This window comes from Nycticebus coucang, unplaced genomic scaffold (assembly GCF_027406575.1).
Source record: "Nycticebus coucang isolate mNycCou1 unplaced genomic scaffold, mNycCou1.pri scaffold_65, whole genome shotgun sequence".
Lineage (NCBI taxonomy): Eukaryota > Metazoa > Chordata > Mammalia > Primates > Lorisidae > Nycticebus > Nycticebus coucang.
In genome coordinates this window covers 408,826-480,914 of record NW_026515591.1, presented here as the reverse complement: position 1 = coordinate 480,914, position 72,089 = coordinate 408,826, and the positions used below count along the sequence as shown (strand labels likewise).

The window sequence follows — 72,089 nt, the reverse complement described above, 5'->3', positions numbered from 1 at the left end:
ACACTTAAGAAAATTGGTATAGAAGGGACATTTCTTAAACTAATAGAGGCCATCTACAGCAAACCCACAGCCCATATCATACTGAATGGAGTTAAATTGAAAGAATTTCCACTTAAATCAGGAACCAGGCAAGGTTGCCCATTGTCTCCATTGCTCTTTAACATTGTAATGGAAGTTTTAGCCATTGCAATTAGGGAAGAAAAGGCGATTAAGGGTATCCACATAGGGTCAGAAGAGATCAAACTTTCACTCTTCGCAGATGATATGATCGTATATCTGGAAAACACTAGGGATTCTACTACCAAACTTTTAGAAGTGATCAAGGAATACAGCAATGTCTCAGGCTACAAAATCAACACCCATAAATCTGTAGCCTTTATATATACCAACAATAACCAAGCTGAAAAAACAGTTAAGGTCTCTATTCCTTTCACAGTAGTGCCAAAGAAGATGAAATATTTGGGAGTATAGCTAAGAAACGATGTGAAAGATCTCTACAAAGAGAACTATGAAACTTTAAAAAAAGAAATAGCTGAAAATGTTAACAAATGGAAAATCATTCCATGCTCATGGCTGGGAAGAATCAACGTTGTTAAAATGTCCATACTACCCAAAGCAATATACAATTTTAATGCAATTCCTATTAAAGCTCCATTGTCATATTTTAAAGATCTTGAAAAAATAATACTTCATTTTATATGGAATCTGAAAAAACCTCGAATAACCAAAACATTACTCAGCAATAAAAATAAAGCAGGACGAATCACACTTTCAGACCTGAGACTGTACTATAAATCGATAGTGATCAAAACAGCATGGTACTGGCACAAAAACAGAGAAGTAGATGTCTGGAACAGAATAGATAACCAAGAGATGAATCCAGCTACTTACCATTATTTGACCTTTGACAAGCCAATTAAAAACACTCAGTGGGGAAAAGATTTCCTATTTAACAAATGGTGCTGGGTAAACTGGCTGGAAACCTGTAGAAGATTGAAACTGGACCCACACCTTTCACCATTAACTAAGATAGACTCTCATTGGATAAAAGATTTAAACTTAAGACATGGAACTATAAAAATAGTTGAAGAAAGCGCAGGGAAAACTCTTGAAGGAATTGGCCTGGGTGAATATTTTATGAGGAGGACTCCCCAGGCAATTGAAGCAGTATCAAAAATACACTACTGGGACCTGATCAAACTAAAAAGCTTCTGCACAGCCAAGAACATAGTGAGTAAAGCAAGCAGACAGGCCTCAGAATGGGAGAAAACATTTGCAGGTTCTACCTCCGATAAAGGTCTAATAACCAGAATCCACAGAGAACTCAAACGTATTAGCAATAAAAGAACACCTGATCCCATGTCAGGGTGGGCAAGGGACTTGAAGAGAAACTTCTCTAAAGAAGACAGATGCACAATCTAGAAACACATGAAAAAAAGGTCATCATCCTTAATCATCAGAGAAATGCAAATCAAAAACTATTTTGAGATATCACCTAACCCCAGTAAGAGTAGCCCACATAACAAAATTCCCCAAACCAGAGATGTTGGCATGGATGTGGAAAAAAGGGCACACTTCTACACTGCTGGTGGGAATGCACACTAATATACTCCCTCTGGAAGGATGTTTGGAGAATACTTAGAGACCTAAAAATAGACCTGCCATTCGATCCTATAATTCCTTTACTAGGTTTATACCCAGAAGACCAAAAATCACAATATAACAAAGACTCTATACCAGAAATTTTATTGCAGCCCAATTCAAAATTGCTAAGTCATGGAAGAAGCCCAAGTGTCCATCGACCCACGAACGGACTAGCAAATTGTGATACATGTATACCATGGAATATTATGCAGCCTTAAAGAAAGATGGAGACTTTACCTCTTTCATGTTTACAATGATGGAGCCGGAACATATTCTTCTTAGTAAAGCATCTCAGAAACGGAAGAAAAAGTATCCAGTGTACTCAGCCGTACTGTGAAGCTAAATTCTAGCTTTCACATGAAGGCTATAATCCAAGTATAGCACAAGACTATGAGGAAAGGGGCCAAGGAAGGGGAACAGAGTGGGGAGGTTAAGGTGCAAGGAGGTTAATGGGTGGGGCCACACCTACCGTGCATCTTAGAATGGCAGAATACAAATGTCTACATACAATAACTAAGAAAATACCATGAAGGCTATGTTGAACAGTTTGATGAGAATATCTCAGATTGTATATGAAACCAGCACATTGAACCCCTTGATTGCACTAATGTACACAGCTGTGATTTAACAAAAAAAAAAAAAATTAAAAAGAAAGAAACAGGGCCCTATTTCACTTGGGCTGGTTTCTTTAAAAATAAGTAACACACTATTTAGCCTTAAATGAAAGGATATGTAATTGCTTAGATAATGGGAGTAATTTTAAAAGTGATACATAAAATAACCGATATTGGGACAGATCATGAATTTTCTTTAAAAACCAGCATAGTTTATGACAGTCACTGCCTCTGCAATAACTCTATGAACTAAAAACTCTACCTAACTCTTTAAATCAGCTGAATTCAGTACCCTACAAGAAAGCAATGATAAAGAAAGTATTAAGCTGTTTCTAACTTGTATACCACACCTTTTCCACCCTGACCCAACAATGTTGTCATGTAAGTTATAACACTGCTTCAATTAGGGCCTACAATTAGAGTCACTACCATGACTTCCTACCAGGTCTTTAGTACTTTTTTGATCTGCTGTGTCACTTTTGTATCTCCATTCCCCAATGTAAATCTACTTCCTACTATACACACAAGATTTAATGACAACTGTATATTCCAAGGCATTCCATTCTAAAGTGGTTTTAAGCAGTATGTGCCACAGATAGCTTGTCTGCCAGAGCAATTTTGAATTATAGACTGTTTTCCTGCCAAAGCAGAAATATGGTTAAGAGGTGAGGGACCAGATCAGAGCAGCATGAAAAGGTCAGTATTCTGAAATCTCCAACACCAACTTAAAAAAGTTAAATGTATATTTGGTTTTATATTTAAAATAATTCCAGATTTATAAGCACAAAACTGTTTTTAATTAGGGAAAGAAAAGCAAATCTGACTGAGGAGGCAAATATGAAACAGCTTAATCTATGTCTGTATTTCCCTTACATAAGATATATAAAGGAAAATGACTGTTTCTGCTATAAGAAATTTTGGACTATTTTAAGATTGCAAGAATTCTACATCAAAAACTGAACTTAAATTTCCAAATCAGTGAATGATTCTTATCCTTTTTTTTGGCAAGACCTATTTTTTAGAGCACAAAATGTGTAGGCCCTTTGCCCTGAATATATATTTACCCCCTAAAATCTTCAGTATTACTTCAAAATATTCACAGAAGTTCATGGATCTTTGTTTTAAGAAATTACCGGCGGCGCCTGTGGCTCAGTGAGTAGGGCGCCGGCCCCATATGCCGAGGGTGGCAGGTTCAAGCCCAGCCCCGGCCAAACTGCAACAAAAAAAAATAGCCGGGCGTTGTGGCAGGCGCCTGTAGTCCCAGCTGCTTGGGAGGCTGGCACCCTACCAACTTAGCTATGGGCGCTGCCCCACATACACTGAGGCTGGTGGGTTCGAACCCGGCCCGGGCCTCCTAAACAACAATGACAATTGCAACAAAAAAATAGGCATTGTGGTAGGTGCCTGTAGTCCTAGTTACTTGGGAGGCTGAGGCAAGAGAATCGCTTAAGGGTCTGAGGTTGCTGTGAGCTGTGATGCCACAGCACTCTACCCAGGATGATAGCCTGAGACTCAAAAATAAATAAATAAATAAATAAATTACCTCTTCCTAACAGATTTTAAGCTGCATTCAAGAAGAGAAAGTCTTCTTCAGATATGTGCTTAGAATTGGGAACTAGGGCGACACCCATGGCTTAGTGAGTAGGGCACTGGCCCCATATACCGAGGGTGGTGGGTTCAAACTCAGCCCCAGCCAAACTGCAACAACAACAACAAAAAAAAAAATAGCTGGGCATTGTGGTGGGCACCTGTAGTTCCAGCTACTTGGGAGGCTGAGGTAAAAGAATCACCCAAGCCCAAGAACTGGAGGTTGCTGTGAGCCATAGCATTCTACCGAGGGCAACAACATAAAACTGTCTCCGAAAAGAAAATAAAATAAAAATAATTGGACACTAAAACCTTAAAATCAAAGAACCAATGATCTCGAAATTTAAAGTCCATATAACTTCCAGAATTAGTTTCTAAGAAAATTTGTAATACATCATTTCCCACCTTTGAAATTCATTTACATCATAAGTCCCTCACCCTAGTAATTCTGGCCCTTCTCAATTGCTATCCTTCTCTTCTCCCAGTTCATCCTCTATGACAGACCATTCTCCTGTCATAGGCATCAAGATGATTCTCATTCTCATTTATAAATCCGTGCTGACCATCCACAATGTGATGGAATAGAGAAAAAGACAGACATGATCCATGTCTTCACAGGGCTTACCATGGTTCCCTTCTATATCAACTAAAAAGCAATTTGGATGATTAAAAAATACTATTACCCTCTTATATGTCTATATTTTGTACCCTGAGTATGAAACCTTAATAAGACAAACTATAATATTCTCTTTGTTGATACCTTCCCACATACCTGCCTCAACAAAACTAAATGCAGTGCTGGGTGCAGAACATTCCTTAACAATGGCTAATTATGAGGTGTTTAAAACTTTATTATATACATAATACTTGTGCATTGTGGCAAAACTGGAAAATTCAGAATTTAGAAGACAAAAAATTCTAATTACTTTTGAATTCAAAAAAGCCCATCACTTTTTTTTTTTTTTTGAGACAGAGTCTTCTTATGTCGCCCTCAGTAGAGTGCCATGGTGTCACAGCTCCAGCAACCTCCAACTCGTGGCCTTAAGCGATTCTCTTGCCTTAGCCTTCCAAGTAGCTGGGACTGCAGGTGCCCACCACAATGCCACCTATTTTGTTGTTGTAGTTGTCATTGTTGTTTGGCAGGCCCAGGCCAGGTCTGAAGCCGCCAGCTCTGATGTATGTGGCTGACGCCCTAGCCACCATTATATTTTCAGACTGGACAATTCAAGATATCTCACTTTCTATAAAAATTCATAATCATAATGATGTATGTATTGTTCCCTAAAAGTTTTAAATTTGCTCATGATTTAATCCTTTCTTCTCTTAATCACCTTTGAAGATTCAGTTTGGAAAAGACCCAAGTAAACACCACTCACTAGGTATGTGTAACTTTAAATGATTTAACTGGAATCTCATCTGCAAAACAAGAATAAGGTAAACTTTACAAAGATAACTGCAAGGAGCCAATGAAAATTTATGTGGAAAAACTATTATCTACTACAGAATATTTGTAATTATGTGTCTACCATCTATTAGGACTTCATAATGACTATAACTCAAAGTGTGAGACTACATGTTTCCTTCTATGCTCAAAGGATTTTCAGTGTTTTCTGCTACCTCCTCCCTAATATCTAAGTATACAACAAAAGCAATAGGCAGGGGAAACTCTTGGACTGTGTCAATGGAATTATGAAAGAATTTAAAAGAACAATCACCCCAATAAGGTAGTACATGGAGAAAGTCAAATCCTTCGAGGGTTTGTGAAGTGGCAATGGTGCTATAAAAGTTGTCATTCAAAAGAAAAAGGTAAGAAAAAATACTTGCAACATGCAAAGGTTAATAATCGCTAAGGATTATGCAAAAAGAAGCTGGAGTATTAAATTTATTTTTTAACTTATGTTTTTTATTGTAACAATAGCATAATTAATTTTGCAATGTAAAAACCGTAAAATGTTATTTGTTCAAATTCTTGATTGCTACTTTTAGATATTTTGAGTAAGAAGGAATAAAGAGAAAAAAATGACCAAAGGATATGAAGTGTCAAATCATAGAAGGGAAAATGCAAATAATTATTTCCCATATATTAGCAAATGACTCAAATTTCTATAGCTACAGTCACACACCTTCATATGACAATTAAAGGTAAAAGCCCTAAAATGTGAAATAAAAATGGCAAAATTTAAATTTAATTAACACAAATGTGTAAGCACAGATCTATTTTGACTGGGGGTTTGTGAAGCACTAAAACATTAAGACCTGAAAGAGGAGGAGTAGGAGGAGTCATGAGGGAGAAAAAAATGACAAAAGAAAGGAAGAATGATGAGTAAGACAATTTGCTGTCAATAATTCTTGTTTACCTTCAATAACATGAAGACAAATATAACAGAAACATGATAAAAAGGTATTTTTTTTGCTCCTGTTCAACTGCAGTTTAAAGAATACTATTCTTCATTCTTGAGGTTTGTTTTTTGTTTTTTTTTGTTTGTTTGTTTGTTTTGCGACAGAGTCTCAACCATGTTGCCTTCGGTAGAGTACCATGGTGTCACAGCTCACAGCAACCTCAAACTCTTGGGCTTAAGCAATTCTCTTGCCTCAGCCCCCCAAGTAGCTGGTACTACAGGCGCATGCCACAATGCCCGGCTACCTTCTTGAGATGTTTTCATAAATACTGGAAGACAGGATAATTTCTGAAGGCTAAACTATGGGCTGATCTTGAGAAAAAATTTCTGAACATAATCAACTTAATATTCATATAATATATAAATTTAAAATTAGTTCTTGAATAATAACATCTAGCATTGGAAATATTCTGATGACAATTTTTAAAGTATTTCTTAACTAGATACGTAACACGCTCTTATCATATATTAAAATGATATGTATTAAAGTATCTAACAGTACCTAGTGTACAGAAGCTCAACTAAAGTTCTCTTCCTTGATCACCAAGTTGTGGAGGGCCCTTATACAATGTATCGATCAGGCACAAAAACAGGATGGCGGAGGCGTACTTTAGGAAACCTGCTTGCAGGCTGCGCCCTGGCAACAACCTTGCCGCCCCGTGCCCTTTGCGCTCATTGGAGAGATATCTAAGTCAAGAAACTGACAACAGGAAGTGTCCTAGAGTATATATACAGAGTGCTGTAAACAAGGTTAGAGAGGGCTTTTCCATCCTGCTCTCCCCGGACAAGGTTAGAGCTTTTCCATCCTGCTCTCCCCGGACAAGCTGCTTGCCCCCGATAATAAACCTGCTGAAAGCTGATTGCGTTGGTGTGTTCATCCCTGCTGGCCGGCGGCTGAGCGACACCGACAACTGGTGCCGAAACCCGGGAACTTCATGATCCCCTCTCGAGACTGCTTTCAGCTGACAGGTAAGCTGCCCCCCGTGCCGGGTTTGTCCGGGTAGCCCCACTAGGTAGATAAGTGGTGGGGGAGACTTCTGCGGTAGCCGCAGAGCTTGCAAGGGAGGAGAAGGGATCCGGCTTGCGACAAAAGCGAGGGCCCGCGTTCAAAGCGGGGGAGGAAAAGGGATCCAGGAAAAGGGATCCAGCTCGCGACAAAAGCGAGGGCCTGCGATCAGAGCGGGGGAGGAAAAGGGATCCAGCTCGCGACAAAAGCGAGGGCCCGCGATCAGAGCGGGGGATTGTGTACACGGGTCATTGGCCACGACCATAGTGGCGGGTGTTAGTCTTTTGTTAAGTGTGTGTACTGTCTGGTGTTCGTGACCCCTTTTGTTGTATTTGTCTTGAGTCTGAGTGAGAACAGCAGTAGTTCGTTGCCTGTCCTCATTCAACACAATTTTCTTCATTTTTAATTTTTTAACTTTGGATGCCAAAGGGCAAACAGCAGCAGACTGCCACTGCCTTGGTCGCCAAACCAGCTCCCCAGTGCAAGTGCGCTGGAAGGATGTCCTTACCAGCCAATGGCGTGGCCCAGACCCGGTTCTCATCTGGAACCGAGGTGCAGTTTGTGTTTCTCCACAGGACCAGAGCTCCCCGGTGTGGGTCCCGGAAAGACTCACCCGTCCAGTGAACCCCTCACACGATGAAGCCGCACCCATGGAGCCACATCGAAGCACGACTTCGGAGTCACCGCGGCCCTTGTCACGGCCATCGCCACAGCCCTCGCAGCCGCCGCCACCACGACTGCAGCCCTTGCCACCGCGGTCCCCACCGCTACTGCTGTCAACCAATTGTCCGCCTCAGTTGCGGAGGCCCTGCGCACCCGGGCCGCCGCAGCCGGACGCCTTCGCGCTGGACTGTTGTTGGTCGATTAGGGAGTGGACATTTTGCAGCAGCGGGTGGATGATGTGGAGAGATGCCTCTCCTTTGGTTGTTTAGTTCCTTGTGTGTTACCCCCACAATTTTTGAACCTAATGGTACCCTGCGTAATGCTTCCTTGCAACTATCCCGTTACCTTCTGGGGAGCTGGGATGCATAATTTGAAAACCTCACCCGCAAAATGTTGAATCATATTGTTAGTATCAATAGCACTGGAGTGCAAGTAATTACCACTTGCGATATTCTAGGAAAAGTAACTAGTTTGCTCTCCCATGCCCGCAATTGGGCCGGCACCACGGCTTTAAGTATTATACTTCTAGTTGCCATAGTCTTTTGCATCAAACTTCTCCTTACCCTCCGCCAAAAACAACAACCAGACCGCATCATCGTCCAGCAGGCCCTCCTCGCCCTCCCAGCAGGAGGTTCCCCCCAAATCTGAATTAGCATGCTGGACCAGTAGCCAATGACGGGTAAGATCCCCCCCATGTAGATCAACCTAAGACAGAGGACAGGCCACCGCTGCCTGTACCCTCCATGACGGGTAAGACTATACTCGGACAGGGGGACAACCTAAGACAGGCATGGTCACAACTCGCAATAAATAAATAAAAAGGGGGAGATGTGGAGGGCCCTTATACAATGTATGGATCAGGCACAAAAACAGGATGGCGGAGGCGTACTTTAGGAAACCTGCTTGCAGGCTTCGCCCTGGCAACAACCTTGCCGCCCGTGCCCTTTGCGCTCATTGGAGAGATACCTAGGTCAAGAAACCGCAATAACAGGATGTGTCCTAGAGTATATATACAGAGTGCTGTAAACAAGGTTAGAGAGGGCTTTTCCATCCTGCTCTCCCCGGACAAGGTTAGGGCTTTTCCATCCTGCTCTCCCCGGACAAGGTTAGGGCTTTTCCATCCTGCTCTCCCCGGACAAGCTGCTTGTACCCGATAATAAACCTGCTGAAAGCTGATTGCGTTGGTGTGTTCGTCCCTGCTGGCCGGCGGCTGAGCGACACCGACACCAAGTCACTTCCAAGTAATGAAAATTAAATTCTGGTAGAAAGGATTTATTCTAAATGAAAGATTGCAAGACGTAAGTATAGAACACTGGAATTCCAGTCAAAGTTCTATTATTAATTCTGATATTCTTGTGCAAATTATGATAGAAAATATTCTGTGAAATTTTAAGTTCCTCATGTCACTGTCTTTACCATCATTCCCCATTACTACTAATTAGTAAGGCTGTATGAAGAATGTTTTTAATGTTTACTTCTACCTTACTTTGTTACAGAAGAGGTAAACAAAACAGAAATATAGTTGGGTACTAATATTTGTCATATTTTCTTTAATTATGGACTAAATACAAACCAATATCCAGAAAGGTATACTACTACATATTGTGAAACAATTTTAATGCAATAAAGATGTTAAAGAATTGGCTAAAGAAAACACAATTTTTAGAATTTTTACAAGACAAAGACAAAGAAGTGACTTCTACCCTATAAGTTTGTAGCTTCATAATTTACCTCCTTTATGTGCCTCGATTTGGAAGCATTTCCACGTTTAAACTAAATTTTCTAAGAATTTCAGTTTGAATTCAAATTTCTTAAAATTTTAGGGGGTCTCACTAATCAGAAAAGCTGGTCTTGGATGATATTTTCTAACCTGAACAAACGCAAATGTTTTATTGCTGGGATCTATTCCTTTATAAAGTCCTAAATCACGTTGGTTAGTTATCTTTTTTTCTTTAGCCCCTATAATTAAAGTACGTCTCTTTATTTTTTATTTATTTATTTCCTTTTCTGCAGTCTTTGGCAGGGCTGGATTTGAACCGGCCACCTATGGCATATGGGGCCGGTGCCCTACTCCTTTGAGCCACAGGTGCTGCCCAAAGTACATCTCTTTAGAACAATGACATGAATATCAAAGTGATGTTAGCATAGCCTCTTACAATATTAACAACTATAGCTCTTTAGCTGCTGAAAATAATTTGCTTTTGATGATATAAAAACAATAACACAACAAATATATAAGCATCTCATAAAAAGCCTTGCTGGTCTATCTTCCATGACTCTCGTAAGGTCTTTTCCTTTTTCTTTTTTGACCACCCACATGAAGTAGAATAGCTGGCCTGCAAATATTTTCATGAAGTCTGAAATTTAAGAAACACTGCCTTAAAACTCTTTAAAACCAGCTGTTTAGCTTAACACAGCAGTGGTTAAGAAGAGAAATTACATCTGTTACTTATTTAGCTGTATGAATATGTTGATATGTACACATCACATAACTGTTCAAAGCCTGTGTCTCCTTTGCCATGTTAGAATAATTTGATCTGTTTTACAGGATTGTTAGAAAAAATTATCTAAAATAATTCACTTAAAACAGAGTACTGCATATTCTAAGTACTCAGCAAGTATCTATGATTATCATGACCTTTGTTTTTAAAGATAAACTCTGATAATCTATGCAATACTACAATATTGATATATTGGTTTATAGTATTATCAATTTAAAGCCGTAAAAGATTCTAAAACAGCAAAAGCAAACACAACCCCTATTTTACATTTCTATATATTTTAGATCTACCAGATAACCTTAATATGAACTATTCAAAGCTGACTTTATAAAGGAAATTACCTCCTGCTATTGCCATATCTGGAAACTAACAAGAGACAAATTAACATTGCGACCAAGGTACTTTCACTATTACTTTCAAAAATGCCACTGTCTGTTAAAGAAGAAGATTATGCATAAATATATACTAGAATGCTTTCAAATGCTAGATGAAGAAACTTCATATTCTCCAGGGGAAGTCAGGCTCTAACTGCAATATTTAAAATGTTCATAAGCAGCTTTACTCAAATTAGAACTAAGTAGGGATCAGAAAATGTATCTATAGGGAGTTATCTGCTAAAATAGCAGATGCTGAAAAAAATAAAGCTAGGGCTAAGCAAAAACTTAGGAATCTACACACCCTGTTATAAGAATTGTATTTTTAAAATATCACTGCTTTTTAATCTACATAAAAGTTTACAGTTTACAGTGTGATTTCTCATTTGTTCCAACCAACAACACTATAAATTATGTAGGAAAATTTCTTTTGTCGATAAAGGCAGCAAGGTTCTGAAAGTTAACATGTTATGTCAAAAATTACTGTTAGGAAGTGACAAATCAAGAATTTAAAACCTGGCCTTCTCACTTACACTGATATTTCAGGGTTCTTTCCACAACTCCATAAAGCTACTTCTAAGGAAAGGAACAAATAAGCATCTTCCCAAAAAGAAATCTCTAGGCTAAACTACAGACTGCTTTCACTACATACTAGCTGTAAGTGATTTCACGTTATCAGGCCTTTATTTTCTCATCTGTAAAATGAAGGAAATGGATTAGCAAATAAGAGGCCCCTTCCAGCCTAAGGATAAATCTACAAGATTGCACCCATTACAAGCACACAGGCTACTTTGCCAGTTATTGTTGGTAACAAATTCCAAGTCAGACAATAGTGTTAATAGCTCTCCTAAGCAACCTATTGTAAGGTTGCTGTGAGCCGTGTGACGCCATGGCACTCTACCGAGGGCGGTACAGTGAGACTCTGTCTTTACAAAAAAAAATAAATAAATAAATAAAAATAATTATCAAATATATTCTTCACGCCTAACAGATGTTACCTCAATATTATTAAGTTTATACACAGAAAACAGTCTAAATCTCATAGGGACTATAATGGAAATGACTAATCTCACTAACCATTCTTTTTAGTTTGAAAAAGTGTTCTCAAAACATAACAGTTTAAAGAAAATTTATGGGTCAACTAATACCAAAAAAAAAACCAAATATTTTTACCATTATTCTTCAAAATGTGTTCCAACAAAGTGTTTTCCAAATATCTCAACTACCAGTTCTCCAATCTACCTCAGAAGAATGTTATGTTTCTGACCTACTTCTATGGAAAAATGGGTAAAATCGACAACTTAACAAAAACATCTTCCTTTCAAATTCGTTCCACAAGTTGGACACGGCTCCAAATAAACTGAGGCTTTTTTCCTCAGATAATAAAGAACCAATGCCAGAGACTGCATAATATATTTTTTGCTACCAAGTTCTTTCCCCATTTAAAGATTTTTGCTCTCTTTACTTCTGCTCAAATATTCTTCATGGAATACACCAGATATTTCTCCTTTCTCAGCTCTGCTTAGTTCATGAAACTGTCCAACAAAAACTAATTCTTAACAACTACTATAAAAACTATATGGGATAGAGAATATTAAAGGTATCCTGTAGTTTAATTTTCATTCCACGAATACACTCAACATTCCGGTTTTCCTTCATCCTAACATCTTGCCTGTCTCTAAAATAGAACACATAACTTTAAATAGTTAAGCCTGACCTAAGTCAAGCTGCCGGTAGAGCTTTAGAAATTTCGTCAGTGCTTTCTGTCAACTATACAAGATCCTTAAGAGGTAAAACCTTTCCTCCCCTGTCTTAATCTCCCAGGAAACATTTATAATCTTTAAATGTTTTTTTCTTTTAACCCAAATTAAAGATTTTTCTCAACAAATATAAGGATTTCATTTTAGACAGTTGACACTATCTCATTTTGCTTTTATGTCATTTGGCACCAATAGAGTACATGCTTTCCTAGTTCTCAGCTAATCTCCAGGAAAACCTTTGTATGATTTGAGAAACTGAAACAGATGGGTGCCCAAAATTTTTAACGGCCTACTTGAGTAGGTTTTAAATAAGCAGTTAATTTACCTTAAAAGACCTATTTCACTCATTAGCCTTCCTTCATAATTTAAAATAAAAAAGGAATACAGACTGAGAAAACATGTTCATTCCAACTTCAATATTAGAGATAATCCCAAAGAGTTACATATCACTGGATCTACAAAACGTTTCACTCCAGTTAGCAGTTTAGCCATGGTTGCCCAGTGGAAATTACAAACCTGGTGACTACACTGCTTTAACTGTTTCCTACGATTTCAACTAGTGCAATATTGTTAACTTCCCATCCTAAACAGTTTCCTACTGTTATTATTAAAACATCTTCCAGCTGCCGGGCTTCGGTAACCTCTTTGTACAACCCTTTATTCAACGCTTTGGGATTCTCAAGGAAGGGTCATTCCACATCACTCCTCAAAATGAGATCTAAGAACCTGACGCCTCATCATCACTTGCAGGGGCAGGAGAAAAACCACTGCGGAGAGCTGATTGCCCAATGCAGCATTGTTAGCTCACATCCGCATTTAAGACAGCGCGGCCATTCTCCTTTTGATGTGAGACTACTAAGGCAACAATTTCTTCTCCCTTTCATAAGCCTCTCCCTGGATCCCGGCTACCTCCAACACTCCCGACCTGAGCAGCCGCAGCTGAGTCTCGGGCATCCTCGCCGACACCTAGACTGGCGGCGGGAGCGCGCCCCGCCTTGCTGGGTCCGGCTACCGCACTCCAGAGGCGCCCTCTCCAGCCGCGCGCGCCCTCTCCAGCCGCGCACACTCGCAGGCACACGCTCCTCCAGCAGTGCCATGTTCCGGGAGGCGGCAACAGCTCAGCCCCGGGAGCGGCGACAAGGGGCGCTCGCCCCCCGCCCAGCGCCCCCGCCCAGCTGGCGGCTCCCACCTGAGCCGCGGCTGCTCCAGACTCCTGGAAGGAAGTGGCGGTGGGCGGGCTGTGGCAGACCCGCGCTGGGGGCTACTAACGCCTGTCACTGTCAGGCCAGCGGCGCCTCAGCACGAGGCTGGCCAGACGGCGCGTCCAGGGCCAGGCTGGGTGGCTAAGGCGCTTCCCCTACCTTGCTCTGGGGAGGGAAACTGGAGCAGCGCAGAACTGCGGGCGTCTCCTCCCAGGCGCCGGGGACAGGCACGAAACCGCACCTCTCCCTGGACCCCGGCTACCACCACACTCTCCTCCCAGCTGCCACAGCTGAATCTCTGGCGTCTTAGCCAGCACCTAGACAGGCGGCGGGAGCGCACCCCCGCCCCCGCCTCGCCTCCGCCTCGCCGGTCCGGCCCCCGCACGCCGTAGGCGCCCTCTCTGGCTGCGCACACTCGCAGGCACACACTCCTCCAGCCGCGCCATGTTCCGGGAGGCGGCAGCAGCTCAGCCCCCGGAGCGGCTGCGAGGGGTGCTTGGGCCCGCCCCGCGCCCCGGCCCAGCTGGCGGCTCCCACCTGAGCCCCAGCTCCTCCCAACACAGGGAAGGAGGCAGCTGCGAGCGGGGCCGTGGCAGACCCGCGTGGGGGGCCACTAAGGCCTGTCACTGTCAGGCCGGTGGCGCCTCAGCACGAGGCTGGCCAGACAGACTGGGTGGCTAAGGCGCGTCCTCTACCTTGCTCTGGGGAGGGAAACAGGAGCAGCGCAGAACTGTCCGGGGGGTTTCCTCACAGGCGCTGGGGACAGGCTCCAAACCGCGCCCCTCCTTCCTCCTCTCCTGTCGCCACAGCCCCCTCGCCCGCACAGACCCGAGGCGCAGCCAGCTGAGGAGGGTTTACCCCATGAAGAGTGCCGTCCTTGTCTTCCTAGCCGCTGCAACCGCCAGTAACGCTGACGGGGCGAGGCTCTGAAAACATCTCCGGTCTCGGTCTGTCCCTCACCACAGCCTCCTGGCTCCCAGGACAGTGCTGCCAGGCCATTGGCTGTGGCCTGGGCACGTGACTCCTGCAGACCCGTGACTCCCGGGAGCACGCGAAGGGCAGCGTGACCGCCCTGCCCCCACCCCAGCGCCCGCCCCTCCGCATCTCAAGCAGCAGGGCAGAGGAGGAGGAACTACCAAGTGGGCGGTGGCAGGGGGGCGTGCAAGTCGGAACTCCTCCCTTCGCAATGCTCAGTCTCCCCGCCCCACCCGGCTGTCACCGCCTCTCCTCTGTTGTCACCCACTGTGAAAAGGATGAGGCAGCACAGAAAAGGATGAGGCTGACACTGCCAAGCAAAGGAGTTGTGCAGTAGCTTTTTGCAGCTACCATAGCAGTGGCTGTGACTGGAGACTCTTGGAAATGGCGGAGATGAAGAGGCCCCACATAGGGTACTAATATATACTTTTTACGGGGGGGGGGGTAAACGAGTTTGAGTTCGCCAGATGCGAGGACCACAGCTTGAGGCTGAGGCGAGGGTTTCTACCCCACAGAGCGGCTCTAACCAGCAGGCTCGCCCTGCCGTTGGGCGAGGTGGGGGTGGCAGCGCGCTGGTCCCCTCCACAGTGGGCCTGCGTGGTTGCAGCAGCATGCACCTGCGCCTGGAACAAATTGTCCCCGGCGCCAGGTGGGGCCAGGTACCCACCCCGAAGGCGCAGTGACATGCACCTGTACAAGGGGGTCGCAGGACACCTCTCAGTAACATCTTCTGATGGCCTTTTTGAAAGAGAAATTTCAGTGCGATTTTCCAGATGTGGTATACTGATCATTTAAGAGGGAACTGCCCAGGTACACTGAAAGCTGCATAAGGAAAACCTACTAATACCAGTTTAGCATTGCAATACCTGCCCTAAATTCTGCTAGTAGGCTGTTTTATTTACATAGAGATTAATCTGCAATTGTTTGTACATACCTTAACCTAGTTAAGCACCCAAGAAGTTACATACTTGGTGGGAAATCATTATCTCCATGTCATCTGTGGCCTCTAAAAACTCCTGTAGCATCCGTTTGTGACTTAATGTGTGCAGTTACAAATTTTTATTAGTGACGATCCTTTATGTCACTAATAAACTGAAGGGTTCAGATGTGACCACGGCAGATGAGGTAACATTCAGACTACTGAGGAAGGTCAAGTCCCAACAAATTACTACATAGAGCATAAACCTACATTAAAGATCAAGAGTTTTTCCTTTTCTAGGTTCTTGATTTCTCCCAACTATAAAACATTATGTTCACATAATGTCAACAGCGTACCTAGAAGTGGAATAGCGTTACATTTTAATTTGGGTACTTATGTAGTGAAATACAAAGAAGAAATGCCTATAAAAAAGCTAACAGAGCTATATGATAGAAGCAAAAAATTTTCATTGTGTTACCCTTACTGCCACTTGGGAAATTGCTATTGCTACCTTATCTCAAGTAAAAAATCCCTAAAGGTAGGTTCTTAAATACATACTTAAAAATAATCAGCATGGGTGATGCCTGTGGCTCGGAGGAGTAGGATGCCGGCCCCATATGCCAGAGGTGGTGGATTCAAACCCAGCCCCAGCCAAAAACTGCAAAAAAAAAAAAAAAAGTATATATATATATATATACTTTTTTTTTTTTTTTAGGCATAATAATGACTGTCTCAAGAGCAAGGCCCCAAACTGGACTCAGAAATTTTTACACAATTTGATTAGAGTTGTTCATGCATTAAAGCTATTTTTTCTCATTTGCAAAACTAAAATAAGCTAAAGCTAGTTTATTGAACTAGTAATACATAAAGGTTTTATCGTTTCCTCTATATTGTAATATCTATTCTATACAATGTTTTACATATATGCTGATCTTTCCAACTCATGATTATACTTCCAATTTCCTCACTCAATTATTTTTTATATACTTGCAGTGTCAGAGTAGCAAAGGATGTCAAAAATGTCTTGTACCTTTTTTTTTTAAAGAATGATAGTGATTCTACAGACAACTACCTTAGCTTTCTTATACCTTCAGTGTGCTTGAGGTGTCACTTAACAGTTGGAAATACAATAAGTATTACATGATGTAAATATAAAAATATTTAAAAGGGTTACTGACATAAGTGTATATAAAGGGCATGTTAACTTAGAATGTGGCTGTGGCTAAAGATGTGAACAAGCAAAATACATCTGAAATTTGATGGAATTTTTATTTCACAGTAATCCAATATTATTCATAAAAGGGACCAGGCAGTTGAAAATGGATGACATTGGAATAACTGTTAACTAGATTGTATAATAATGTCTTCATAGTTAGCTATAAATAGCAGAAGACTTTAAAATGGTGCTCTGTCGTTTTGACATAAGTATAGGTACAAGTTGGGTCCAGGTTACCACAAGATGTGCACAGCATAGAATTAACAAATAATATAAAAAGTTTATATAGATAATAAGTTCGTATTTTATTTCTCCAGAGACATATTTACAGGTAAATGAAAGTTAAAGGCCTGCTTATACACCAAAGCCAGGTCCTTTGGGTGGTTCAGTCAAGGAGGTCTTACCTCCAGCTGACTCACAGGAGAAGTGCCCACTCCTAAAATAAAAGCAAGGAATATTAAGTTAATGATTAACATTTGTAAATTTTTTGCTTAAAAAAATTATAATTATTATTTCATAACAGTCCAGTTAAGTAACTTTGTCCTTTAAGAACTAGCATGTTTTATTTAATTTATAAATAAAACTAGCATGTTTTATTTAATTCAAACATATTAACTGCTGCAAAATTTTCTATTCCTGAAGTTAAATATGAAAAGACATGTCAAAACTCATAAGTATGAAATATAAAAATAGCACTAATATTAATTCCCATTTATTGAGCAATGTATATACATTAGCTCATTTAATTTTTACAATAATGTTGGGCAGTGCCTGTAGCTCAGCGAGTAGGGTGCTGGCCCCATATACCAAGGGTGGTGGGTTCAAACCAGGCCCTGGCCAAACTGCAACAAAAAAATAGCCAGGAGTTGTGGCAGGTACCTGTGGTCCCAGCTACTTGGAAGGCTGAGGCAAGAGAATCACGTAAGCCCAAGAGCTGGAGGTTGCTGTGAGCTGTGACACCACAGCACTCTACCCGGGGCAACAAAGTAAGACTCTGTCTCTAAAAAAAAAACAACAATGCCATGAGACAAGTGATACTGGCTTTATTTAAGCTACAGAAAGCAAGGTTTGGAGAATTCAGCATCTGCCAAAGATCAGAGTAAAAAACTAAGGTGAAAATAAAACCCAACCTGAGAAAACATTTTTTAAAAACCTGTTTTAATAAACCACAGCACTACATTTGTTCTTTCTATACTTGAAGTTTATTTAGATTGAGATCCACTATCACAGTGAACATAAGAAACATGTACATTTATACTCTGTATTTGGAAGTAACAGAAACTGGATTCCTTGACAAATAAGATTTGGGAGAATATCCCTTAGAAGTAGTAAAGTAATAATCTATTTATGTTTTCTTTATGGCAATATAAGTAGTAGCAATTTTTTGAAAAATGATTTCAGACCATAGAAGAAAATAAGAACAGGCCCTGATGGAAGAATTTGTGAAGAGAGGCAGAGCAGAGGTAGAAGAACCTGTCTGGCTTTTTTTCATCCCTACACATATTTTCCAGGGTAATTGCTCACCTCTGCCCTGGCTGACCTCTGTTGCTAGAGCCTAGCTCAGCACTGAATCCATATCACTTAACCCTTTCCCCACTATTCCCTGGCTCTGCTAACTTACTTTGTTCCTTCTTTAGATTTTAGCTAAAGAATTCGTTATATGTTTTCAACCCCCTCTGGCTTTGCCCTTCACATTTTATCATCAATCCTATAAGTCTATTAATTAGAGCCCCAGGAAATCATTTTCTGTTGAAGGCGACAGTAAAATGACACCAGATAATCATCTGTAAGATCTTGCAAGTTATCAAATACATTGCAAATAACTGTAATGTATTGTAATGAACAATGCTACATAGGTCTTTTTGTTCACTATGAAACAGATCAAATAGCAGTCATTATATACTATCTGTCAGAGCCTAGTGTTAATGTTGTAGGGTAAGTGGCAAAATGATACTTAGCTAAGAAAAAAAAAAGACAGTATTTGACTTTGTATTTTTATTTATTTATTTATTTTCCAAGATGGAGTCTCACTTTTGTCACTTTGTAGAGAGCCGTGGCATCATAGCTCACAGCAACCTCAAACTCTTGGGCTCAAGCAATCCTCTTGCCTCAGCCTCCAGAGTAGGTGGAACTACAAGTGCCTTCCACAACGCCTGGGTAATTTTTCTATTTTTAGTAGAGACAGGGTCTTGCTGTTGCTCAGACTGGTCTCTAATTCCTGAGGTCAGGCAATCTACCTGCCTTAGCCTCCCAGCGGGCTAGGATGACATGTATAAACCACTACACCCAGCCTGTACTTTTGAATTAACTGGGTACAACTGCTTTTCTTTAACTGCTAATGAAATAATGAAATTAATTCATTTTGGAGGACCTTTCAGCTACCCCTTCCTTCATAGTACTCTGTCTACCACTTTTCTCTTGATCAATTATCAAAATCGAATGTGATTTAAATTGTTTCCTTTCCGAAGTCTCTTAAAAGCTGAGCATTTAATATCTTAAAGATTCTCATCAGTTTGAATGAATATGGATCTTTTTAAATTAATAAGCTCCTTAATATTAAAACCTTCTTTACCAATTTAGGAAGACTATAATAACTAAAGTTTGGGGAACAATAAATAAAATTAATCATATATACTAAATGAGTTTTCACAGGATTATGGCATTTTACATATGGTAGTAATTTTAAAAATGATCTGGCCCAGAGTTTCCTAAAATTTGTTCCATGAAATTAAAATCCCATGACATACTTTATTATTATTTTAGAGACAGGGTCTGGTTCTGCCACCCAGGCTGAAGTACAGAGGCAAAATCATAGCTTACTATAGCCTTGAACTCCTAGGCTCTTGGCTCTAGGGATCCTTCTGCCTCAGACTCTCCAGTAGCTGGAACTATAAGCATGTGTACCACACCCAGCCTATGGCATACTTCAGAAAAAAAGGGGTTCTGGTGGTCCACTATGGCCGCAAACTTTCTCCTTTCCCTGCCACTCACACAATGCATATTTAAAAATCATAAAGACTATGGGCGGCATCTGTGGCTCAGTCGGTAGGGCGCCGGCTCCATGTACTGAGGGTGATGGGTTCAAACCCGGCCCCGGCCAAACTGCAACCAAAAAATAGCAGGCGTTGTGGCGGGCACCTGTGGTCCCAGCTACTTGGGAGGCTGAGGCAGGAGAATGGCTGAAGCCCAGGAGTTGGAGGTTGCTGTGAGCTGTGTGAGGCCACGGCACTCTACCGAGGGCCATAAAGTGAGACTCTGTCTCTACAAAAAAAAAAAAAAAAAAAAAAAAAAAATATATATATATATATATATATATAAAGACTATAAAATCTGTCACTTAAGCCTGTAATTTTGTTTAACCTGTTACAAATGTAATTCTCCCCTAGCCCCATCTGTAAATATGTCTCAGAACACACAAGAGGCAGTGACTTAGCCCTCTGTATTCACCAGACAGCCATAATTTACATGAGGGTTTTTCAATTAATGAACAAAAAATGACTTTCCATGATAATCTCATGTTTAAAATGCCATCTAATATTTTACCTTTTTGTCTTCATTAAAATTCAAAAAGTATTTTTTTAGCATTTAAATAATGTATATATGTATCATTTTAATTCATCTGCACTCTAGAAAACTTGGCCTTCCTGTAAACTTTTATGGCTTAAAGGTAAAGTATTTTATGGAAGTTTAGTGCTTATCTGTTTATTATTGCTGAGATATAGTATAGTCACCATTGCCCCTACTTTTAGTGTTTAAAAACACTAAAGTCTAGAATCATCTCTCAATAACCACACTGGTACTATAGCCTAGCTATATGTTTATTACTTCTCAGATATTGCCCGAACCCCGCAGAACTGTGCAAAATTTAAAATCTTTATAAAACTAAATATGAAGAATTCAAATTGTATTTAAAAGTAGTTATAAACTAATTCTTCTATAATAAAAAGAACTTCTATTAATTAGTAATTTAAGCCAGGTTTAGAAGTTATTTTTCTTTAACCAAATTTTTATTTTTTAATTTATATATAAAATAAAAATATTTATTTTTCTTTAAATTAACCAAAAATAAGAACAATCACAGCATACAAATATTTTCAAATGTCAAATTTAAGAAAGAGTATAGTGGACTCTTGAAAAACACAGGTGTGTGTATTGCATGTGTTCACTTATATTTTGATTGTGTTTAGTTTCTGCCACCTCTGAGACAGCAAGACCAACATTTCTTCTTCTTCCTCCTCAGCCTACTCAAAGTGAAGATGACAAGGAAATGTCAGAAGACACTCAAAAAAGGTGAAATAGGGCAGTGTCTGTGGCTCAGTGAGTAGTGCGCCGGCCCCATAAACAGAGGGTGGTGGGTTCAAACCCAGCCACTGCCAAACTGCAACAACAACAACAAAAATAGCCAAAGGTCATGGTGGGCTCCTGTACTTCCAGGTACTCGGGAGGCTGAGGTAAGATAATCACCTAAGCCCAAGAGCTGGAGGTTGCTGTGAGCTATGACACCATAGCACTCTACTCAGGTGGACAAAGTAAGACTCTGTCTCTAAAAAAAAAAAAAAAAGAAAAATGTAGACAAAGCAACTATCTGTCTATTTGGGTGACAGGAGACTAATATTGGATTAATGTTGTGAATTAACAAAGTATGAGATTCTAAACGACAAAATTACGACTATAGAATTATAAACATCAACATTTAATCAAAAAAAGGGAGTCATCTAAAGAAACCAAATAGATTACATGAGGAAATCTTCACTTGAGAAGTTGAAAGAAGTTACCAGTTTGAGCACAGACCTAAAAACAGTATAAGCTTATTTAAAAACATCTAAATCCTAAAAAGGAGCTAAAGCTTGTAGAAAACACTATGAGATAGGGTCTTTTCTGAGTAAGGATATCTATATTTGAAGCAAGATGGCTAAGGGATAGGACCATTAGCTAAGAAAGATACTGTAATGTTAACCAACAAAAGATTTTACTACAGTTGCCTCTTTATTATAAAGGAGAATGATTTTTCACAATGGAAATGTTTTATCTCCTTAAAAACAAACAAGTATACCCCTAAAAGTGAGGAACTAGGAAAAACAAACAAATATACCCCTAAAAGTGAGGAACGAGGAAGAGAATGCCAAAACTCTTTAAGTAAATCTATAGGCACAGGGTGTTGAAAGTAGTATATGCAGGAGAACCTCTATAAGTTGACCATGCCAGGGACTGTAACAAACCGGTCAACACACGGAGGTGGTCAACACAAAGAACTAGGCCAACTGCACTGATGCACACATGTGGTGCGTGTCAAGTGAGGTCAGCCTGGGTGTGGTGGGTCAACCCTGTAACCTCAGCACTCTGAGAAACCGAAGCAGGTGGATTACTTGAGCTCAAGAGTTCAAAACCAGCCTGAGCAAAAGCAAGACCCTGTGTCTACTAAAAATAGAAAAATCTAGCCAGGTGTTATGGTGAACATCTGTAGTCCCAGCAACTCAGGAGGCTGAGGTGAGAGGATTGCTTGAGACCAAGAGTGTGAGGTTGCTGTGAGCTATGATGCCACAGCATTCTACCCAGGCACTGAGTAAGACTCTGCCTCAAAATTAAAAAAAAAAAAATTAAGAAAGAAAAAAATAGAAAAGAGAAAAGAAAATTAGGTCAATTTAAGGAAGTAATCACTGTAGTCAATGAAGGTCTTACCATATCTGCTTCTTAGAAAAGAAAGCAACAGTTAACAAAGACCAGCTAAGCTAGTATTTACAAAACTCAGTTACCTTGAATTGATCTCATTGTCTCTTTAAGGAAGGTTATTAGTCTGCCAGAAGGATGAGTCAGTACTTCTAGAGAGGAAACTATAGAACCACTTATACTTAGTAATTCAACTTCAAGAATTGTTATTTTTGATAAAACGAAGGAAGCAGTATTTAAAAACAAGAGAATAAAGAGCACATAATAGCTCTTTTGAAATATCAGACTAATACACAGCCATTAAAACCTACCAACATGTTAAAAGAAGAAAAAGTTTATAAGACATTAAGTAGAAAAAATAATTATACAGGGATTACAACCATAAAAAAAACATGCAAACACTGGCTATTATTAAGAAAGAATTTTGAAGGGTGGCGCCTGTGGCTCAGTGAGTAGGGCGCCGGCCCCATGTGCCGAAGGTGGCGGGTTCAAACCCAGCCCCGGCCAAACTGCAACAAAAACAAAAAAATAGCCGGGCGTTGTGGCAGGCGCCTGTAGTCCCAGCTGCTCGGGAGGCTGAGGCAAGAGAATCGCGGAAGCCCAAGAGCTGGAGGTTGCTGTGAGCCATGTGACGCCACGGCACTCTACCAAGGGCAGTAAAGTGAGACTCTGTCTCTACAAAAAAAAAAAAGAAAAGAAAAAAAAAGAAAGAATTTTGAGTAATTGAACACTCAGATATGAAATAGCAGTAAAAGTTCAGTTCATAATTGAAATTAGTATGACAGGACTCTAGCATAGGAGCAACCTGGATAAGCAATGGATCAATATAAAAAGATCTAGGTATTCTAGATGACTATTAAATGCAATCGACTGTGTAATATATCTGAAATAAGGGTTGATGTAGGCTGCATTATTACAAATATAATGTCTGGAACAGAGGAGGCAGACCCATAATCCTCTGTGCTACTAAGTACATATCTCAAATACTATGATTGGTTTAAGTACCACATTAAAGTCACTAGAGCCAACTAGAAAACCCACAGAGGACAGAGACTAAAGTTGTATTACATAAGGAAAAAAACTGAAAGAACTGTGAATATTCAATCTAAGAAAAATATATGGAGAAGATAAAATGGCTATTTCAAATAACTGAACAGCTATCATTTGGAAGAGATATTAAAACTATCTTGTGTTGGCCGAGTGTGGTGGCTCACATCTGTAATCCCAGCACTTTAGGATGCCAAGGAAGGAAGATCACTTGAGGCTAAGAGTTCAAGACCAGCCTCTCTCTATAAAAAATATAAAAATTAAAAATATATATATAAAAATTAGTCGGGAACTATGGTGCATGCCTATAGTCCCAGCTGCTTGGGAGGTTGAAGCGGGAAGATCGCTTGAGCCTAGGAGTTTGAGACTACAGAGAGCTATCATTACACCACTACACTCCAACCTCCGTGAGACCCTGTCTCAAACAAACAAAAAAGATTGTGTTGATACAAAGGGCAGAATTAAATTTTTAGGAGGAAATTAGAGGGTTTTAGGAGTAATTAGTCTTTGAGTCAATCTTCTACCAGCATGAATTTTTAAACAATGGAATAGATTTATCTTTGTAGTAAATTTTCCTTCTCTTGTAAATACTCAGATACTCAATAGGGTTTTAGGGGGGAAAAATCTTATTCTAGATACCATCCAAAGCTCTGGCCAATTCCTATGAACTTAGGATATAAAATTTTAAAAATTAAGTTTATGTGAAAGATTAGTTTAGGTTAAGCCATTAAAACTTATTATATGTATACGAACAAAAGCATACCTTGGCCCAGGTTTTGGAATTTTGCCAGCCTTAAGCTCATCAATAATATCATTAATATCCTTAGGCGTCAGATCCTCCTAGGAAAAAACAAATTACAACAGGCATGTTGAAATTATTTCATACTGCTTGAGTCTATAAATCCCTAAAACCAGTTATTTTATTGTCTGCCTGCCTTTCAGCTCACAAGATAGTTACCAAGGTAGCAACAACTGAATAATTCCTATACATAGCATATAGGGCTAAATATAAACTGCAACAAGAGGTGTAGCTGAAGAGGCAATACGGAGTAGTACTTTGCAGTGAAATACATCTGCATTTAAGTCCTGGCCCCACTACTTACTAGCAATCTTGGACAAATTATTCAGCCTCCCCAAATTTGTTTATCTGTAGACCTACTTCAGTGTGTTTTTGAGGATTAAATGAGAAAATATAGAAGTTAGAACAATGCAAGGTATATGGTCAATAAACGCTATATCCTTGAAAAATGATGGGGTACCAAGAATAATTAGTAACTTATAAGTAGACTCCTAGTATCGCTCCATAATCTTATCAAAGCTCTTACTACTAACTGAAACAATCTCTATCTCTTCTGACAAATCCATCTATAGGCTGTTGCATTTAGATTTCTAATGCTACTTACAAAGTCTCGACTAATTCCTATTTAAATCCATAATCCAAAAATTCAGTGAAAACACGTTTTGGACAAATGAAACACCAAGTAAAACTTGGCTTCAGGATTTCAAAGCCTAGAGGAGCAAGGGACAAAGCCCCCAGCCAGCCCAAGAGACTCTAACAAGAGACCGTCGAAACCATACAAAGTTAAGATCCCCAAATGCTATATCCTTAATATAAGAGAAAACAGGAGGTGCAGGACTGGGCTCATGCCTGTAATCACTAGGAAGCTGAGTCAGCCCTGGAGCTCGGGAGCTCAAGACCAGCCTGAGCAAGAGCAAGTCCCTGTCTCTACTAAAAAATAGAAAAATTAGTTGGGCATGGTGGCATGTACCTATAGTACCAGATATTCAGGAGGCTGCAGCAGGAGACTACTGAGGACTACTTGAGCCCAGGAGTTTAAGGCTGCTGTGAGCTAGGCTGAGGCCATGGCACTTTAGCAGGGAGGGCAGAGCAAGACTCTGTCTCAAAAAAAGGGAGCAAATTAGAAATTAAACTATCCCTGAAAGAAAACTGCTAGCCTGGAACTTTTGGACTAGAGGAGAAGAGGAGACATAGGGGACATAATGAGTGAGGGGAGGGGCTTTTCCTAGGCCAGGAGGGACTTCTAGGAGCAAGAGAGGATCCCTTCTTTTTTTTTCTTTTCCCCCTATACAGGGTCTCATTCTGTTACCTGGGATAGAGTGCAGTGGAATCATCGCAGCTCTCTGCAACGTCCAACGTCCAGGCCCTAGCTGGGCCACCACTGTACTTAGCTAATTTTTTTAATTTTTTGTAGAAATGGGGGTTTGACTATTGCCCAGACTAGTCTCTAATCCCTGGCCTCAAGTGACCTTTCTGCCTAGGCCTCCCCCAAGTTCTGGGGTTATAAGTATGAGCCACTGTGCCCAGCCACAGATCCCTCTTAAAGAATCTACTTCACTCTGTCCTCAAAGACCTTCCACAAACAAATTTCTAAGAAATATGACCTAACAAGATCTGAATGAGACCATGATATAACTGGGATGGCAAGTGATTTTTTGAAAAGATAACAAGAAAATTCCACGTATCTGAATAATATTTCTTAAAAATGTAAAGGTCAAAGAAGAGACCAAAAATACAAAACTTAACAGACAAGTACTCAGTTAAAAACAAAAAAGCAAAACTTATGAAATCCAGCTAAAGTAGTACTGAGAGGTATGATACCATCTCTATAAAATTTTTAAAACAAGTGCTATTAGTCTGGCTTGCATACATACATGAAAAAAAAATTTAAAGCATGTATGACATGAATACACATTAAATTTATGATAATGGGGGATGAAAGATTTAGGATTGGAGTGCTTCGATAATTGTAATATCTGAAGTAAAATGTGGCAAAATGTTAAGTCTTATCTGTTAAGTCTTCATAGTTGCCATGCCAAGGTTATTTTGTATACTAACATGTAAATTACTAAATTTTTCACAATTTAGAAGTTTAAGACTTTTGTCATCCTCTAAAGGAAAACACATTTAAAGATAATTTTTTAAAAACCTGGGTATTTATGCCAACAGCTTCTTCTAAATGAGCCAATTCAGAAACCAACATCTACAGGACATGAAATCAGTACTTAAGGTATTTTAAATATGACATACAACTTAAACTTACATTAAATGAAATACTCACATAATAGTTGCCATTTATTTGAACCATGGGTGCATTTACACAGGCCCCTAAACATTCCACCTCTATAAGAGTGAAAAGTTTATCAGGTGTAGTCTCCCCAACCTTTATTCCTAAAAACATAAATAATCTCCATTGGACCAGGTTATACTTTGACAGAAATTCAGTTTTAAGAAAAAGAAAACCCATAATACATTACAGAGATATACAGTAAGTATTTAAGAGTATTACATTTATTTAAAAAAGAAAAAAAAATATGTAATTAGAACATGCAAGGATGGCTTTTCCTTTTTTTTTTTTTTTTTGTTTGCGACAGAGTCTCACTTTTTTGCCCTCAGTAGAGTGCCATGGCATCACAGATAACAGCAACCTCAGACTCCTGGGCTCAAGCGATTCTCTTGCCTCCAGCCTCTTGAGCAGCTGGAACTACAGGCGCCTGCCACAACACCTGACTGTTTTTTAGAGACAGGAGTCTCAATTTTCTTGAGGCTGGTCTTGAACTCCTGAGCTCAGGCAGTCTGCCTGCCTTGGCCTCCCAGAGTGCTGGGATTACAGGTGTGAGGCATTGAGGCATGGCAGTGTTTTTTTTTTTTTTTTTTCTTTTTTTTGAGACAGTTTCATTTAGTCACCCTTGGTAGAGTGCCATGGCATTGTAGTTCACAGCAACCTCAAACTCATGGGCTCAAGTGATCTCTTGCCTCAGCCTCCTGGGTGCCTGCCACAATGCCCAGCTATTATTAAAGAAAGGGTCTCACTTTTGGTCAGGCTGGTCTCAAACTCCTCAGCTCAAGCAATCCAACCATCTCAGCCTCCCAGACTGCTGGAATTACAGGCATGAGGCATAGCCCATGCAAGGATTTAAGCAAATGTCTTCCTTTAAAAAACAATCAAACTTCAACAAACCCATATCTAGTGTTTATTATTATATAGCAGTGCATCAGACTATATTTTCATTTTGATTGTAAAAATTAAACTAAAATCAGTCACACTATATGATTAGCAAAAACTCAGAAAATACCTAATGTCAAAGATTATTAAAGTTATGAAGAAAATGGCTACTCTCATATGTTTAAGGAACACAATTTGGAAAAATATGATAAAGGCTAACCCTTCAATTCTACTTCTTGTAAATAACTTCAGTATTTAATAGGACAAGTATGCAAAGATGTATGTACATGAAAGTAATTGCAGAGTAACTTAATTTATAATAGAAAAAAGAAGCAGACATATATTGTGCTATAGAAAGATAGTCAAAATAAAGTATAAAAAGCAAACATAGACATATTATATTTATGTATTTAATAATCAATATGATATAAAATCTGTTATATACCCAACTTTTATCAGAATTTATACATTAGGGCTCAGGAGTAGGATATTGAGCTGACTTCAACTTTCTGTTCGAATACTTCAATACTGCCCAACTATTTTTACAACATGCAAGTACTGTATACTTCATAACAAAATTAAAGGATAAGTCCTTTTCTTGCATTTGACATATGTAGGTATAAATGCAGCAATGGCATTTCGTATGGAAAAATCCCCATTTACTTTTTAAATGCTACTATTATATAATAACACCTATTTCAAATGCCCCTTCCTGAAGCATTTTTACTACACTCTTATTTGTTCCATGGCTGCTTTAGAAGAATGTATGCATAATAATAGTCATTTTTACATGTCACATGCTATCACACAGTAAGTGAAATAATTTTCTAAACAATCAAAATTTTAACACTCCTCGAAGCTTTTCAAACAAGCTTAATGATTTAGAAAGAAAAGATAACAGATAACTCAGCTTGGAGGCTAAGAACTAAGGTAGAACACAAAATTGGAAGAAATAAAGGTGGGCAGTAACAGACAGCCTTCTACCAGGGAAATAACAGATCCAAGAAGCTGGTGGAAGTTGGAAACCCCAAGAAGATAGAAATATGTCAAATCAATAAAGACAATTTTACTTTTTATCAAAGTCACAATATAATGTATCCCATACCAAGCTTTTTCTGAATTGCTTCCAGGATGCTGTCAGAGTTTCCAAGCCTGCAAGAGGTAGTAGTGCAGACCTGAATGTGATACTTTCCAACTGGCTTTCGATTATACATTGTATAAAAAGTTGCTACTTCGTATACTCTCATTGGAGGTACTTGTAAAACTTCTGCAACCTAAAATAATATTAATTGAACTTTTTAGGTATGTTGTAAAAAGTACAATTTCAACATTGCCTCAATTTGGTAAAAATAGAAAAGTTCTTCAAAAGTGGAAAACATTCTTGTATTGATAATTACCAGATATAAACACTTTGATTTTTGCAGACATCTTACACTTAAATCACACAGAGCACAGAAATTAGTGGAGTCATAGCACTGCCTCCTCCTTCTACCCTACTCCTCATCTCTGAGAAAGGATATTCTTTTTCCCTTAATCTTTAAGTCTTTCACTACTAAGAATCTCTACTTGGACCAACTCATATTTTGTCATTTTAATAGTCTAAATGGCAAAAAATTAGTGGTCAAATCCCAATAAAGTAAACAATTAGATTTTTAAAACCCTACACAATTTTTCAAAAAAGGCTTGATGTTACTTGTGAGGTACAGTACGTGCAAATGGTACTGCAAAAGAAAAAAGGTTGAGAATCAAAGCTATTAACCCATATTTGTTTACATATCTACATTTAGATATCTCTGCATACATCTCACACAGACACTTTTCCAGAATAATCCAAAACACAACTTTCATTTCATATCACAATACTCTTTCAATAGCTGGATATAATAGACAAGTACTTCCCAACCCTTTGCATCAAGGCATGAATAGAAAATACCTGTTTTGATGTCCCAGGGTTCGGGACTAAGAGGGCCACTATCTCAGCATGCTTCTCTTAGTCAGCAATTCTATTAGGGAAAACAAGGCTTTCCAGATGTTTGCTAGGGCTGCTCCTTATACAGTTGATCATGACTATAATCATAGCTATAACTTTCTAGGTGACCTAATACCATTAAGACTTCCTATCTGACACTCTTAAAATTATACATATTATATGTAGTATGCCCACGTTCTAACATAAAAGAAGAGGTCATTAAATGAAATTCAGATGAAAAAAATGTAGAACTTTATCAGGAATTCTCAAGGAAATGTATTCTCAAAAGACATCAAATCATGGCTTGATTGTGACACACAAACTAGCTGTGCTATTTAATCCAGTGATTCTAAACCAGGAATGTATGTGAATCTGGGGATCTCTCTACCAAAATATACATGCTAGAGCCCTACTACTTAAGTAGTTTAACAAACCTGGACGGGGGCCCTGATTTGTCAATTTGAAAAAGCTCTCCCCTGGAATTCTCCCACACACCTCCCTATGTCTTAGTGACAGAGAGATAATTAGTGACCTTAAGGATGGATTTTTTTGTTGTAAGGTTGGGTGTTAGTTGGGTGCTTCTTGGATTGGGGAGAGGGAGAGGAAACAACACTAGACGTCCCAAATGTAAAGTGAAAAGCATCTTGATTCTATTCTCTGTACACTGTTTCCTGCCTCTTCCTCCGTACACATCCAACTCTAAAAAGACTAGAACAATATTTATTTTTATTTTTAGAAACAGAGTCTCATAATGTTGTCCAGGATGGTCTTAAACTCCTGGGATCAAGCCATTCACCCAGATCAGCCTCCCAAGTAGCTGGGACTATAGGCACAAGCCACCATACACAGCTTATTACTTAAATGTTCTGACATTTAGTTTCTTACTTATTTTCCTCTCCTAAGCTTGTCAATAAGACTCAATAAGACTTCTGACAGGCCTGCCATTATTAAAAAACATGAATTTTTACAAAAATCCCCCAAACCATAATTAGAAACACATACCTAAATCATTATTTAGAAAAGTAGGCTATTTAGCTTAAAATAATGTAACTCCCAAAGAAATGTGATTTATTGAAAAAATAACCACCTGACTATGTTCACTCAGGACAGTACCTCACTAAACTTGCTTTATAACATTTTTCACAGTGAAGAAAATACTAAGGGTCCTCACAGTGTTAGTGTACTGTGCACGCAAAGCAAATAAGAGGTCAATAAACTAAATCTAGAATTTGCGTTAGGGATTCTATTAGATAAACCAAGGGCATTCATATTCTTCAAGGAAGATGATGGTCGAGCCTAACAGTTTTAATCCAGTGACGTCTACAGAGTGATAACAATGACGTATAGCAGCATCTCCGAAACTGCACTGATTTGGAAATGAATTCAGTCCTAGCTCTATCATTGAGAAATTATTACATAATAATTGGACATCTACCTTGTTGAAAACATTGCCAGGGAAGAAGTCAGTCCAGAGAAAAATCAAAGATATTTTCCATAATAAAATATGGCTTAGTTGTATAATTCTCATAAAAATCAAATAGTATGTGGGATTTTCTTTCTTTTTTTTTTTTATTAAGGGGAAAGTGCAAATGCAGTCCCCCACTACCACAAATTATGCAGTCGAGTTTCCCACATTTGGGGAAATCGCAGGGGTCAGCACATCCGAAGTACAATGGATGAGCCTTGCTCTGAGAAAACCACCTTTGTGATCATGGTATCTCCCCTTCCAAGTAAGTATAGTATGTGTTTTGTTTGTTTGTTTTTGTTTCTTTTTTGAGAAAAAGTCTCACTTTGTTACCCTCGGTAGAGTGCTGTGGCATCACAGCTCACAGCAACCTCAAACTCTTGGGTTTAAACGATTCTCTTGCCTCAGCCTCCCAACTAGCTGGGACTAAAGGCACCTGTCACAATGATAGGCTATTTTTTGTTGCAGTTGTCATTTATTATTTATTTATTTATTTTTTTGTAGAGACAGAGTCTCACTTTACTGCCCTCGGTAGAGTGCTGTGGCGTCACACGGCTCACAGCAATCTCTAGCTCTTGGGCTTATGTGATTCTCTTGCCTCAGCCTCCCAAGCAGCTGGGACTATAGGTGCCCGCCACAACGCTCGGCTATTTTTTTTTTTTGGTTGTGGTTTGGCCGGGGCTGGGTTTGAACCCACCACCCTCAGTATATGGGGCCGGCGCCCTACTCACTGAGCCACAGGCGCCGCCCGCAGTTGTCATTATTGTTTAGCAGGCTGGATGGGTTGGAACCCACCTGCCTCAGTGTGTGTGGCTGGCGCCCTAACCACTGAGCTATGAGCACTGAGCCAGTATGTGGTTTTTGTATAGTACTTTGTAAATGATATACTATATTGCCACACAAATGTAATTATATTATTAGGATATAAATAAACTTGAAATTTGGATTACTGCTGAAAGCTATTAGAAAAATAAACAAATCTTAAAATATGTACAAAGAGACTATCTTCATATTGTTAGCCAAAATGGGTCGCTCATATCATTTTTGCAGGTTCCAAGGTAGCAAAAATACTACTTATTATATAAATTTTTGTTAAAGCCTATAATCAAAGATGTACAATACTAAAAAGACTCATACTAGCTATACCCGGATCTTTTTTTCCTGTAATTCTAATGTTTAAATGTTATGCTAATTTTCAGAAATCTTGATGCTAAATTATACACATCTGGGATCTTTTATCTTTATTGTAACTGTTTCAAACCTTTTTTGGGGGTGGGGGTGGGGGAAACAAAGTCTTACTCTGTCACCCACGTTAGAGTGCCATGGTGTCAGCAACCTCAAACTCATGGGTTCAAGCGATCCTCCTGCCTCAGCCTCCTTGAGTAGTTGGGATTACATGGGCCCACCACCATGCCTGGCTAGTTTTTCTAGTTTTTAGTAGACAAGGTGTCTTATTCTTGCTCAGGCTGGTCTCAAACCCTTGAGCTCAGCTCCCAGAGCACAGGCATGAGCCACTGCATCCGGTCCAGCCCCCTCAAAAAACCTTCTTTCACCATAATACTTCTTCTATTTTCTGCAAAGATAGAAAGCTTAAAGGAACCAACAAAAAACAAATATAACTCAAGGAAACATATAAATGACTAAAGGGCTCCAAACTCCTAGGTTCTGACACTGGAGATTATCAGGGTAATCTCTACATAAGGAAGTTATCATACACAATCTCTCCTCTTTTCCAACTAAGGTAAAAATGAACCAGTACCTTATTCATTGCAGAGATGGGCAACGACCCATGCTGCCTTTGAGCTAAATCCAGGATTGGAAGCACAGCAGCTGCTTTATGCCCTTCTGGGTAGTTTTCTACAATTGCCTCTATCCTCTGTATAAAAAAGGAAATCACCCACTTTATACATATGAAAGCTACTAAATATTCTGTAAATTAATAATATGATGTTAACTTAGTCATACCTTATAGTGCGAAATCAAATGGAGTATCTGGTGCGAAATCAAATGGAGTATCTGGGTTATTCTCAGGAGTATCTCTGTGCTATACAAAGAAAAAAGATTTTTCAAAATTATCCAAATTCTATCAACGTGTGAATAACACTATATATCACTATACTATTACTTGATTGTTTAGTCTCTCCATTTTAATTACAACATGATATAGTATATCTATCTATCCTTCCATCAAAAAGAATGACTAAAAACATGAATGAGAATGATTACCAAAGTTAACAGAACTCAAAATTTTAGAAAAGTTTTAGGAGGCATTTTTTTAAAGGTTAAGGGAAGTAGCTTTAGGATCACTAAAACAAACAACAAAGAAAGTATTATCTAATTTCTTTTTTTTTTTTTATTGCAGTCTTCCCAAACTACCATGTGTGCTTTTGCTATAATTCTTTTTTTTTTTTTTTGGTATTATCTAATTTCAATAGATAAGAGGATCTTCTAATGTAATTACCAAAACAATGCCAATTATGAGAAGCCTTATGAAATTAAGACACAAGGTTTGGCTCCCATAGCTCTGTGGCTAGGGTGCAGGCCACATACTCTGGGGCTGACAGGTTCAAACCCAGCCCAGGCCTGCTAAACACCAATGACAACTACACCAAAAAATAATATCCAGGTGTTGTGGCAGGTGCCTCCCTACTTGGGAGGCTGAAGCAAGAGAATTGCTTAAGCCCATGTTTGAGGTTGCTGTGAGCTGTGATGCCATAGCACTCTACCAGGGGCAACATAGTGAGACTCCGTCTCAAAAAAGAAAGAAAGAAAAGAAATTAAGACACAAAATTTTGAGTGTGAACGTACGTACATTTTTTCCAAAAGAAAAGGTATCAGCTTGTCAATGACCAAATCTGTGTCAAAAAACATTAAGGCTCATTACTTAGGGAAGGTACAAAAGGGCCATTTCTTCTCCATATATTTTCCATAAACAGAAAGTAATCAATAGCAAGAAGCTCTGTTTCTTCTAACAAGAAATCAAATGAGTCACACTGAGATTAACACTTATATCCATTAAAGATATGTATGTGTGGTAAACACAGAACTGAATCTCTTGATATGTCAACTCTTGGGAGTTCTACTTTTTAAAGGATGTAAATTTAAAAAAGGAAAGAAAACAAACTTGGACAATGATCTTAAATATGTGGCCTATCTGGTATGTTTTTAGACAAAGATGATAATACATAGCAAAAAGCTATTTATTATAACATTAACTCTTAAATCATCATACAAGCCCATTACATTGCATTTAAACAACACTAGATTAATCGCTAAAAACTTCACCATGTAAGAAACAGGAATACATTATATTTTCCCTTCTGAATTGTACAAGTGAGCTGGTAAATTCATAGACTTCTCCCTGTAATAAAACCTTGACAACCAAAAATATAAAGGGCAGCTCCTAATATATTCACTACATTACTAAAATCCATAAATTTCAAACCACTATCATTTTGGGATTCCCCAAGCTACAGCCTCAGAACCTTCAGTCAACCCACATGATTGATATTTTGGGGGGTGTGGACGGGGAACAGAGTCTCACTTTGTTGCCCTTGGTAGAGTGCTGTGACATCATAGCTCACAGCAACTTCAAACTCTCGGGGTCAAGCAATCCTCTTGCCTCAGCCTCCCGAGTAGCTGAGACTAGAGGGGCCTGCTGTAACACTGCACTACTTTTAGAGATGGGATCTTGCTCTTGCTCAGGCTGGTCCAAAACTCCTGAGCTCAAGCAATCCACCCAACATGACTGAATTTTAAGAACCCAAAGAGTTGTTAGAATCAGGTTAAAGGCTCACACTAATTTCACCAAAGAACAAACTAGGTTCTTATTCCTACAGTTTCCCTGGTGCCAAATTAAATGTGAGAGCTTTAGGTGGAACAACGTATCTTTTTAAATGTAAATTCAATTAGCAATATGTAAATATCCCAATGGCCATGATATACCAAAGATATTGGTGTTTGAGATATTTTGGCTTAATCACAATCCATTACAGATTCCTTTGTTCTTTCTCCACTCCCACTGCTTCACTTGACTAGTTAAAGACAGAAAATTAAAAAGAAAAAAAAAGATATTTTGGCTTATTACAATAGATTTACCCAAATTTCCAAGTCTTTTCTTTTTGAAGAAATCTAAGTAATTACTTACCACAAATAAAGCTCCTCCTGCTCCATTTTGCACAGCTGCCTTATGCAAATTCCTCATATGTCTTCCCTAAAATTTAACATTTTAATGCAGTTCAGTAAATCACAGCCTTAAGAAATGTTTCATAAGGAAATACTCTAAGATTCATAATTTAAAGCAATAAGATTAACTTACAGAAGTAAAAGGTCTCAAGAGCTATAGTCTACTACTCTACACCCTGCCCCTGTCTATTTCCAGAGACATATAAAAAATAAAGACACAAAGGCAAGGTTATTCACATGCCTTAGGTCACACACAAGAGTCAAAGGGAGAACCAGGACTACAATCCAGATGTGCTGAACTGTGCACCCTTTCTACCACACCCTGGCTGCCAATGGCACTGTCATTCTGGCCACCCTGCAGGGATAGGAAACCTGTTGTGGCTTTCTGATTACAAGATTCTTTTTTAAACATCAAAAGAGGCAAGAAAAGCTTCATCTTTCTCTACTACACCCCTTTTAATAAAAGGATTTGTTCTACAATATTTGAATTCAGTCAAAAGGCTACACTTGAGGACCCAGAAAGCCACATATCACCTTAACGCCACAGGTTCCCCACTTATTATTATTATTTTTTTTTTGAGATAGAGTCTCAAGCTGTCACCCCCTGGGCCATGGCATCATAGCTCACAGCAACCTCCAACTCTTGGGGTCAAGTGATCCTCTTGCCTCAGTTTTTCTATTTTTAGTAGAGACTGCTTTTCCTCAGGCTGGTCTTGAACTCCTGAGCTCAAGTAATCCACCCACCTTGGACTCTCAGACTGCTGCAATTACTGCGTGAGCCACCACGCCCGGCCTCCCCACTTCTTTATGAGGACCTAAATAAAAATGTTTTCATTCTATCCAATGAGTCATATACGCTATACAAATGAGTCAACTGTATCCTCCTTTTCAATCCTGCATTAAATTAGTTCAGAAACTCCAGCTGTAAAAGTAGTTGCAGAAAACTACTTATGACATATGTTCAATTGCTTTGGAAAGAATCTGATTACTCCCTCTGTTGCCTTCATTTTTCTTTGCCCTTTTGCTCCTACCCTGCCCACTCAAGCAATCAACTATCACTTTAGATTCTTCCCACTTTTGAGTTCTGCTAACCACAGACAAATGAGAGAACCCTGAATTAAAACAAGCATGGAACCTGCAAAGAGTTGGGCAATTCAAAGAAGGCAAACCAAAGAAAGTAAAAGGAGTAATACAACACAAAATTATATATTTAACTTTTCCCTAGGTCCAAACAATGTTTCAGTTGATGAAGTATGTTTACCTGGAACATTTGCTTTAATTAACTAGACAAGACCTAGATGTAGAATAAGAAGCATAAGAAAAAAGATGGGAGTGATAAATATTAGTTTCAGAATAACTGGGGAGGATGCAATTAGAGGGGGCTTCAATCATGTTCGTTTTTTTCTTTCTTATGCAGCTGGTGGGTATGTAACTGTTATAATTCTAAAGAATGTTTTTATATATGATAATTTTTTTTTTTTTTTTTTAGAGAAAGAGTCTCACTGTACCGCCCTCGGGTAGAGTGCCAGGGTGTCACACGGCTCACAGCAACCTCTAACTCTTGGGCTCACACGATTCTCTTGCCTCAGCCTGCCGAGCAGCTGGGACTACAGGCGCCCGCCACAACGCCCGGCTATTTTTCTGTTGCAATTTGGCTGGGGCTGGGTCCGAACCATCCACCCTCGGCATATGGGGCTGGCGCCCTACTCACTGAGCCACAGGCGCCGCCCTATATGATAATTTTTTTTAAACAAAGAATGCAACATTTACATTCAAGGAGACAGTCTAATTTCTTCCAAATTGCTTCAGGATCAATCTGAATTAAACACAAGATTATATCTATATTCCTAGACTGAGATAAACATGAAATCATGGCTGTAACTCCTGAGTAATACATAAGAACAATATCAGCATAAAACTTAACTGAAACTAAAATTTAGATGACAGCTATTTTTTCACCTTAGCTGAGAAGATATTAAACAAAAAAACCACAGAACAATTTTTGAGTAACATTAATAAATTATTTACTAAATCCTGAGAGAAAACAAAGATTTCATAATAAAGGCGAAGGATTAATTTTTAGAGAAAGAAAGTAATCAGTCCTCTCTTTAACGTTCTCTGTTGACTGACTTTTTATCCACTTCTATAGTTGGGTTTCTGGGCTCAGTTCTCACTCCTATGTCCTTTTCTCCATAAGCTTATCCATTTTCATCAGTAACTCTACTCCTAGTACTCTCAGATCCTCTATGTATTTGGTGACAAAAAGCTAACAGCCTGAAAAGATAGTAGACATATAAATATCAATGAAAAAAATGAGTAAATACCACGAACAAAAATTTCACAGAATTCAAATAGTTAAATTTACTAGTAAGTAAGAACACAATTTAAAATAACTGGCAGCTGGCTTGGTGCCTGTAGCACAGTTGTTGCAATGCCAGTCCCATACACCAAGGCTGGCAGGTTTGAACCCAGCCCAGGCCGCTAAACAATGACAACTGCAACAAAAAATAGCCAGGCGTTGTGGCGGGCGCTACTTGAGAGGCTGAGGCAAGAGAATTGCTTAAGCCCAAGAGTTGGAGGTTGCTGTGAGCTGTGATGTCACGGCACCCTACCAAGGGCGACACAGTGAAACTCTGTCTCAAAAAAAAAAAATGGCAGCTATCAAATTAGCAAAGTTTTTTTTTTTTTTTTAAGATAATACTTCATTCTATTGAGTGTATAGAGAAATGGTGCTTATTATACATTAGATAAAAATTCAATTACCCTTTTAGGTAAGCAAATTACCTTGATGTATGGAGAGACTAAAAAAGTGTGCATCTTTTAAACCTAGTAATTATACTTTTAGAAATTTTTCTTATACTACGAAATGAGAATAAAGATTTACATAAAAACATGTTGCTTCTGTGATATTTACTGCAGCAAAAACCTAAAAGCTCAACATAGGGAGATCTTTTTATTTTTTTTTGAAACAGTCTCATTATGTCACCCCTTGGTAGAGTGCCGTGACGTCACAGTTCACAGCAACCTCAAACTCTTGGGCTTAAGTGATTCTCTTGCTGCAGCCTCCCAAGTAGCTGGGACTACAGGCACAACGCCGGGGTATTTGGCTTTTTTTTGTAGTTATCATTGTTGTTTAGTAGGCCTAGGCTAGTTTGCACCCACCAGCCTCTGTTTATGTGGCTGGCGCCCTAACCACTGAGCTCCAAGTGCCAAGATGGGGAAGTCTTATTACTGATAATTTCAACACTGAAATATTATATGGCTAACAAAAATATTTCCTAATTTTTTTTCCCCATATAGAAAAAGCATTTGGTCCACAATCAGAATTGGAAACCATCAGGGTTAAGCAAAACAAATACACCAAAAATAGCATTAACTATCATCCTAATGATACTAAATTTAGACACTAAGGAAAAGACTGGAAGGCCAAAAACAATTACAAGTGTGAATCTCTGTTCTTATTACGTTAACAAGATTATGAGGGACTCTTTTATATTTATATCTATTTTCCTAATTTCCTATTTAGCATAGAATAATATGACAAACTGAAAGTAAAAAAACTTACTTAAAATTAAGTGTTCATTAGGTACAAAGGAAATTTATCACCTCTACTGTTAAACACACTTCTTGTTCTAATCTCTGTATATCAAATTAAACATTACCAATCCCTACATTAAAAATGCTTCTATTTTAGATCAATATTTGACTTCTTTCTCATTAATCCAGGATGTGTCATGTACTTTCACTTAAAATAGAGAGTGAACCTTGAAAATTGTTCTTTAATCTATGTAGCTAAATATTAGAAGATCTATTATTTTTTATTTTTATAGTATTTTTTCTGCTCCCAGGGCCTGTTGTGTCCTGCCTCCTCTTTCCCCTGGTCTCTGTCTCCATCTGGTTATCAAACACCATTGAAGGCCAGGTTTGGAATTCCACTTGTGAAGTCTGAGGCTCCTTTACAAGTTTTTAGAGTTTCTTCCAATATTAGGAAACAACTGGGTGATGACGTGCACTGCTAGGATAGATTGTCCCTCCACAGTGTCAGGATCTAAACTGGGAAGGAGGGAGTCAACGGAGACACCTTATCTGGCAAGTGAAGACAGTTGAGATTAGGCAGAGTGTGAGAGGTTTAGGGATAGAGTCTGGGCCAGGGTCTGCAAGAAGGAGAGGAGGCCTGTCCAGTGATTAAGGATTGACTTTATTTTAAAGGAGCAGAACAGAGTCTGACTAGAAGTCAGCCCCTCACCCAGTTTCAAGGGTTTTTTATTAATGTAGTTGAGTGTCAGAGGGGGTCACGAAAGACAAAGGAAGTCTTCTTTGGAAGGTGTTAATCTTATATGTAGGCCTTTCTCTAGTGCCAGCCAGGACAAGGGTCTGAGATTCTGATGCTTCCCAGGAACACTGGCTTTGAAGCATTCAAGGGAAAGGGGTTACTGTGACCATGCCATTTGGTTTCTTACCGGCTTTTTATCAGTAGCTATCTTGCTAGGATGGCTATCGTCCTTTCAGGGTCATGAGGAATTTCAGGAGTGTGGGAAGGGGGCTGCTGTGATCATGGATTTTGATTTCTGGCCTGCTTTCTTTTTCTACCTATCTCCCAAATAGCTGTGCTGCTGTGAGGGTTGTGAGGATTTCTTCCCGCAACTCCCCACTTTTATTTTAAGGATAATCTGTAATCTCTCAAAACCACTTCCTGATGGAGTGGGCCATAGACTCTTTAGGGGTAAGTGGGGACTTACTGGAGTTAGAAAGATTTCAGTGTTGTCTTGAACGAGCCTCCTAGAGAAGAAGGACCTGGGTGACATGTTGTTGAGTTCACTTCAAATGGTGTTCCAAATTAGCTGGGTCATAGTCCATTTAAGGAGCAGACCTAGGGAGACACAAAGTAATAAAAGAATTAAAGGGGTGATTAGAGGTAGGACCCAAGGGAGCCATCCTTGTGAGTCAAACTGAGATTGCCAGCTGTTTTCTCTTTGTCTTCGGAAGTTGTCATTCTGCTAATTTCTTGGCTGCATCTCTGATGAGTCCAGACTGGTTGACATAGAAGCAGCACTCTTCATCTAGAAACAAACACAAGCCTCCTTTTTCTGCAGTAAGAAGGTCTAACACATCTGTTTTGGAAGCTTATGGCTGCTAAGGAATCTATTTGATCTTGTAGTTTTATAAGGTTTTGGGATATTTCCTTTAGGCTTTCTTGTAGGTCTCGTGATAATATGTGGAAGAAATGTAGAGAAGGTCCTTCAACTCTGAGTCCTGTCCCATTCCCTGTGGCTATTCCAGGGTGACAAGGAGTGAGATTAGAATGGAGCTTTTTGGGGGCTTGCCACCTGTTTTTATTGGAACGGGTAAAAATTGATTAGGAGGGGCAATGTTTATATTAAGAGACAGATATACAAGAGTGAAAGTGCCTGCCAGTTGGTGGGTAGGCAAGAATATGTTTTTTTTTCCACAAATAAAAAATAGACCTTCTTGTGTTAGACATGAGCTAAGGTGGAATGAAAAGAGGGGGAGGAAATTGTAAGTTCTCCCATGTTGTCCTGGTTCATTACCCCAGACTGAAAAAGAACCAGCAAGTGTTCCTTCCCCCAATAAGAGGGGAGGTCTGCTAGCAAAGATGGGCCTGGGGGAATAAACTTGGATTGGCTACTAATGGAAACATCTACAGTAGAGCAGGGTCTTTTGAAGTTCACAACCCATGGAGGTGTATATCCTATTAAGTGTCTAATACGTGTCACGGATTTACCAGGTGTCCCCAATTTCTGTTACCTCAGAGCAGAACCAGAGCACGAAGAGTAATGTTTTTAAACAATAAGGATCAGGGCAAAGGGAGTGTCTAACCTGTTAACACTTTCTTGAAAAAGATATAGAAAGCAAAATGCTTTAGTTCAATTGTCATTCAACTGCTAGTAGGGTGACACTTTTCACCAGGATTTGTTAAGCCAGAGCAATTTTGGCTTATCCTTACCCCAAATAATTCCCAAGTGAAAGTCTCAGGATTAAATCTCTCATAACCAATAACGTAAGTTAATTTCTACGGTCATTACACTTTTAAAGTAACCTAATGCACAGTCAGCTGTTCCTTTTAGAATCCTTAGGATGGAATTGTGGGGGCTCTTTGGAAAACCCCTGTACTGCCTCCTACTCTCAAAGCCATTGTTTCTGGACAAACTCAGTGATTTCAACTGTTACTGACCTAACTTTATAGGCTTGATTGAAAATTGGCTTGTTTTATGTACATGGGGCAAACACAATGGCTGCCTGGCTAGATATATTTCACTAAGTTAGTAATACTCTTATAAGCCCAGGGAAATTTGCCCTAACTTCAGTGGTTGGCCCTTTAAGTAAGGAAGGTGTGGGTGTTGGGGGGTGGCAATGAGGGAGCAGGAGCCAGCAGAGCTAGACTAAAATCTAGGGAGATGGCCGAATGTGTAGTTTGATTTTCTCGTTCTTAGGATTTCTTCTCCATAAATATATCAGCACTCTTGAGGATATGGTGTAATGAAAATCATGAGCTTTCCCATCAGACAGACTCAGATTTGAATTCTCTTCTCATCACTCACTTGGTTCTGTGAAGCTTTGGTCCTCCATTTCTAAAAGTATAATTAGAACATTAAATCTTTCAGTTTATGGAAAACAATTAACATAGTGCCTGGTGTACAATAAGGGTTCAAAAGTTTCATTTTGTTTCAGTACCTAACAAGCTGGTCTGCTCTATCTGTGGAATACTTTAGTCAGGAATTCTAAATTACAGTTATCTCCTAAGTCACATCCTACTTATTAAAACAGCCAGAGACCCATCACCCCTCTTAGCATGCCCACAAATGACAATACTAACCTGCCTGTAGCCTGCCTCCGAGGGTTTCTAATGAATAAAGTGAGATGCAGGCCGAGTCCTTCTTTGCTAAGAAGGCACATTTCTAAGAAGAACAGATAAGAGCAAATTAGTGTAAAGTCAAAACTCAATGGAAGGGAAAAATGAGAAGGTTACTGCTGGATGAGTGAGTGAGAACAAGAAGGACTTTAAGCAGGAAATTTGAGGGTGCAAAGAAGAGCGACCAGTCACAATGGTGGACTGAAGTGTTTGAAGTGTTACATGCTGAGGGAGGGTATGTGCAAGAGAGGTAAGTGAGGACAGTCCTTTGTGATCCTTCCCATTTCTCAGGTTTATCTCAGATATGTGGGACCAGAAGGGAAAATTAAAACCAAACAGCCAATAACTTAGCTATACAAACTTCAAAAACAGACTATTTTGAGGTTGCTGTGAACTATGATGATGCCACAGCACTCCATGCAGAGGCAACAGACTGAGACTCTGTCTCAAAAAAAAAGTATTATATATTATAATATAAGCAAATAATATATAATATAAGCAAAATGTCACCTAAGCCATTATCGGATTCACATTGCTTGTTACTTTCCCAACATGGGACTGAATCTTAGCTGCTTCCATGGCTGAGGTTAAAGTTTCTGGCAGAATTTGATCAATGTTTCCCAAGCAAGTAATCAAAATAATTAAAAAGCAATGAATATAATTCTTGCCTAATCAATCGGCAAATTGCTAATAGCTGCTGTTGGTAATGTGGGGAGCAACAGACTGTCACCTAGTGATGGTGGCAGTGCGATAAGATGGTCTTCTGCAGAAGGTAATCTGGCAAAATGTGTTCAGTTTCTTTTCTTTTCTCTCTTCATTTTTTTTTTTAGACAGAGTTGAATTTTGCTCTGTCACCCCAGCTAGAGTACAGGGGAGTCATCATAGCTCACAGCAACCTTAAACATTTGGGCTCAAGTGATTCTTCTCCTCCAGCCTCCACCTTCCACGTGCCATCATGCCTGGCTAATTCTCCTATTTTCAGTAGAAATGAATGTCACACTTGGCTCAGGCTGGTCTTGAACTCACAAGTTCAAGCAATCCTCCCACCTCAACCTCCCAGAGTGTTAGGATTACAGATATGAGCCATCACACCTGGCCTAGTTAGTTTCTTAACATGTTTTTTTTTTTCCCCTAATGAAAGTACACAAAAATGTCCATCACAGTGTTCTTAATGACATTGAAACCTTGGAAGCTATGTAAATGATTAATAGAGAACTGATCAAATAAATTATAGTACAGCCAGTAAAGATACCCATGATGTGTTAAGTTTAATAAAAGAAGGATTACAAAATATCACATGTAACATTACTACAGTTTCTGTACATATATATGTATTTCACACTATTTTAAATTGCACATGAACTTTATGGCCACCTTGTGTGTGTACATATATGTATATACACTATACACATAAATGAAAAAAATTTAGCAAAATATGGTGGGAGAATTAAAAGTAATTTTTCATTTTTTTCTTTATGCCTTACAAATTAATAATTGTCTTTTATACTCATTTCTTTTTAGTGGATACACACTTCCTTAGAGTGTGCTTTTTACTGCTATCAGTTTTCATTCAGGTTTTAATTTAGGGTGTGGGCTGGGGAGAGAGAAATGAGCCAATTCTTAGGTTCTTTGGGCAATTTTCAGTCTAGGCAAAAGAAAACAACTCTGAACTCCCTCCCACAGTCTGCTCCTTAAAATCACCATGAATATTTGAATTCATGTCTTCCTTGACAAAAAGATTCATATAAAATTTCTTGAAATAGCCAATTTTCCTTGCACATAAAATTTTCCTTGACTAAGAAAAGTTGCATTTCATCTCAGTAGTTCATTTACTGCATATATTTGGGTCGTTCGACATAAATAGCCTAGACTGTATAATAAAAAAATGATCAGAGAAGGGTAGAATTGATCAACTCATCTACTGTGCAAATATATTTTCCACCCCTATTATACACTGGGCACTAGGGCCCTGGAGATACAAAGGCAAAAGACCACAGCCCTTCTAGGGAAGACCTTACACTTGCTGAGAGAAGATTATAATACAGAGCCTGTGTACAAGATGAAATGGTTGGGGAAAGAGTGCCCAATTTCTTAAGAGGGTTGGGGGTCAGAATAACTTTCATAGAGTACGTGACACTGGGCTGGCACTTGAAGGCTATGTTGGAATTTGCTATAAATAGGGTTTCTCGGAAGTAAGTTTTCTTTCACCTGAAAGAAGTGAAAGATAAGCTTTCCTTGAGAGCAGCTAGAAGGTCAAGGTGGCAAATTAACCTCTTGAAGAGATACCTGCTAATGAAAAGAGTTAGAGGAGACATTTCCACCTTTTCCTAGGGCCACTTCCTCCCAGGTAACTTCAGTGCTGTTAGTAACAGGGGCATCTGATGTTGGTGCTGAGGCCTTCATTGTCCTTTATAGAAATAAGATGCTTTTGGCAGGAACTTGCACAGTGATACTGAGTGTGTTAGTGTCAAGAGGACATATGATAGAATTTTCAAGCCCCATACGAAGGGGCTATGGTATGAGGGCACTGGAAGGGCAGGAACTGTCATGTGAAGTCTGAGATAGTTTAATTTGGTGGGACCTGGTATCAGCATTTTAGAGCAGGAAAGCTTAGAAAACAACTGGTCCTCATTTTACAGGTTAAAAAAATTAAAAGTTACTGAGATTGCCAACGTCTTAGCAGCGGCCTTCTTCGTGAATAATTATGGAGTGGAATCTTCTGTGTAAAGGTCCTCTAGTACATCTCCATAGACCTTCACAGGGGTGGGAGGTGGGCCTCACTCTGCTCACGTGACAGCAGAGGTGCTGCTCAGTTTCCTAGCTTCCAGCTCCTGTGTTTCTTCTGTTTAGATAGTCAAAGGTCAAAAACTGACTAAGAACAGATGAGTTCTTTCCTTTTGCATCATTTTTCAACTTTTCAAAGGGCTTATAATAAACCATCATTTTCCATTATTTATTTAAAGGATTTGTTTTACAGAATTTGTAGTTCTTGGGAACCCCTCTGTTGTACTTATGAAGTACACAATCTGATTCTTACTCATCTCTCAACATCCAAGGAATCCTAGTATTAATATTCATGGTTTAAATCACCCAAAACAGAATAAGAAGGCTGAATTAGCCAGTAATGTTTGTAACTTTCCATAAATATCTTACATGTATAGAGTCAGGAAATAACTTCTCCCTGAGATAGAGAAAATGATAGAAAAATTTATGAAAGAAAAGAACTTCTGCCCTTACTCTCACAGGGACTGTGCCTGCAGAAGGGTATCCTAGGCTGGCCCCTAAGATGACCACAGCACGTCAGTTTGACTTTGTGTAACCATATGATGCAGGAGAATGCAAAGTGGTAGGCTTAGCATCATTTAATAAATATGTATAATGGTTAGAGAAATTAGAAGTTCAACTAAAGGCCTCAATCTTCAACAAGAAGTGTCATATTTAAATAAGAAAAGCAATATGAAAATATCTCTTTACTCCAACTGAAGCTTAATCAGGTTTCAGAAGTAGGCTATCATTGTGAATATTGATTTGGCCTAAAAATAAGAGAACAGCTTAGAAAAGAGCTGTATATTTTTTATGACATTTCCTAGTGAGAGAGGATATATGTATATTGAAAAAAAGATGGAAAGGAAAGGAAAGAGGGAGAGAAGAAAAAGAGAGGGGGAGACGGAGAGAGGAAGGGGAGAAAGAGGAGCAAATGAATGAATTAAAGAATGAATGAGAGAATGTATATCAGTTCTGGAAACAAGTATTAATTTCTTTTAATAAATGAACTTTGTTTTCTAACCAGCATTTCATTTGAAATAAATGACAAAACAATGGACATTTTCTTTTTTTTTTTATTAAATCATAGCTGTGTACATTAGTGTGATCATGGGGCACCATACACTTGGTTCACAGATCGTTTGACACATTTTCATCACACTAGTTAACATAGCTTTCGTAGCATTTTCTGCAGTCCCAGAATTCTAAGGGCTTACAAAAATTTATAGGTATCCTTGTATAGAGGAGGTTTTGCACAGATCTTCATATGGATCCACTGTTCTGCTGGCCTCCAACTCTGAGTCCCTGTGGGACGCTACTTCCCAGAGTACATACAGTTCCTATGTTCCTTGCTAATTGTCCTCACTAGATAAACCTAGATGCTGAATTCTAATTGCCCAATGCCCAGGTTCACAAAGCTCACTCTATCATGACAGGTGCAGATTTTCCTGAATACAGCTTTTATAATGGTCCACATTATAGTTTTTTTTTCATATTAGCATTTTGAAAAGTATTATTCAAAAAGTGAATACACCCAGAGCCAACATGAGGAAAGCCTATTGACATTTGTTTAATCAAATATTTATTTAGTATTCCCGCAATAATAAATTTCCCCTTTACGTAACCACTTTTTAAACTTTATAATATTTTGTTAAATGTGTACCTCATGGGCAAGAGGATATCTTAAGAGAGAGACAGATGTTAGCATTCATTAGACCATTCCTCAATCATTAATGTTCTCCACGTTTCTTTCTTGTGTCAGGGAACGGTGCCCAAAATGCTGATGTCAAGATAAAGGATATAGTCTTACCCTCAAGGAGCTTATAGAATAGCTAGATGACTGGGTTCTTAGGTGGATTTGTCCACTAAAGAGAGTAGACTTCATAATGCCAAACTCTCCTATTTCATGGGCTACCCCTTCTGAAATCTGATGTTTATTTTTCTGTAGAGCAATTCTTTCAACGTGTCCTATTGTCTTGGGAATAATAAACATTCAAAAAAAAAAAAACACTATTTATCACCTCCCATCCCTGAGTAGTATGTGGACATTGTGGTCTATAAAATGCCCCCCAATAATCCCCTTTCCTTGTGTGCATGTCCTTATGTAAGTAACCTCTTCCTCTTGAGTATGGACTAGACCAAGTGACTTACTCCTAACCAATAAAATATGGCACAGAAGGGCTCAGTGCCCATAGCACAGTGGTTACAGAGCCATCCACATACACCAAGAGTGGCAGGTTTGAACCCAGCCCTGGCCAGCTAACCAACAATGACAACTTCAACAACAAAAAGTAGTTGGGCGTTGTGGCAGGTGCCTGTAGTCCCAGCTAGTTGGGAGGCTGAGGCAAGAGAATCACTTAAGCCCAAGAATTTGAGGTTGCTATTACCTGTGACACCACAGCACTCTACACAGGGTGACAGAGTGAGACTCTGTCTCAAAATAAATAAATAAATAAATAAATAAATAAATAAAATATGGCACAGAAGATAAGATGTCATTTCCATGATTAGGTTAGAAAAGATGGTGACTTCTGTCTCTATTGCCTTCTTGGTGAAGCCAAAGGCCATGTTGGAGAAGCCCAGCTGGCAAGAAACTGAGGATGTCTTCTAGACAATAGTGATCTTGGACCGAGCCCTTCAGTCCAACATTTCATGAAGGTAGAACTGAATCCTACCAACAACTGCATGAGCTTGGAAGCAGATTCTTCCCCAGTCTGGTCTTCTTATGAGACCTGAGCTTTGGCTAACTTCTTGATTACAGCCATATAAAACACTTATAAAAAGGACCCAGTAAAGCTGAGCCCAGATTTCTAACTCACAAAATATAAGAAAATACATGTACCTTATTTTAAACTATTAAGTTTTGGGGTAGTTTGTCATATAGGTAACGAATACAGAAATCATCCCATTTCTTAAGGAGTGGACAACAGAACTGGGACCTGACCACTCATTGTAGCACAATGTTAAAGGTCGTGCTCTCAGTAACTGCACAGAGATTGCTCAATCTGTGTTTCTAGCTGTTTTTTTTTTTGTTGTTGTTGTTGTTGTTGTTTGTTTGTTTGCTTGTTTTTTAATATAGGGTCTTGCTGTGTTACCCAGTCTGGTGTTGAACTCCTGGCTTCAGGTGATCTTACAGCCTCAGCTTCTCAAAGAACTGGAATTATAGCTTGATGTAGTATTTATTTATTTATTTATTTATTTATTTATTTCACCCTGAGGAGAGTGCCATAGCATCATAGCTCACAGCAACCTCTAACTCTTGGGCTCCATCAATTCTCTTGCCTTAGCCTCCTGGGTAGCTGGGACTGCAGGCACCTGCCACAACTCCTGGCTATTTTTAGAGGCGGGGTCTTGCTCTGGCTCAGGCTGGTCTGGAACCTGTGAGGTCAGGCAATCCACCCGCCTGGGCCTCCCAGAGTGCTAGGATTACAGGCATGAGCCACCATGCCTAGTGCTGACGTTCTCTCAAATTATCTTGATTTCTGCTCCTGTAGATTTTCCAGCTGGAAAGTCTCTTGAGCAACTCCATCCCTTTAGTTTTCACCCCACATCCCACCTGAAAGAAATAGTAATGCATATTATAATTGTCCACTAAGACTACATGTTCCTTGAAGGTAGAAGAGTATTTTATACTTGGGCTTAGGGAATGCCCTTTCTGATGGGAGAAAGCTCGCTAAACAGTGAATGATGGACTATATTCTCAGATTCAAAAGACAGCAGAAGACCCAGGAAAGACCTCTGAGAATTCTGGATGTTCATGGATATGGGATGGGGAGGAGCTGCCAAGCAGTCTTTTATGAGGCTTTAATGCACAACTCACGAGACAATCATAAGAAACTTGAGAAGAATCCTACAGAATCATGGTGATACTGTGTAAAACTTCCTCCAGCAGCTTTTCAGAATCGCTACAGCAACAAGTTTGAGCATTGTTTTCACTGATTTTTACTGATTATAGCAGATGTTCCCTGTGCTGTGCTATATAACCCAGTGATTTTCAACCCGTGTGCCATGACACATTTGTGTGCCAGGAGAGGATCATAGGTGTGCCAAGGAGATTTTTAAAATCATAATTAAATTATTTTTGAAAGATTTTTATAGCAAAGTAACTATATTCTTTTTTTTTAACTCTTTTTTTTTTTTTTGATCAACTTAATTTAACTGTGCTGGGAGATAAAAAAAGTTGAAAGACACTGCTATAATCTCTGGGTACTCACCATCCCAGTAAATACTAGGGCACCCTACTGCAAACACCCACAAATTTCCACTGGACAGCTTCACCCTGAAGTGCAAGTGCAGCTCTCAGCCAATGACCATGGGAATGGGAGGGAAAACCCCTAAGCTTCCTCGCCTTCCTTGTGTGGGATGACTCTAAGATGAATTCTAGCTGTCATCTGTAGTTCCCTTGGTAGCACTGAACCCTGTGTGCTCATGGAGTAATCCGTTCAATAACATTTCCTTAGGTCAATTCCAAACAAAACTTCTGGGACTCAAATCCTCATCTTGAAGTTGGCTCATGGGGAAACAACCTAAGATGCTTGTTAACAGACAGACAAATGTAGAAGACTGAAGCTGCAGTCTTGTTGACTTAGTCCTGCTGAAACTGCCTTGTTTAAGCACTGCAGAGAAGAACGAGACTTGACCTGGCTGTGTGGGATCCAATGGAGAAGGCTGGGAGAGGGCGGGACCTGTAAAGTTTGCTCAAGGTGCTGAGGTGAACTGAAGGCTCAGACCTGGCTGCCAGCACAGAGAGAAAATTAGGCTCCAGGGAAGTAGCCAAAGGGTGTAACAGGCGCTCCTAGTTTATATAAGCAGTTGGCCTGGGATCAGGTTTGTAGGACTCTGGGCCTGTATTTGACAGGAGTGCACAGTGATGGGTGAATTCAGGTTATAGTTGGATATCCAGGCAACCAGGCAGTGATAGGGAACATTGTCAGCTGGGCACTACACTTGGGCATCAGTCAGGGTCAGAGGGAGCTGTCTGTTCTCTGATGATAAGCTGCTAGTACAAAGCAGGCCCCAGTCCTTAAGGAGACTCTGGTCTGAACAGAAACAACACATGTACTTGGGAAAATGGAACAAAAGACAGCTGAATCTAAGACCAAGCTGGAGTGATCTTCAGGTTGTCATATCATGTGTTCCTGCTAGGGACTTAGCCCTGCATCTAGGGTGGTGAGTGGAAAGGTTCAAATACTTTCTGCCTAAGGTCTGATTGGCTCTACTAGAGAGAGGATGAGCTCACGGGTGAAGATGAGGATCAGATTGCCTAAGAATGAGGAGAAGAAAGCTGGAGAAGCAGTAGACTAGAAAGGGCTTGAAGCCAGAAGTCAGTGCTGAGGCACAAAGTCTGTCAAGACCCACAGATCTGGGGCAATGGTGATCTCTGGGCCAGGGGGTTATGCACAGCACAGTACCCCTGGTGAAACTCAGGTAGGCACTAACCAGTTAAGATGGACACTAGCCAGTACGTCCACATCTGCTGAGTGTCAGCCCTGGCACCAGGGGACTGCCAAATAGTACTGACAGTATGTAGCTTTTGGCACCCTGGGTAGTAAATTAATACACAGAACTTGCTAAATGTTCTATTTCCAAGACTCAGACACATCAGGCTAAATTTGTATTAGGCCTGTTAGAAATTAGGGAAAGTTATAAAAACCACAGGAGTTTTCTGGGAAATGTAGCTATTTAATGACAGCATTTACGGATGCTTGTATCAAATATCTTTAAACTGACATTGAAATCTAGAGGAAGAAAATGTCAAGCTGTACTTTTCTCAAAAGAAAACCGCTGTCCTTATCTTTGTGTTGACAGACAATTTTTTTTTGATGATGCAGACTTCCCCATAATTTTTAGAATATTGATGAATAAAATGGTGACTAACAGCTATTATTCAACACAAAGCTTGGTTTCCTTTAGCAAAGCTAGAGGTTGACTTGTCATCCCACAAACCTCACCTCTGCCAAGGAAGGTCCAGAGAAGTCCTAAGAGATGGCTATGCTCTTGCTTTGGCCTCTGGACCTCCTAAGCTGTCCTGCTCTTGAATAGCAAAATATGAGTCACTTCTGCTACCACAATTGGCTCCAAGGGCCCCGGTACCAATGGGAAGTACACGTGTTTATTTTTAAGTAAATTACTTTATTCCTGGTTTAATCAAAAAGCTTTTTATAAGGTTTGGCTTTAAAATATATGCAGATATGGGGGCAGGGCACTGTGGCTCACACATGTAATCCTAGCACTTTGGGAAGCAAAGGCGAGTTCATTGCTTCAGCTCATGAGTTCAAGACCAGCCTGAGCAAGAGCAAGACCCCATTTCTAAAATTAAAAAAAAATATTATATATATTTATAAAAATGCATATATAAATATAAATATACATTTATATATTTAAATATATAAATATATATTTTTAAATATATAAATATATATATATATTTTTTTTTTTTTTTCTTGTGGCAGCTGCTTGTAGTTCCAGCTACTCGGGAAGTTGAGGCAGGGGAATCACTTGAGCCCAAGAGTCTGAGGTTGCTGTGAGCTGGACACCACAGCACTCAACTGAGGGTGACAAAGTGAGACTCTGTCCTAAAATAAATGAATAAATAAAATTATATGCAGATATCATAATCACTGAAGAATTTGGCAAAGATTCTTTTTTTCTATTTCTAATAATTTTTTTGGTAAAGATTTGTTTTATTTCTACTGGGGAAGAGAGAAAGATAAATAGAACTATTATCCAATTTGCTCTTCACTGTATACATATATACACCAAAAATACTCCAACAAAGAAAAAAACAAAAAAAACCAAGAATCAAAACCAAACACACCCTCAAACTGAACTAATACTTCATGTTTTGACAAAAAGAACAGATCCTGGGAGGAAGTGCAAAATGCAAAATCAAATGACCAAAAAAATGCTTAACAAACAGCATTATTTTTTGTTTGTTTTGTTTTTTGAGACAGAGTCTCACTGTGTTGCCCTCGGTAGAGTACCATGGCATCACAGTTCACCGCAACCTCAAACTCTTGGGCTTAAGTGATTCTCTTGCCTCAGCCTCCCAAGTAGCTGGGACTACAGGTACAACACCCGGCTATATTTTTTGCTGTTGTTGTTGCAGTTGTCATTGTTGTTTTAGCAGGCTCAGGCTGGTTTTGAACCCGCCAACCTGGGTGTATGTGGCCACCGCCCAAACAACGTTAGTAATATACAAAATATTTATATTACTGAACTAGTGACAGGTGATGTTCTCCATGTCTGTAAAACTTTGGAATCACATAGCTGATTTGTTAAATCTAGTCCATGAGAGCTTCCAAAAACTGGAAAAATTTTTAGTTAGCTTCATACTTTGATGCCTCATCAAAGTTTTCTACAAAATCTGGAATATCATCATCCTCCCCATCAATGTCTCCCAGGTTTGCTGCTTTGCTATCCAAGACTTGCGGTGGGAACCGCGCAGCTAACTTCTGAAGGCTTGTTAAGCTGTCAGCACCAAGCTGACTTAATATTTTGGGAAGATTTCTGTGATTGGTTTAGCTTCTCCATGACCGATAATTACCAAGGTTTAGCAGAGAGGGAAGCTTGGACTTTGGGATTGTTGAAATGAATAGCTGTCCCATCAGCTTTAATCATGTTCACAACGTGATCATACCCCTTCCATACCCGCTATATTGTTCACAGCCAGTTTTTAACGAGAACTCTGAAGCTTTTTGTCATCAACTGTAGCTGCTCTATGTACCACCTTCTTCTTTCTGTAAGCTGTACCCTTGCCCCCTATCCAGACCTGAGCCTGAAGTTTGACTAACTTTTCTTGATTCATGCTGTTGGTAAATCTGAAGCAGGGAGGGTCCTCCAATAGCCAGCACGTGGCAAGAGCAAGATCTGTTTCTAGACTTTAACACAGATACAGCCTTGCTTAAGTGAAAACCAATTCTAGGAACATATGGATCAGCACAAAGGATATGGTTCAATACAGCAACCTGATCTGGTAAAGAAGCCCTACTGAGCAGTGCCTTCACTGGAAAATGAACCACCTGAGGACTGTTATCTCATTATTGAGAGTTTAAGTCATTAGCCTATAGAAGAAAACACATTTTAGTGCAGAAATTCAGCTGTGAGTTTGTGTTTATACCTTGGTTTTTTAGCACCTGCTTAACTAATTAAAAAAAAAAAAGAATAAAACACGCAGTCTTTAGTAGACAGCCCCCACAATGTGAACAAGGTCAGATTTCAATTCTTCATTTGCACTGATCGAGGCTGTCAGACACCTTAACTTAGAGCCCGAATCCAGTGGCCAACAGGAGAGAAAGAAGCAGAGATGAAAGAAAACTCTTCAAAAATTCTGTTTAGGAAATCTCCTCTTTCTGAGAGGTTGTGTGCTTTGCATGTTTAAAGAAGCTATCTTTTGAGAGGTGCTATGATTTGAATGTGCCCTTCTAGAATTCACTTTGAACTTAATCCATTTGTGACAGTATTAAGGGTGAGGCCTTTGGGATGTGATTAAGTCATGAGGGCTTTCCTCTAAACACAGACTAGTGTTTACAAAGGCCGAGAGGGCACTAGCAGAGGCCCTTTTGCCTTCTGTCCATTCTGTCATGTGAGCACACAGCATTCATTCATGCCGTCCAGAGGATGCAGTAACAAGGCGCTCTCTTGGAAGAGAAGATCAGGCCCAGACTAGACACCGTACACACTGGGGCCTTGCTGTCAGAGTTCCCTGCAACAAGAACTGACAAGAAGTCAATTTCTATTGTTTATGAAGTACGAAGTCTGCTATTTTGTCATGACAGTAAAAACAAATTGAGTTAGGGGGATATTTTCAGACCCTGAAAACTTGACCAATCCTATCTCCAATCTGACTTTTTCTTCAAAGTATTTTCTCCTTCTCTCAATGTAATTTTTCTCAGGCAGAGAGTTGTATGTTGTGTTGATGCTATCGGGGTCTATTTCCGAAACTAACAGTATCTTATGGTGTCTGCAGGTGAGATGGGCTGTGACAGTGGGCACTCTCGGAGTGACATCGTCCAGGTTCATGCGGGCATCAGTCATGGTTTCTGCGTATCATTATTGTAAATAGAAATTGAGGCCAGGCATGCTGGCTCACACTTAGCTCTGTGAGAGGCCATGGGGGGAGTATTGCTTGAGACCAGGAGTTCAAGACCAGTCTGGGCTGAATAGTGAGACCCTGTCTCTACAAAAATAAACTAAAGAAAAAAGACATTGAAGCTCAAACCCCATTCCATTTTCTACAACTGCAGTTGTACCTTTAGGCCTTGAGGTTCTCCTCCTGCTCTCCTGGAGCTCTGAGGATCTGTTGTCAGAGGACAAGGAGAAGGCCAGTCACGGTCTTTCATAGCAGCAGCAAGAGCTTAAATACACCTCTTTCATTTTTTGCAATATGCTTTTTGTGTGTTTTTAGGAAAAGGAATCTAATATTTGGATAAAATTCAGGTCTATTTTGTTCCCAATTTCCAGTTGTCTACCTACAAACAATCCCTGATAATATCCTTTAGTACGTGATTCACTTTTCTATGTATGTGTGTATCCATCATCATTATGTATGGTCCTTTTATTTATTTATTTATTTTTACTGTTAAATCATAGCCGTGTACATTAGTGCAATCAAGGGGTACAATATGCTGGTTTCATATACAATCTGAAATATTCGCATCAAACTGTTCAACATATCCTTCATGGCATTTTCTTAGTTATTGTATGTAGACATTTGTATTCTGCCTTTAGTAAGTTTCACCTGTACCCATTCTAAGATGCACCATAGGTGTGGCCCCACCCATTACTCTCCCTCCACCCTAACCTCCCCCCTCCCTTCCGCTTCCTTGGCTCTTTCCCCATAGTCTTGTGCTATAGTTGGGTTATAGCCTTCATGTGAAAGCTATAAATTAGCTTCATAGTAGGGCTGAGTACATTGGATACTTTTTCTTCCATTTCTGAGATACTTTGCTAAGAAGAATATGCTCCAGCTCCATCATGTAAACATGAAAGAGGTAAAGTCTCCATCTTTCTTTAAGGCTGCATAATATTCCATGGTATACATGTACCACAATTTGTTAGTCCATTCGTGGGTCGAAGGGCACTTGGGCTTCTTCCATGACTTAGCAATTATAAATTGGGCTGCAATAAACATTCTGGTACAGATGTCTTTGTTATATTGTGATTTTTGGTCTTCTGGGTATAAACCTAGTAAAGGAATTATAGGATTGAATGGCAGGTCTATTTTTAGGTCTCTAAGTATTCTCCAAACATCCTTCCAGAGGGAGTATATTAGTGTGCATTCCCACCAGCAGTGTAGAAGTGTGCCCTTTTTTCCACATCCATGCCAACATCTCTGGTTTGGGGAATTTTGTTATGTGGGCTACTCTTACTGGGGTTAGGTGATATCTCAAAATAGTTTTGATTTGCATTTCTCTGATGATTAAGGATGATGACCTTTTTTTCCTGTGTTTGTAGATCACACATCTGTCTTCTTTAGAAAATTTTCTCTTCAAGTCCCTTGCCCACCCTGAGATGAATTTTCTCTTCAAGTCCCTTGGCCACCACTTGTTCTTTTCTTGCTAATACGTCTGAGTTCTCTGTGGATTCTTGTTATTAGACCTTTTTCAGAGGTATAACCTGCAAATATTTTCTCCCATTCTGAGGGTTATCTGCTTGCTCTACTTACTATGTTCTTGGCTGTGCAGAAGCTTTTTAGTTTGATCAGGTCCCAGTAGTATATTTTTGAGACTGTTTCAATTGTCTGGGGAGTCCTCCTCATAAAATATTCACCCAGGCCAATTCCTTCAAGAGTTTTCCCTGCACTTAATATCTTAAGTTTATATCTTAACTTAATATCTTAAGTTTAAATATTTTATCCAGTGAGAGTCTGTCTTAGTTAATGGTGAAAGGAGTGGGTCCAGTTTCAATCTTCTACAGATCGCCAGCCAGTTCACCCAGCATCATTTGTTAAATAGGGAGTCTTTTCCCCACTTAATGTTTTTAATTGGTTTGTCAAAGATCAAATAACGGTAAGTTACGGGATTCATCTCTTGGTTCTCTATTCTTTTCCAGACATCTACTTCTCTGTTTTTGTGCCAGTACCATGCTGTTTTGATCACCATCGATTTATAGTACTGTCTCAGGTCTGGTAGCATGATTCCTCCTGCTTTGTTTTTATTGCTGAATAATGTTTTGGCTATTCGAGGTTTTTCCTGATTCCATATAAAACGAAGTATTATTTTTTCAAGATCTTTAAAGTATGACAATGGAGCTTTATTAGGAATTGCATTAAAATTATATATTGCTTTGGGTAGTATAGACAATTTAACAATGTTGATTCTTCCCAGCCATGAGCATGGTATGTTTTTCCATTTGTTAACATCTTCAGCCATTTCCTTTCTTAAAGTTTCTTTTTTTTTTTTTTTGTAGAGAGAGAGTTTCACTTCATTGCCCTCGGTAGAGTGCCGTGGCATCACACAGCTCACAGCAACCTCCCACTCCTGGGCTTAGGCGATTCTCCTGACTCAGCCTCCCGAGTAGCTGGGACTACAGGTGCCTGCCACAATGCCCGGCTATTTTTTTGTTGCAGTTTGGCCAGGGCTGGGTTTGAACCCTCCACCCTCAGTATATGGGGCCGGTGCCCTGCTCACTGAGCCACAGGCACCGCCCACTTTTCTTAAACTTTCATAGTTCTCTTTGTAGAGATCTTTCACATCCTTTGTTAGGTATACTTCCAAATATTTCATCTCCTTTGGCACTTCTGTGAAAGGAATAGAGTCATTGACTGTTTTTTCAGTTGGTTATTGTTGATATATATATACTACAAATTTTTGGGTGTTGATTTTGTAGCCTGAGACATTGCTGTATTCCTTGATCACTTCTAAAAGTTTTGTAGTTGAATCCCTAGTGTTTTCCAGATATATGATCATATCATCTGCGAAGAGTGAAAGTTTGATCTCTTCTGACCCTATGTGGACACCCTTGATCGCCTTTTCTTCCCTAATTGCAATGGCTAAAACTTCCATTACAATGATAAAGAGCAATGGAGACAATGGGCAACCTTGCCTGGTTTCTGATCTAAGTGCAAATGATTTCAATATAACTCCATTTAGTACGATATTGGCTGTGGGTTTGCCATAGATAGCCTCTATTCGTTCAAGAAATGTCCCTTCTATACCAATTTTCTTAAGTGTTCTGATCATGAAGGGATGCTGGATATTATCAAAAGCTTTTTCTGCATCAATTGAAAGAATCATATTTTTTACTTTGTTTATGTGATGAATTACATTTATAGATTTACATATATTTAACCAGCCTTGAGACCCTGAGATAAATCACACTTGGTCGTGGTGTATAATTTTTTTGATGTGTTGTTGGATTCTGTTTGTTAGGATCTTATTGAGTATTTTGGCATCAATATTCATTAGTGATACTGGTCTATAATTTTCTTTTTTTGTTGGGTCTTTCCCCAGGTTGGGGAACAAGTTGATGTTCGCTTCGTAGAATGTGTTGGGTAATATTCCTTCATTTTCTATATTTTGGAAGAGGTTTAGTAATATAGGTACTAGTTCTTATTTAAAGGTTTGGTAGAATTCTGATGTAAAGCCATCTGGTCCTGGGCTTTTCTTTTTAGGGAGATTTTGTATAGTTGATGCTATTTCAGAACTTGATATAGGCCTGTTCAACATTTCCACTTCGTTCTGACTAAGTCTTTGTAGGTGGCATACTTCCAGGTATTGGTCGATTTCTTTCAGATTTTCATATTTCTGAGAGTAGAGTTTCTTGTAGTATTCATTAAGGATTTTTTGAATTTCTGAGGGGGCTTTTGTCATTTCATTGTTACCATATCTGATTGATGAAATTAGAGATTTTACTCTTTTTTTTCCTGGTTAGGTTGGCCAAAGTTTTATCTATTTTATTGATCTTTTCATAAAACCAACTTTTGGATTTATTGATCTGTTGTATAATTCTTTTGTTTTCAATTTCATTTAATTCTGCTCTGATTTTGGTTATTTCTTTTCTTCTGCTAGGTTTGGGGTTGGAGTGTTCTTCCTTCTCCAGTTGCTTGCAATGTCCAATTAAGTTATTAACTTCCTCTCTTTCCGTTTTCTTGAGGAAGGCTTGCAGTGCTATAATTTCCCTCTTAGGACTGCCTTTGCACTAACCCAGAGGTTCTGGTAATTTGTGTCTTGATTGTTGTTTTGTTCCAAAAATTTGGTGATTTCCTTCTTAATCTAGTCTATAACCCATCTATCTTTCAGCATAAGGTTGTTTAGCTTCCATGTTTTTGTATGGGTATGCAGATTCCTGTTGTTATTGAGTTCAAATTTTATTCCATGGTGGACTGAGGGATGAAAGGAGTAATTTCTATTTGTTTAAATTTGCTGAGGTTAGATTTGTGGCCTAGGATGTGGTCTATTTTGGAGTATGTTCCGTGGGCTGATTAGAAGAATGTGTATTCAGTTTTGTTGGGATGAAATGTTCTGTAGATGTCTGTTAAGTCCAGATGTAGAGTGGTTAAGTTTAAATCTAAAATTTCATTGCTTATCTTCTTTTTGGAGGAGCTATCCAGCACTGCTAAAGTGGTGTTAAAATCTCCAACTACTATGGAACTGGAGGAAATCAAGTTGCTCATGTCTTTTAGATTTTCTCTTATAAATTGAGGTGTGTTCGTTTGGGTGCATAAATATTAATAATGAAATCTCATCATATTGGGTATTACCTTTAACAAATATGAAGTGTCCATCCTTATCCTTACTTATTTTGGTTGATTTAAAGCCTATTGCATCTGCAAATAGGATTGCCATGCCTACTTTTTTCTGCTTTCCATTTGCCTGGAGTATAGATGACCATCCCTTCACCTTGAATCTATATTTGTCTTTTATTTTATTTTATTTTTTTAAATCTTTCTCCATCTCCTTAAATTTACACTTGTGTGCAGCCACTGAGGCTAGGACTTCATGCATTTGAGAAGATTGCTACAACAGGAAGTGATGTATTGGAAAGAAATTTACAAATACACATGAGGGTGTGTGTGAGTTTCTTAGCATGGAAACCCATTCTGTCCCCAAATGGTTATGTGGAAACATCTGTTTCAAACCATTCTGAACTAAGAAGAATGTGCAGACCAACCATATGGTTCCTCATAGTCTTGACTTAAGAGATGGCATCTGGACAGGGGAGGAAACAGAAGTGCTCTTGGGATCACATCCTCTTCAAAACAAAACATAACAAAAGCCAACACGTCCTCAAGCTTTTGTGAAGGATTTCTTCATAACAGAAAAATTCTCCAAATTTCCCTGGAGGGCATCCCCTCATACATTTAAGTTCGGCTTGATCCACTCTTCTGGTCTTTTTCAAGCTGAAAATCTAGTTTCTAAGACCTTGCTTCTCCTAGTCTGATCCTCCCTATAGCCCAATGACTTCCTATATTGACCCATGAAATAGATCCAGCTATGTATTAAGTTATGCCAGAATAAATGACACGATCATGGAAAATAAATTTGTTAAACGGATGATGATTAGTTTTATGTAGATAAAAATGGCAACCAGAAAAGTTTTTGGTGAATTTTTTCAATTTTTCAGTTTTCTTTTTCTTTTCTTTTTTTTTTTTGGGGGGGGAGATATAGATAAAATTAGAAAGTTGGTTCCTATAGGTTTAAGGAAGCTTCTTAAAACACCCTTGTGAAGCTACCATCTCAGTCAAAATGAAAAGAAAAGGATCATCAAAAGGCAAGAGTGAAGACTGGGAGAAATGGCAACTAAATGCAGTGTGGTGTCCAGGATGGATCCTGGAACAGAAGAAGTACATTAGTGGAAAAACTTGTGGACTACAAATAAACTCTAGGGTTTAGTGAATTGTAACACACTGATGTCAGTTTCTTAATTTTGAAAAATGTACCCAGCTCACTATATTTGTCTTTTAATGCAAGATGCGATTCTTGTATGCAGCAGATATCTGGCTTGAGTTTTTTTTATCCAGTTATCCAACCTGCGCCTCTTTAGAGGACAGTTTAAACCATTCACATTAATTGAGAATATTCATAAGCCTTTCAAGAGTCCAGTGGACATTTTTAATCCTTTTGCGACTGTGAAAGTTGGAATTTGATCAAAATTTTCTGGGTGGGTTTGCTTTTGTGGTGGAGGATTATGTTGGTCTTTATGGAGGATAGGTCTGAGAATATCCTGGAGAGTTGGTTTAGTTATGGTAATTTCTTCAACATGTGAATGTCAGTGAAGTATTTGCTTTCTCCATCATAAATGCAACTCAGTTTAGCTGGGTACAGGATCCTGGATTGAAAGTTATTTTGTTTTAGGAGATTAAAAGTTGATGACCATCCTCTTCTAGCTTGAAAGGTTTCAGCAGAGAGATCTGCAGTTATTTAATATTCTTGCCCTTGTAGGTGATGGTTTTCTTTCATCTGGCTGCCTTCAGAATTTTCTCCTTCATAGTAACTTTAGTGAAATTGATTATGATGTGTCTGGGGGATATCTTATTTGGGTTGAGTCATGCTGGAGTACTGGAACTGTCTGCTATCTGAATTTCAGAATCTCTTGGCATGTCTCGAAAGTTCTCCCTCATAATCTCATGGAGAAGAGACTCTGTGCCTTTTGAAGCCACTTCCTTGGTTTTGGGGATGCCTATAAGACAAATATTAGTTTTCTTCCAATTATTCCAGAGCTCTCTGAGAGATTGATCTGTTTTTGCCCTCCACTTCTCGTCCTCTTTGAGAGTTTGGTAGCATTCAAAAGCTTTGTCTTCAATGTCAGAAATCCTTTCTTCTGCTTGCTCCATTCTGTTACTGAGGGATTCTACTGTGTTTCTCAGATCTTTGAGGGCTGTGACTTCTTGTCTCAATATGTCAAAATCTTTGGTCATTTGGTCTTTGAATTCGTTAAATTCTTGAGGTATCTTATGGTTTACTGCTTGGAATTCTAATTCAATTTTATTTGCTATCCAGATTCTGAATTCGATTTCTGACATCTCAGCTATTTGTTTGTGCATGGTGTCTTGTGCTGTGTCTGCCCCATTGATCCTTGGGGGAGTTGATCTACTCTGATTATTCATATTGCCAGAGTTTTTCTCTTGATTTCTCCTCATGATTGTTTTTCACCGTTCCCTCTGGCCATCCTTAGAGTTGGGGAGGTGTCTCTCCATGATTAGACCCCAGCGGGATCACTCTATTGTTGTTGGATCTTTGTAGGGAGTGACCCTGTATAGCTCCTCTAGTGCTGCCCCAGCCAGGGAGTTCTGGTTGTGGGAGCAGCTCCAGAGTGTGACACACCCAGATCAAGCAACAGGATGGGGGTGGTGTAAAATGGTTCTGGGGGTGCCTGGCCCCCAGTGACTTTGGCACAGAGAGCCCAAGTCTCCAGCAGTCTCTGGCCAGCAGAAGGACTCCACGCAGAGGGAGAGAGGACTCCAGAGGGTACCGGGCTACCAGAGTTCCTGCCCAGACGAGCACACCGGTGTGGAGGCAGGGAGGGTACAGGAGGGAGGACGTGGGGTTGCAGAGCTCCCGCAGTTCCTGGTCAGGGCATGCAGAGGCCTGAAGGCACGGGTCATGGGTCGGGGTTTGCGGCGTAGCGCTTACTGAGGTCGGGGCGGGCGACGATCACGGTCGCAGCGCATCTCTTATGGAGGTCCAGGCGGGTGCTGATCATGGTAACAGTGCAGTTCTTACAGAGGTCCGTCTGTGTGGCGCAGGTCTTATGGAGTTCTAGGTGGGCGCCAATTGCCATTGCAGTGCAGTTCTTGTGGAGGTGCAGCGCAGCTCTTACCGAGGTCCAGGTGGGCGCTGATTGATATATTTTCTGTTATTACTTTGTATACATCTGACGGGGGTGGCAGCTGCAGGCCCCGGCCTTGTCTGTGCACTCCCGAGCACCAGCTGCAGGAGCTACAACCTATATGGTCTTTATACAAGTTTTATCAGACTATATAGAGTTTTGTTTATTAAGACAGGGTCTCACTCTATGCCCTGGGTAGAGTGCTGTTTTGTTTATTGAGACAGGGTCTCTATGCCCTGGCTAGAGTGCTTTGGTGTCATAGCTCACAGCAACTTCAAACTCTTGGGATCAAGCAATTCTCCTGCCTCAGCCTCCCTAGTAGCTTGGACTACATGTACCCACACAATGCCCAGCTAATTTTTTCTAGTTTCAGTAAAGAAAGGGTCTTGTTCTTGCTCAGGCTGGTCTGGAACCCCTGAGTTCTTTCCTCCTCAGCTTTGCAGAGTTCTAGGATTGCAGGCATGAGCCACTGTGCCTGGCCCAAAGGTATGTTTTTGTGATCTATGTTAGTAATGTGAGTACCTGGAGACCTGGTGCTTGTTTCAATGTCCATGGGAATATACACTTTATTTTTCATTTCCCAATTTGATGAAATTCTGGATAGTTTCCAACTCTTTGTGGATGTCTTCTGTGCACACATTTGCAAGTTTCTCCAGAAGAGGACTTTCTGGCTTATAAGGAACATCAATTTTTAGTTTTACTAAATATCAGTAATTTCATATCAATATGGCAGTACTAATTTTCACTTCCACTTAAGTTCCTATTTTGTACATCCTTTCCAATATCTCATACTGTCTGGAGAAACATATTGTGGAAATATGATGAATATACAATGGCATCTCATTTTAATTTGTATTTTTCTACTTATATTGAGGTTGAGCATAGTTTTTGTGAAATGAGAAATACCCACATTACTTTCATTTGGAGGCTTTGTAGAAAGAAGTAATTTATTATATTTCACCACTATAAAGAAACAGAGGGGCTGGGTAGGGTGGCTCACACCTGTAATACTAGCATTCTGGGAGGCTGAGGCCATAGGATTGCTTGAGGCCGGGAGTTCGAGACCAGCCTGAGCAAGAGTAAGACTACGTCTCTCCTAAAAATAGAAAAATTAGCCAGGTGTGTTAGTGCATGCCTTTAGTGACAGCTACTAGGGAAGCTGAAGCAGGAGGATCACTTTTGCCCAGGAGTTTGAGTTTGCAGTAAGGTATGATGATACCACTGCACTCTAGCTCAGGTGGCAAAGTTAGACTCTGTCTCAAAAAAGAAGGAAGGAAGGAAGGAAGGAAGGAAGGAAGGAAGGAAGGCAGGAAGGAAGGAAGGAAGGAAGGAAGGAAGGAAGGAAGGAGTCTTTCTTTTGCACATGAATACCATCTTTCAGGATGGTAATACTTAACGTGATTCACGAACTTAAGAAATTCATAGTTGAATTCTTCCTTGGATGGGTACATTAAAAGACATTCATAAAAGATTTATGAATTTATAAAAATCATCACGCAGAGACAGTATTTATCAGCATTTAGGATGAGAGGCTTATTTTCTGCCTTTGGGTCCACTTTCATGTCACATCAACACTGAGGAAGTTACTCAGCTATTACAGAGACATCCTATACTACGTATGATAGGGATTTTTGCAAATGTACAAAGTCAGTACTCATTTCTGTTCCAAGGTGGTTTAATACTTTGAAAGATTAGAGTATTCAGTGTAGAGTTCAGTTATACATTGTGGTTCTGTATGAAGAAGTTTGGAAGAGTTGTCTCAGTTGTATATCTTCCTCTTTTGACACAGCCTAAAACCAAATAGGCAGAAAAGGAAACAATGACCAAAAAGAACAGCCAGTGTGTTGGTGGGACTGAATTCACGCCGCGGGGACTCGTGGATCAGTGCAGCTGCAGGCGAACCTGGGTGACGTCTTTTCAAGGCACATGCAATTTATCCAGCCTCTGGTGAACTCCAAATTCTCCTTGATTGCTTGATTTTCAAGGCCCCCTTGCTGCTCAATCCAAAATTCACCTGCTAAACTGTTCTCCCATTTTAACACATTAGGTTTAGACAGCTGTGTCCCTGGAGAACACTCCCAAGGAGTAAAGAGAGTACTGCTTGTATGGGTGCGTTTGAATCAATTTCAAAAGGTTTTTAGCAGGCAAAATTTTCCACTATGTGGTTATTTTCATCTCATCTGAAAGACACTGTGGTTTTCAGCAGGCCTGTTGCTGCTGCTGTAGTCATTTAACCTGACCTCTTTCTTTAAACAGGCAGAAGATGGGGCTGAACTTGACTTTCATGAAAGCCTCTCTGCCACCTAAGCAGAACTAACACTGTTAGAAGAGCATACAAGCTGTAATTTTAAAAAATCCATAAGCCTTGTTTGATGATAAGCTGTAATCTATTGGCTAGGATTTTGTTGAGAATTTTTGCATCTATATTCATGAGTGAGATTGGTCTGAAATTCTCCTTTTTGTTTGCGTCTTTTCCTGGTTTTGGTATCAGGGTGATGTTTACTTCATAGAATGTGTTGGGAAAGATTCCTTCTTCCTCAATTTTTTGGAATAATTTCTGCAGTACAGGAATAAACTCTTCCTTGAAGGTTTGATAGAATTCTGGAGTGAAGCCATCTGGACCAGGGCATTTTTTGGTTGGAAGATTTTTTATTGTTTCTTTAATCTCAGTGCTTGAAATTGGTCTGTTCAGGAGCACTATATCTTCCTGGCTAAGTCTAGGGAGAGGGTGTGATTCCAAATATCGATCCATTTCCTTTACATTGTCAAATTTCTGGGCATAGAGTTTCTGGTAGTATTCAGAGATGATCTCTTATATCTCTGTGGGATCAGTTGTTATTTCCCCTATATCATTTCTGATTGAGGTTACTAGAGAATTTACTTTTCTATTTCTAGTTAGTCTGGCCAATGGTTTATCTATTTTATTAATTTTTTCAAAAAACCAACTCCTTGTTTCATTAATTTTCTGAATGATTCTTTCAATTTCATTGATCTCTGATTTGATTTTGGAGATTTCTTTTCTTCTACTGACATTAGGCTTAGATTGTTCTTCTTTTTCCAACTCCATAAGATGGCTTGTGAGTTTGTTGACATTCTCTCTTTCTGTTTTTTGAATGTAAGCATCTAAAGCGATAAATTTTCCTCTCAAAACTGCTTTTGCGGTATCCCACATGTTTTGGTAGCTTAAAGTCATACATCATGATAAAGTAGGTTTCATCCCAGGGATGCAAGGCTGGTTTAACATATGCAAGTCCATAAACGTTATCCACCATATTAACAGAGGCAAAAATAAAGTTCATATGATCCTCTCAATAGATGCAGAAAAAAGCATTTGATAAAATCCAGCATCCTTTTCTAATTAGAACACTGAAGAGTATAGGCATAGGTGGCACAATTCTAAAACTGATTGAAGCTATCTATGACAAACCCACAGCTAATATTTTACTGAATGGAGTAAAACTGAAAGCTTTTCCTTTTAAAACTGGAACCAGACAAGGCTGGTCACCTTAACTATTCAACATAGTGCTGGAAGTTCTAGCCAATACAATTAGGCAAGACAAGGAAGTAAAGGGAATACAAATGGGAGCAAAGGAGGTAAAACTCTCCCTCTTTGCTGATGAGAATACTTAGAGAATCCCAAAGACTCAACCACAAGACTCCTAGAAGTCATCAAAAAATACAGTAATGTTTCAGGATATAAAATCAATGTCCACAAGTCAGTAGCCTTTGTATATGCCAATAACAGTGAAGATGAGAAGCTAATTAAGGACACAACTCCCTTCACCATACTTTTAAAGAAGATGAAATACCTAGGAATATACCTCATGAAGGAGGTGAAGGACCTCTATAAAGAAAATTATGAAATCCTCAGAAAGGAAATAGCAGAGGATTTTAACAAATGGAAGAATATACCATGCTCATGGATGGGAAGAATCAACATTGTTAAAATGTCTATACTTCCCAAAGAAATCTACCTATTCAATGCCATTCCTATCAAAATACCAAAATCGTACTTTCAAGATTTGGAAAAAATGATTCTGCTTTTTGTATGGAACCAGAAAATACCCCGTATAGCTAAGGCAGTTCTTAGCAATAAAAATAAAGCTGGGGGCATCAGCATACCAGATTTTAGTCTGTACTACAAAGCCATTTTTGTATGGAACCAGAAAATACCCCATATAGATAAGGCAGTTCTTAGTAATAAAAATAAAGCTGGGGGCATCAGCATACCAGATTTTAGTCTGTACTACAAAGCCATAGTGCTCAAGACAGCATGGTACTGGCACAAAAACAGAGACATAGACACTTGGAATCGAATTGAAAACCAAGAAATGAAACTAACATCTTACAACCACCTAATCTTTGATAAACCAAACAAGAACATACCTTGGGGTAAAGACTCCCTATTCAATAAATGGTGTTGGGAGAACTGGATATCCACATGTAAAAGACTGAAACTGGACCACACCTTTCCCCACTCACAAAAATTGATTCAAGATGGATAAAGGACTTAAATTTAAGGCATGAAACAATAAAAATCCTCAAAGAAAGCATAGAAAAAACACTGGAAGATATTGGCTTGGGGAAAGACTTCATGAAGAAGATGGACATGGCAATTGCAACAACAACAAAAATAAACAAATGGGACTTCATTAAACTGAAAAGCTTCTGTACAGCCAAGGAGACAACAACCAAAGCAAAGAGACAACCTACACAATGGGAAAGGATATTTGCATATTTTCAATCAGACAAAAGCTTGATAACTAGGATATATAGAGAACTCAAATTAATCCACAATGAAAAAAGCCAACAATCCCATATATCAATGGGCAAGAGACATGAATAGAACCTTCTCTAAAGAAGACAGATGAATGGCTAACAAACATATGAAAAAATGTTCATCATCCCTATATATTAGAGAAATGCAAATCAAAACCACCCTGAGGTACCATCTAACCCCAGTGAGAATGGCCCACATCGCAAAATCTCAAAACTGCAGATGCTGGCGTGGATGTGGAGAGAAGGGAAAAATTTTACACTGCTGGTGGGACTGCAAACTAGTACAACCTTTCTGGAAGGAAGTATGGAGAAACCTCAAAGCACTCAAGCTAGACCTCCCATTTGATCCTGCAATCCCATTACTGGGCATCTACCCAGAAGGAAAAAAATCCTTTTATCATTAGGACACTTGTACTAGACTGTTTATTGCAGCTCAATTTACAATCACCAAAATGTGGAAACAGCCTAAATGCCCACCAACCCAGGAATGGATTAACAAGCTGTGGTATATGTCTACCATGGAATACTATTCAGCTATTAAAAAAAATGGAGACTTTACATCCTTCATATTAACTTGGATGGAAGTGGAAGACATTCTTAGTAAAGCATCACAAGAATGGAGAAGCATGAATCCTATGTACTCAATTTTGATTGAGGACAATTAATGACAATTCAGGTCATGAGGGAGGAAGGAAAAGCAGAGAGAGGGAAGGAGGGAGAGGGGTGGGGCCTTGGTGTGTGTCACACCTTCTGGGGGCAAGACATGATTGCAAGAGGGACTTTACCTCACAAATGCAATCAGTGTAACCTGGCTTATTGTACCCTCAATGAATCCCCAACAATAAAAAAAAAAAATCCATAAGCCAGCAGTTTCTTTTAACCACAGTGGGATTTTTTTCCCCCCTCCTGCTCATTCTGCTGATACAGCAGCATTGGTGTGCACAGAAAAGCTTTAGCTTTCTGCTCTAATTTGCTGTTCTTCTGATGAGAATTGTGTATTTCAGGACATTTTGCTTTGTGTGTTAAGCATCAAACATCCAGCTGGATTTTAGGTTTCTAAAGACACAGACCCCTATTCCCGCCCTCCCTTAAATCCATCTCTTTTATAGGATCCAATACCCTCTTCTATTGTAGGTGCTCAATTACTGCATAGTGAAGGAATGTGTGAGTGAATCAATAAGTGAATGAACAGATATTTCCAGTCTCCTATTTTCTGAACTTAACAGTGGAAACTGGCTGGGATCCATTTTAATCATAGAGGATGGTCTGTGGCAATGTAGAAATAAAAAGATGAGGACAAGAAATGAAGATGCAATATATAAAGAAATATATTTATATCTTATAATATGTGTAATGGGAAATAAGGATGAGACTAAGAACCAATTCCACAGGTGAATGATTCAGTGGTTTAGATGTGTAAATGAATATATGGAACACATGGTGTGTGATATATGTATATATTATATATGCACATATATGTGTGTTGGTGGGTGTATGACTTTGTCTGTATATGTGTATATATACTTTAAAGAATTTAGACAGGTGCTCTGCCTCATACCTGTAATTCCAGCACTTTGGGAGGCCAAGGTGAGAGGATTACTTTAGGCCAGGACTTTGAGACCAGCCAAGGCAACATACTAAGGCTTCATCTCTTAAAAAAAAAGTAATAAGAAGAAAAGTTAGCCAGATATGACAGTATGAGCCCATAGTCCCATTTACTCAGGAAGCTTAGGCAGGAGGATCACTTGAGCTTAGGAGTTAGAGGCTGCAGTGAGCTATGATCATGCCACTGCACTCCAGCCAGGGTGACAGAGCAAGACTTTAAAAAAAAAAAAAAAACATTACAGGCTCAGTGCCTGTAGCACAGTGGTTATGGCGCCAGCCACATACACACAGGCTGGTGAGTTCGAACCTGGCCTGGGCCTGCTAAACAATAATGACAACTGCAACAAAAAAATAGCAGGGCATTGTGGCAGGCGCCTATAGTCCCAGCTACTTGGGAGGCTGAGGCAAGAGAATCACTTAAGCCCGAGAGTTGGAGGTTGCTGTGAGCTATGATGCCACGGCATTCTACCCAGGGCAACATAGTGAGATTCTGTCTGAAAAAAGAAAAAAAAAAAAAGAATGTTACACTAAAGTTCTTGTTAGGGAACTATCTTTGTTTAGAAAAGTATTTTGATAGAGCCACTTGTGGGTAGGCCCTAGGGCTATTAGATAGAAGAATATGAGGAAGTAAAGTTATACCTAAGCCAATCTGAATCTAAAAAAACAAAAGGAATTTGTGAGTGGGAGTAGAACATTCAAGAGAGAGGGGAGAGAAATTAGGGAGAGAGAGAAATGGATTGTACAAGGCATTCCCTTTGAATGGGAAAATCAAAGAAAAGAGGCTGACTCCCACGATGGGACTGGCCCAGAGCAGAAAAAGGCAACAATGAAAGTGGACACCAAGGGAGGTCTGAGTTCAGCAAGAGATGGGTTTCGGAGCAAGAGGTGAACGTGAGTCTATAACACCTCAGGAAGTAACACAAATCTGAGGCGATCCTTAGACCTCTCATGGAGCTTGGGCAGAAGTCTCAAAAAAATTTAATTAAATCTTAAAAGGTCTTTTCACCTCAGTTATGTCTCTGAGTTCCTTAAAACCAGGTTTAGGGTACAGGATTTAGAAATCCTCTCTTCATTACAATCTATTTTCTTAAAGCCAGAGTGACAAAACAAAACAAAGCAAAAACAATAAACAAACCCCACATCCTCTTCAGTTCAGGGATCGTTAGCAATAGACACCTGATGTGGGAAGACAGCTCTGATTCTAGCCAAATCTGAGCAGGTATGACGTGCCCCAGAGAATGTTTCTGACTCTGGCCTTGCTGAGCAGCCCCTCCTGAGCACACAGGCCTGGTTAGGGCACCACAGGGTGAACTGAACACAGCAGGGTGGTAAAAATGTTCATAACCTGGTACTTAAATCTTTTTTACCTTTTTCCCCAGGGCTATTTTAGTTAATATAATAAAAGACCAGCGCAATCATACTGTTATGATATAGATGGTCATTGTTCCTGTTTCACAAGTAACAGGACTGCAATATAAGCTCGCTCAGCACTAGTGCGGCAGGATCCCCAGCGAGGAATTACGATTTCCCAGGCCGGGCTCAGTTTACTGGACACCTTTGTCCTCTATAAAGGGTTTATTGTGAAACATTTACAAAAGCACTTTTATGAAGTGTTCAATGTCTTTTTCTATCTTGGTGAAGATAGAAAATGTGGGCGAATGTGCATGAGTGGTCTCCTGCCAGGGGGAGAAGGGATTAACACTTGCTGTGTCCTTACCGCAAGCCCAGACCACTGTTCTCTACACACATCCTCTGCATTGTTGGAAAGATGGAGCAGCAGTGACAAACGTTCTGGGCTGATGTGATATTCTGTAACTGAATAATATAGCCACAGGGTAAGCATTGGTCAAAAACTCAGATTTATGCACCATACACTTCAGATTTATGCATTTTGCTCTTTTTTATTTTTTGCTCTTTTTATATTTTACTTCAAAAGAAAAGGAACTACAAATAGATATTGAACCTAGGTAATAATACAGACGCTAAAGTGTTTAGTTGTGAAATGTTCTTATGTCTAAAACTTACTTTGAAATGCATTAAAAAAATAGGATAGATTGATGGATGGATGGATGGAAGGATGGTTAGGTGGACAGACTGTGATAAAGCAGTTATTACCAAATCTTACCTGTAGAATCTTACGTGTATTCATTGTGTAATTTTTTCAACTCCTCTGTATGTTTGAAATTTTTTTATAATTATTAGAAAAACAAGTGATGCTGACAGTTTCTATTCTTTGGGCTGCTATAGAAAGCTATGTCGGTAAAATTTCCTCTTTGAAAGTAAAGAAGGATACCAGCTACTCATCGTTGGGCTTTCTATAAAGGTATCTTTTCACTTCTAACCTGCAGTGCTTTCCTCTTTGAACTGCTGTTGGTGCTTCTGGACACGGCATACGTCATGGGCCCAGCTCACGCTGGTGCAGCCACATTTGCTGCTCTGGTCACTTCTCCCTTATGGAACCTTCTCTTTCAGGCGCTACCCTGTCATGATTGGTCTCCTACCTCTGGCAGGTTGTGCTCAAGCTCTCTTAGCTTCCTCCTCTTTCACCTATTTTTTTTTTTTTTTTTTGCAGTTTTTGGCCGGGGCTGGGTTTGAACCTGCCCCCTCTGGCATATGGGACCGGGGCCTACTCTGTTGAGCCACAGGTACTGCCCCTATTTTTTTTTTTAATTTATCCTTTATCTATTTTTGAAAGTAGAGTTTCTCTGGGCTTTGTTCTGGGTCTTCCTTCCTGTACTCTTTCTCCTGACATGGTCCCATCAGGTTTTCATGGGTATTAGCATCATCTCCCAAAGCAGTTAGCTCCAGCCTAAGCCTCTCTGTCTCTTTTTTTAAGACAGAGTCTCACTCTGCCTTGGTAGAGTATCATGGCATCATCACAGCTCACAACAACCTCAAACTCTTGGGCTCAAGCAATTCTCCTGCTTCAGCCACCTGAGTAACCGGAGCTACAAGTGTTGACCACAGTGCCTGGCTAGTTTTTTTTCGATTTTTAGTATTTCCTATTTTTAGAAGACATGGGGTCTCCCTCTTGCAGAGGCTGGTTTTGAACTATTGAGCTCAAGTGATCCACCTGCTTCAGTGCTGGGATTACAGGTGTGAGTCACCTCGCCCAATCTAGCCTCTCCTTTCATCAACACTGATAAGTCCAAATGCCTCCTGGACATCTCTACTTGAATGTCTCCTGGCATCTCATCCCTGGTAAGTCCACATCTCAACTCCAGAGGACACCCTTTCCCTGTCCCCAGAGCTGCTCCTCTCCTGCTCCGCACCTCCGTGAGCAGCAGCCAGATCTGGGAGGCACGTCCTTCTCCCTCACTCCCCACATGCTGCGGATACCAAGTCTGGGTGGTCCATTCCCTGCCACCTCCTTAGAACAGCTTTGAGGGTAGGGGAAGGGTGTCCTCCAGAGTGGAGATGTGGACTTATCAGTGTGGAGACTTCTAGGAGACATATAAGCAGAGGTGTCCAGGAGGCATTTGGGCTCATCAGTGTTGATGAAAAGAGAGGCTAGACCTCTCACCATGACTCCTGCTCCATTCTTACTGAACTGGAGCTGGCCATGTCATCTTTATTTTTTATGTTTTTGAGACAGAGTCCCTCTCTGTCTCCCAGGTTGGAGTATGGTGTTGTCATCCCAGCTCACTGACACCTCAAATTCCAGGGAGGAAGTGATCCTTCTGCTTCAACCTCCTGAGTAGCTGACGTTACAGGCATGCGCCATCATGTTCAGCTAATTTTTCTGTTTTTAGTAGGGGTGGAGTCTTGCTCTTGCTCAGGCTGGTCTCAAACTTCTGAGTTCAAGCAATCTTTCTGCCTGGGCCTGCTAGAATGCTAGGATCACAGGCATGAGCCACCACACCTGGCCCTGTGTCATGTTCTATAAACCTAAGTCTGATATTGTCTGTCCTTGCAACTCATCAATGGCTTGCCACTGTTCTTAGGTTAACATAAAAAGTACTTAACACAGGCAACAAAATCTGTAGGGATGGGAGCCCTGCCATCTGTGTCCTGTCTCTCGCCCCTCTGCTCACTCTGTCCTGCCCACCTGAGCTTTCAGTTCTTCCAACAAACTAAGCATTTTCCGACCTCATGGCCTTTGTACAGGGCAGTCCCTCTTCACAGAATATTTTCTGCCATTGC

General features: G+C 39.7%; 1 protein-coding gene, 1 non-coding gene and 1 pseudogene across 9 annotated transcripts; all 3 read right to left on the bottom strand.

The window, feature by feature from the left end:
• Nucleotides 1-24,343: 24,343 nt before the first annotated feature.
• Nucleotides 24,344-40,596, bottom strand: LOC128579552 (NADH dehydrogenase [ubiquinone] flavoprotein 2, mitochondrial-like). Of its 8 annotated transcripts, none has more exons than XR_008378196.1 (4): nt 39,898-40,596; nt 36,929-36,974; nt 35,121-35,186; nt 32,939-33,017 (listed from the first exon to the last, which is right to left on the bottom strand). XR_008378196.1 is itself a non-coding variant. In XM_053581581.1 (3 exons), exons 1-3 carry the CDS (start codon nt 39,961-39,963, stop codon nt 28,622-28,624), a joined length of 324 nt encoding a protein of 107 aa, XP_053437556.1. In that variant the 5' UTR covers nt 39,964-40,596; the 3' UTR covers nt 28,511-28,621. The 8 variants fall into 8 exon arrangements, 1 of the variants encoding a protein (XP_053437556.1); XR_008378195.1 differs by lacking the exon at nt 39,898-40,596 and adding an exon at nt 35,903-35,973 and having other exon boundaries at nt 36,929-37,163; XR_008378198.1 differs by lacking the exons at nt 32,939-33,017; nt 35,121-35,186; nt 36,929-36,974; nt 39,898-40,596 and adding exons at nt 24,344-24,414; nt 26,655-26,764; nt 32,733-32,893.
• On the bottom strand, nt 31,083-31,246 carry LOC128579556 (U1 spliceosomal RNA). The gene has a single exon (XR_008378199.1). It is a non-coding gene; the product is annotated as a U1 spliceosomal RNA (small nuclear RNA).
• An 11,515-nt stretch (nt 40,597-52,111) lies between the features above and the next one.
• On the bottom strand, nt 52,112-52,628 carry LOC128579555 (transcription factor BTF3 homolog 4-like; annotated as a pseudogene).
• Nucleotides 52,629-72,089: the final 19,461 nt, after the last annotated feature.

Excerpts from the sequence above, each read along its gene's own strand:
- LOC128579552 (XM_053581581.1), bottom strand. The coding sequence starts at position 39,963 with ATGTCACCCAGGTCCTTCTTCTCTAGGAGGCTCGTTCAAGACAACACT. Across the intron at positions 35,187-39,897 it reads CTGAAATCTTTCTAACTCCA|GGAAGACATATGAGGAATTT; the intron begins GTAAGTCCCCAC and ends GTTAAATTTTAG. Across the intron at positions 28,814-35,120 it reads CAGGAGGAGCTTTATTTGTG|GTTGCAGAAGTTTTACAAGT; the intron begins GTAAGTAATTAC and ends ATATTATTTTAG.